At 35.4% G+C, this 72,089-nt stretch overlaps 2 protein-coding genes and 1 long non-coding RNA gene across 10 annotated transcripts in view; 2 read left to right on the top strand and 1 right to left on the bottom strand.

Moving 5' to 3' along the window:
* Positions 1-1,329, top strand: part of LOC142547315 (uncharacterized) — a 2,270-nt gene extending 941 nt beyond the window's left edge. The window contains exons 2-6 of one of the 7 annotated variants that reach the window (XM_075655554.1): positions 291-398; positions 509-527; positions 694-742; positions 907-979; positions 1,109-1,329. In XM_075655554.1, the coding sequence (XP_075511669.1) occupies positions 291-398; positions 509-527; positions 694-742; positions 907-979; positions 1,109-1,216 (357 nt within the window). In that variant the 3' untranslated portion in view covers positions 1,217-1,329. Of the gene's footprint in view, positions 1-290; positions 994-1,108 lie in introns of all 7 variants that reach the window. The other 6 variants (XM_075655553.1, XM_075655556.1, XM_075655555.1 and 3 more) reach the window with 6 other exon arrangements.
* A 31,488-nt stretch (positions 1,330-32,817) lies between these two features.
* Positions 32,818-36,166, bottom strand: LOC142547318 (uncharacterized). Its single transcript, XM_075655558.1, has 5 exons — positions 35,802-36,166; positions 35,634-35,707; positions 34,284-34,419; positions 33,902-34,186; positions 32,818-33,347 (listed from the first exon to the last, which is right to left on the bottom strand). Exons 1-5 carry the CDS (start codon positions 35,916-35,918, stop codon positions 33,075-33,077), a joined length of 885 nt encoding a protein of 294 aa, XP_075511673.1. The 5' UTR covers positions 35,919-36,166; the 3' UTR covers positions 32,818-33,074.
* Positions 36,167-39,634: 3,468 nt separating this feature from the next.
* Positions 39,635-41,879, top strand: LOC142544936 (uncharacterized). Of its 2 annotated transcripts, none has more exons than XR_012820149.1 (2): positions 39,635-40,606; positions 41,699-41,879. It is a non-coding gene; the product is annotated as an uncharacterized LOC142544936 (long non-coding RNA). The 2 variants fall into 2 exon arrangements; XR_012820148.1 differs by having other exon boundaries at positions 39,635-40,129.
* The last annotated feature ends 30,210 nt before the right edge of the window (positions 41,880-72,089 follow it).

Raw genomic sequence — 72,089 nt, forward strand, 5'->3', positions numbered from 1 at the left:
ATTCTTTTTCCTTTTCTTATTAAATATACAAGTAAAGGAGATGAAATATATGCATACTGTTCTATAGAAGTTAGAACTTGGGAAGACCTCCTCATTATCAATGTAATCATTTATTTATTTTCACTCTTTTGTTTCTTTCTATTCAAGTTGTTATTGAATATTTTTCTTTAATATTCATGGTTTATTTGATCTCAGCTCATGCTATGTTAACAATCTAAGGTAGAGAATAGTTGTTAGAAGCTTTTTATTTTCTTGAGTTAAATCAACAAAATTCTATTTTTCCGTCACAGATGGGCAACTATTCTGTTCTTTTTTTAAAAAAACCAGGGCGGATTAGTGATAATGGAAGAATGACCATTGAGGAACAAGATGATCACCCATTGCAGACCATCTCAAGGGTAAGCTAGTTATCATTGTTTCCTCAATATTTCTGGTAGTTATCTCAGAGGTAATGTTGATTGACTTTGAATATCAATCTGACTTTTATCATTTTGTCTTGTTTCTCCAGCATGTCAGAGGTAGTGAAGGTATGGAATAGTGTCTGCCAAGTCTAAGCTTAATTATTTGTTTTGCCTGCTGGATATGATTAGGTTGGATACTTATATCTATGTCATTCGATTTGCTTGTGCTTTTTGAGAATGCTCTTAGTTTCGGGGTTATTGTATGCCCAATATCTACATCATTTATTTTCAGCTTTATACTTTGAACAAGATGCAATGAGGGATATGGGTTGGCCTTTCAGGTAATTTAATTAATTTTTTTGTCCTCTCAGTACTGGTAGAAACAATTCTAGCTAAAGATTTTGGTCCCAATAATCAGCTTTCTTTTTTACCTCTACCTCGAGCTGGACAATTCTATGGTTCATATTTGCAATTGTGAGTTGATTATTTTGATTTTTCTTCAGAGGTTGGTTTATGAACTGTTGAAGAAATTGGATTTTGAGCTAAAGCATGAGATCTCTCATTGGGCTGCACATTATGTAAGTTAAAGAGGGTTAGTCCATAGTTTTTTTCTGTGTCATAAAAATCTATTTTCTCTTTCTCTTGAGTATAAAGTCTGTCATGAGATTTCTCGTATATTGACACCTCATCATTTTTAATTTCTCCAGGTTGATGAGACTGCACAAGGATCTAGCAGAATAAAACAAAATCGATGTGAAGAGATGAGGAGGAAGGATGAGGAGCGTGAAGCTCATGAACGGATGTTGATTAGTTGATCGAGGTTTTTTACAAGATTATGTGGAAAATACTGTGATTTATTGTAAATTTTTTATGACTTGTAACTAGACCATATTTTGGGTCATATATTTTTTTTTACTTGTATACCATATTTTGGATGAATTATATAATGAATCTAATTATTTTTAATAGTAGATATTGTGATACTATTGTATATTTGTTCAATCTTGATGAAGTGAAAAATAATATCTACTTCACTGTTTTATTCGAAAAAAGAAGCTAAATGTAATTTAAAGAATACAAAAAATTATTAAATTAGTAAATTGATAATTTAAAATTACTTCATTAAATTAAATTATATTGAAGTAAAATATTGTCTATTATTTTTACTATACAAGTAAATGATTAAGTAATAAAACAAATATACTTCGATAAACTTAAATTGTGGTGAATTAGAAGACATTTTTGGGGTATTTTGTTTTTTAACCTCGGTCAACTATTTAATTAAGAAAATGACATCCTCATGTGTATTTCAAATACACACGATGAGGTCATTTTCTTAAATAAATATTTGACCGAGGTTATTTTGCAAATTTTCTCAGACATACATTTGTTACTTCGTCAACCAATATAACTTGTGAAGTTATATTTGATCATTCGCTTCATTAATTAATCATTCGCTTCGTTAATTAATGAAATCGATGAGATAAAAGACATTATTTTATTTCGGAATCGGTCCAATTTCGAACCGGTTCTGCATCCTTTAAACAGTCAAAGACTTCTTTTTTTAAATGTAGTGTCTAAAAACTACCACAGAAAACTACATGCATAATTGTTACTTTATTTAATTAATTATTTATGTGATGTCATGCCATGTGTTTAAATTATTTTAAATGTATATATGTTTATTTTTATGAAATTTAAAAAATTTTCTCGAGTTTTAGCTTTTTAGGCGAATATTCGATGTCAGACCGGGAAATGAGATAGGAGACTATTGATGTGCTAAAATTTAATGTTATATTTTATTTTAAGCCGAGAAATTATGTATTTTAAAGGGTTGTGAATTTTAGCATTTAAGAGTCAATTTAATTTATCGAATGAAATAAAAAAAATGTTAAGCATTTTAATTAGCAAATTTTAGAAATTAGGGGATTAAATCTTTTTACTCGAGATATAATATTTTTTAATAATTATTTTATGTCTTAATTAATTAGTTTGGTTATTATTTAATTTATTAGATAAATTTAGGATTTTAAGCATTTTTAATTGCCATATTTCAATTGTGGGATTTAATTATTTATGAGGACATTTAAAATTTTGTGAATTAATCTAAAATACCTAGTTAATGTTTTTTTTTTAAGTATTATATAAGAGGAGTTAACCCTAATTTCTACTAACAACTCACACACACTAGCCGCACACACAAATCTTGAGATTCAAGCCTAGGGTTTAGGGATTTTGGCTTCCTCTCTTAGCAGCCACCTTACGAAGCCTTCACCCTATTTTCCTTGAATATTTTCGTCACTTTTGAAGCAAGAAATCGCAGCAAATCGTTCTCCGATCAACTTCTGTCTTCCTCGCATCGCATCTGTATTCGATAATTCGTGCGTTTGAAACGCAAAGACATGTCTAACCCATTCTTTGACGCATCAATCACGTTATATACTATATTTTGATATGAAATATGCATCAAAATTCATTGATTTGATGATATGAGTGGTAGAACGTTATTGATATCGTTTCCGATTCAAAATACATATGAACTTCCATATTTTCGTGAGTTTTTTTATCGCAGGCTTCGTTGGATTGATCCGAAGGCATGCTACTGCATATGGTCGTGATATGGAGGGTTTTTAGATGTTATTAGGTAGTCCATGATGAGTTGTTAGGCTATTGGTACAGCGGGAAGTCCCAAGAGGTAATCGGTTGCACGTAAGGGTGGTCGAGGCTTCAGACGTGTGGCACGATGCATGGCTGGACCAGGACTCGTGGCTAAGGTCTAGGCGGGGTCTTAGGGTCCCGGGGTAAGCCTGTTCTGAGTCACTTAGGGTCTGGTCGGACAGCAAGAAGGCTGGAGTTGAATTCGAGCCGCGTGCGGGTTAGGGTCGTGTAGGAGGCTGCGCACGGCTAGGGTGGTTAAGGGCTGGTGCGTGTGTCATGGGCTGAAAAGAGTCGAACCAGGGTCTTAAGTGATGTCTAAGGGTCGATTCTAGGCTTGGTTCAGGCTTGGTTCGAGTTGGAATCAATAGGGAGTCGTGTAGAGCGCATATGTGCCAAAGTGTCATTCCTTGGGCAGCTTGTATTCAACATATTGTTGGACATGGTTAAGGGGTTCAGCCATGGTTCGGGGCTGGTTTAAGGCCTTGGCAGTAGGTTAGGATGTCGTTCACATGTGGGTCGATAGTCGTTTGGTACGTCCTAAGTGGTTATATTTAATTCGGGAGTCATGCGCGAATGCATCTTTAGGAGCTGTTTGTTTATTATTTGAGGATGTTGTGGCATCATGTCTGAGGACGATCCAACGAGGTCCACAATTTTCGTAAGTATGTAAATAATTATTTTTGAGGTATGCGATTTGTCTTGTGACCAATTATGTTTATGGATTTGTAAGCCGAAGAACGTGTTTGGTGACATCTCCAACCTCTTCGGAGGAATTATGTTATATGTTAGGGAGTTGGCATCCAGTCCAAGGGCTGTAGTGATCCCTGTCGACCTAGTACTGTGTTTAGTTTGATCAGATTTATGTTATGGGCCACTTGCATTGAACAAAACTCTACGAAAATGATTTACGTTTACGATTATGTATGTCGAACATGAAAATATGATTTTATGAAAATGTTTATGCAGGAAAGTCGCGTTATACATATATTATGCTCATATTGTGCTAGGTACAAGCTATATTTAAATGCATGAATTTTATTATATATTAGTTGTTATTCAAGGTTTATGCATGTTGAGTCTTTAGACTCACTAGACTTGATCGATGCATATGACTTGGATGAGGAGACAGAAAATGGTGACCAGTGAGCAGGCTCGGACCAGTGACAGTGCAAACCCGAGGACCTTGAACTTCATTATATTTTATTTACACATGTTTTAAAACTATTTACTCTAATTTTTATTCACTAGTGTTGGTGGCAAGCATATTAGAATTTATTATATTATGTTATACTCTTTTTCCAAATTTAATTAGTCGTTATTAACTTGAGATTTTTTTCATGATTGTGGTATTAAAAAATGTTAGAGTTTTATTATTAAATTTATTTTGTAAAATGCATGGTGATCATTATTTTATTTTAAGAGCTATATGTATAATTAATTATATAGTAAGAAATTTTTTTTATTCTTCTTCAAATATTAAAGTAATATTATTTTTAAGTAACGGGTCATCACATTAAAGGCTTATGATTCAATTATAATGTGATATGCGGCTACTTTGGTAATTATTTTCTTTTTACTTCATGTAATATCCAAAGTAAAAAAACCGATTTCTACCGGTGAACTACTTATTAAGATATTATGAAATTCAAGTTGTCGAGTCCCCTAATCTTATGTGATAATATGTCTTAAATTCTCAGACCAAACTCATTGACATCAAACATCATTTCATCCGATATCATGTATTAAAGAAAGATACATTTCAATAGACAATCTAGCATCTCACATATTCACTAAACAACTTCCAAACGCTAAGTTTTCTTATTTTCATAATATACTCGATTTAGTATATTTAAATTAATGCACAAATTTAGGGGAACAAAAGTCAATATGATAAAACAATATATTAAGTCAGAACACAACTCTGACCATTTCGGCTAGAGTTTGTGGAAACTTAATCTTATAAAATGGTCTGACCGTTTCTCTCTGAAATAATTTTTTTCAATAGTGCTATTTTAAATATTTTACATTTTAAATTCAACATTTACTAATTTTTAATCTTTTATGGATATATGAACAAACAAAAATTACATTTTGACTTTTCAAAATTATAAAATGACACCAATCACATATAGACACATAACATGTCATGTCTATCAAATCGGGTGACACATATATTCAGTGTTATCCGTCTCTCATTCTTTCCGATTACATTTCATCGTTTCTTATTCTTCAAAAATACAATTCTCTTTGCCTCTAACAGCATACTTGCATTCAACTTCGCCTCTTTTCTTACCATGTCAAACAAGGCCAGGGTCTCAATGTTAAGGATGTTGGAGGCTTCAGGCATCAAGAATTCTCTGGGTTGCAGATTCTAGTACTCATAGAATATATTAAACAAGTTTTTTGAGACCACAAGGATGAAGCATGGATCCATCTTGTGCACAATCCAATGAACCAATTTGCACAAATCAGAAACTGTTTGCAGAAACGTTCAACCTACCAACAGTCAGACTTAGCTCCATCTCTAAACTGCTAGAAGGAAAATCTTCTTACTAGAGAACCAAATTAAGTTTGTGAGGCTCTCCACTTGCTGCTCCCACCGCCTAGAAGAAAAATTGAAGGTGGAGTACAGGTTGCTAGAAACATTGTTAACCAAGGCTGGCAACCATTATCTCCAGAATCAATGTCAACTGGTCCGAAATTCTATTCAATACTTTCACCTGCATGGTGAAGAAGGAAGCCCAACATCCTAAGCTCACAATTCCTCTATGCTATTTGTTGGAGTAGATGCAAATCAAGCTAATAAATGTGGTCCAGGTTCACAAAGCCAAGTTATTGAACTGACCAAATGTTGAATGCTGCCACAAGAAGCATATGGCAACCAGAGTCGAGTTGTTGGAATGAAAGCTTGAGAGAGAAGAAGAGGAAGTTGAGAAGAAAAAAGAAAAGAAACATATAAGTAAGGCCAAGACACCGGCCCAGGACACTAGGAAAATAAACAAAATAAGTAAGGTTCATCTCACTCAATTCTTCTCTAAGAAGAAGAAGGGGACGAAGAAGCCCATAATAAAGAAGATCAAGTTGATAAAGAATATTTTTGAGTCGCTTTGTCCCTGCTCCAATTTCAGTAGCTCCCATCTCTAGCCTAAAGGACGTCAAAATTTTGGAACCGAAAGAGAATTCTCACCAGTCTGGTTTGCCAATCATTGATCCAAAAGCCAAATAAAAGGAATTCTTGTGGTCGAGCCCAAACTCTCCAACTTTCAAGCTGCCATCAACCTTGCAATGGAGTGAGTGAACTAGAGTGAAAAACATAAAATGGTCAGGTTAGATAGTTGGGTGGACTTTCCAACCGTTGTGTATCTAGAAGTGATAAGAAAAGATAAGAGGGTGGCCAGAAACTGATGATGTTATCTCAAAGGCTCTGAGCGACGAGATTTTATCAAGATGTAATTGAAAGAAAGTATCTTGCGATACTTAATACAACAAAAGAGGCAACTTCATCGCTCATAATCTGAATGTTGTTGATGATGCAGTTGTGATCAATCAGTTAGATATGGATGCTCTCTCCTTGTCTATGAGAGTACGTAAAATTAATGAGACAAGAGTTTTGAGCTTCCAGCTACTGAGGAAGCAACAGATGAAGATATTTTTTTTTTATCTAGCAGAGAGTCAGAACGGGAAACAGCCCGAGATCATTCAAGTTGAAGCACCTAAGGATCAAGCTGATGCTGAGATCATAATTATCGAGAAAGATATCGAGATACCCACCCATGTGGAAGAAGTCCCTCAAATTCCAACAGTTAACGAAACTATTTTCAGACCGGTGGTCAAGTGGGTCGGCCTGGACATTTGAATGTAGAAGCTACTCCCCTCCCCACATCAAGTGCCATATAGAGAACTCCCAGAGATTTCTTTAATCTTTGTGGTTGAAGTATTCAGATCTCAATCCCAGTTCGACTTCGATCAAAGCAAGATGAACCTATACTCTCACATGCTTGCAGATTTTACTGTTGAGAAAAGGGAATATTATGCTGACGAAGATTTGAATGTGGAATCACTGCCAACCACTCCTTCCATAGAGAAACAGACTGAAGATAAAATGATCTCTCTTGAGAATCCATCTGGAAAGGCTCATATGGCCAAGTAAAAAAAAAAACTATGCTAATCAGGTGCAGCTCGATAGTTTCAAGGCTCAAATGGTCAAGAACCTAAGTACAATTAATTCCAATTTTGTTTGACCACGACCGATCAAACCATAATAAAGAATCAAGCCGTCACTATGAACACATAACTATCAGCTCAGATTTCATGAATTCAAAATGATATGGAGACTGAAATGAAAGCTCAAGTTGTTCAAGTCAGACAACATATGAATGAGCGGTTTACTATTATAGCCGGCCAATTCTTGATATGAAACGTGGTGATGCCAAAACTGGGGAGATGGGTGATTACAAAAAGGTTGAAGAGCAGAAACGCTGATCTAAGAAAGACAAATATGAAGAGTCAAAGATATTGGATGATAAGAGGATAAAGGAAGAGGATGATAGGAAAATAGAGGTAGCGGCAGTGGTTGATGTACTAGCCAGAGAAGATAGGTAAGATACTATACACTACAAAAAAAAAGGCAAAAGACAACGGTTTTTCATCGTTGTCGTAGGTGAAATAAAACCGTTGTTAAAGCCCCTGTGGTTAAAGGGTGTGCTCAAAGACAACGGTGAAAAACTGTTGTCGTAGGTTTTGTAAAACCGTTGTTAAAGGCCCTGTGGTTAAAGGGTGCGCTCAAAGACAACGGTGAAAAACCGTTGTCGTAGACGTCTAAAAACGACGGTGAAAAACTGTTGTCGTAGCATTAAAAAAATTGTTGTTAAACAAAATATTGCGACGGTTTTTTGTATGATTTCCGTCGCTACATTGCGACGGTTGTTCACCTGATTTTCGTCGCTAATTACATTGCGACGGTTGTTCACATGGTTTCCGTCGCTAATGTTTACGTAAAATAAAAAAAATTGCTTTTATAATTTAATAAATCATGAAAGAGAGAAAAATTAACACTATGTTTTATAATTTAATAACTTACAATTTTACTAAACAAATAATAGTTATAACCTAACACTTGAAATTGAAGCGAAAGTAAAATAATAGAAGAGAGAAACTTTCCTTCAAAATAAAAAAGAGAGAAACTTATTGTGTGAAGAAAATGACTGAGGATGCGGGTATTTATAGACAATTTGGCAACGGTTTTAGTGTTAACCGTCGCTATTAGCGATATTTTTGGCTTGAACTGTCGCTATTAGCGACAGTAAGCGTCATTTGTCGATAATAGTGACGGTAAAACTTAAGTCATCGCTATTAGCGAAACGTTGCAATTTTTAAATTAGCGACGGTAATAAAAAGTATGAAAGTTTTATTGAAACTGTATTTAAATATAGCGACGGTTCTTCCAAACCGTCGCTAATTTGAAAATGCGACAGTTGTATAAAACCGCGCTATATTTAGCGACGGTATAAAATTTAAATTCGCGACAGTTTTACAAAAACTATCGCTAAATATAACGACAGTTTGTGACGGTTTTATAAATCCGTCGCTATGTCGCTTAATATTCCTACAATTTTAATTTAACCGATTTTTTTAAAAAAAATTAGAACAACGACAGCGGTTGACCTTGACAGAAACACATATAGACAACGGTTTTTAAAAACCGTTGTTGTAGCCCGAAAAAACACATATAGACAACGGTTCTTAAAAACCGTTGTTGTAGCCTAAACAAAAACGCTCATGGATAACGATTCTTAAAATCGTTGTTATAGCAAAAAAAAAAACGCTCTTAGACAGCGGTTTTTAAAAACCGTTGTCGTAGCCCAAAAAAAACACGCTCATAGACAACGGTTTTCAAAAACCGTTGTCTATAAGCGGGTTTTTTTAGGCTACGACAACGATTTTTGTTAAATCCGTTGTTAAAAGTAAAAAACACAGCGGTTTTAATAAAATGTTGTCTATAAGCAGGTTTTTTTAGGCTACGACAACGATTTTTGTTAAATCCGTTGTTAAAAGTAAAAAACACAGCGGTTTTAATAAAAACCGTTGTCTTTAGTTTGTTGTTGAATGTGTATTTTCTTGTAGTGCTAGCAAGAGAAGATAGGTTTTAGGACTTGCATTTTACTGCACCTATACAAATGACATTTCATTTACTCAATGAAATTCATTACTTTTCTATCATCAGTTATATTGTGTTGATGTGAGTTTTTTTATATATAGATTTGCAGCTTCCTTTTGTCATCACTAAAAAGAGAGAATTGTTTATTAGAAATTAGTTTTTTGAAATATAATAAATATTTGAAAAATTTTCTTAGGTAATTTAATTAAAAAAATCGAGTTTATCTCAAGACAAACCGATTTTACAAATAAATCATAATCTTATGATGAAACCAAAAAGACTATATTTTTTAAGAGATAGAATAATAAGTAAAGGGTGGGAAAAAATATATACCGAAGAAACCCAATTGACATCAAAAAGCTTTTCAACAATAGAAAAACTTTGATGGACGAAAGGATGGAGAGAAGTCGATATTTTATTTGATAATATAAGAAAAAAAACATTTCCCTTGTAATACCATATCATACTATTTGGAAGAACCCATGATAAAAACCTACCAAATAATGATAAACATCATAGATTTGGAGGTTCATATAAAAGTAATTCATGGAAAGAACCTGAAAAAATTGTTATTGGATTAAAATGTCTCGAGGAACACAAAAATTGAAAATGGCTCGAGAACATAATTAGATTAATGGCAGAAGATCGGATGTGGAAAATCCAATGACTACAAGTCTATTCTCGATATACATCTTAGTAGGAATTTTATATAAACAATATAAAGTAGAAACTTTGCTGCTTATATTGATTAAAGATTAGGAATTTGTACAAAAAAATGAGGAATTTTTTTCAAAGAATTGGAAGAAGATTTCTCGAAGTGGATCTTAATCTTATGAAATAGATGGATGATATTTTTCAAAGTGGATCTTAATCTTATGCAAAATTATTAATAAAGAAGAAATCATAATCAAAGGTACATGATTTAAATCACGGTACAAGATGAAAACACCACCGATTTACTTTCATAATACTGGAGCGGACATCTTGTCAGGAAACAATTTTCTATAAATGTTTAAAACTTATACACAAAAAAATGAGACTAGAAGATTAATGTTCACAACACATGTTATCACAAGGTCATAATCCAAATACTAAGAAAGATATTTACAGAAAAATGTCAATCCAGTTTTGTAGCAAGTGTGCTGAAAAAAGAAAACTTCTACACCCATAAATAAAGGATTCTAGAAGATTTAGAGAAACAGTGCTCCAAATAAGAGTAGAGAAAATTCTTCATCCAGAAGAAATGAAATTCTTGAAGTTATATTAGAAATATGTAGATTTTGAATAGAAAATGTTGGGGATCGATATGGAGCTTCGGGGGGGGGGGGGGGGGGGGGGGTTAATAAACTCGTTCCTTTGTTGTACGCTTTTGCAAAGGGTGTTAGAATCATGTTAGAGATTATAGCTTATGTTGTTCGAATGTATAACCAGCAAATCACAATAATAAGTGCGGAAACGATCTGATGGTATGAGGTGAAAACAATAAAACAGTAGGCAATAGAACATTGGTTGTTTCTGCAAGTTAGAAGATAAAATCTTCTATGTCTCCCCTTTTTCTGTTTCCAGAAGGTATCACTAAAAGACTTTGGTTATTACAGCACAATACATGTACATACCCACTTCATTAGGGCTTATCCTTCGCCTACTGAAACTCTTAGTTTCTTAACACGGTGTAAAAGATTACAACAAAGTTCTGGAAAAGACTCTTTTCCAGATTACAAACTCTTCTCAATAATATGTAGTAAAGTATTTAGCTTGAAGAGATTATAAAACAGTAGCAGCACAATATGATCTCAAAAGGTCGGATGTTTAGAATAAAGCGTGTGCTGCTTTTCTGTATGTTGAGCTTGAAGATAAGTAGTAGTTGATGATAGCTCAAACTAGCGTTGGAATAATCGTTGCATTGATAATTATAATAACGTTGTTTTTATAAAGGATTGACCTCTATATATATAGAAAACTTGAGTCCAACGTCTATAATCAAAAACAGCTTCTGAGGCTCCTGAGTAAAATTAGCTTTGATACCTAAAAAAGGTCCTGCAGAAAGATTCAGAGTAATCAGTCTTGTTTCATACCAAAACTAGTAAGGAGCGTTAAATGTCTTTGTACAGCATTAATGGTGCAATTAATGCTAGTACTAAAGTAACGGTAACATTTAAGACTGTAACGATCAAGTAAAAGACAATAAGCTACTTTTTCTTAAGCTAAGTTCTGCTTTTAAATTTATGTTCTGCTTCTAGTTTTCTATGCCGAGTTCTGCTTTTGTTAAAGCGATACGAGGGCTTATGCTTTTATACTTGACTTCTAATTAGCTATATCGGCCTACTGGTTTTGACTCTCATCACCACAATTAAATTAAGTCTAACAGAAAGTATCCTTTAAAAAATATCAAGAGAATGATTAAAACAAACAAACAGACAAACAATTAGAGTAAAGGAACCCTTGGCATGGTGAGAAATGAACAAACTCAAAGTCATCTTTAAAATTAAGGAACTCAAAGAATATGAGCTCGTCAGATGCAAACCTATTTCGATAAAACATAAATATGCAGATTATTATTAAAAAAACATTTGGACATTGGTTTAATCAAAGTATTAATATTACCATACAACAGTCCATGTTTTCTAGTAAGAAATCATGGTGAAATCCAAATAAACAAAATTTTGAATTTGATGGGTATTTTATACTATTAGAAAACATTCAATCAGTTATATACGCTATGCCAAAATATTCTCTAAATTTGATTGTAAGTTTTGATTCTATCAGATTCGTATAAATGAAGAAAGAAAAAAATTCACAAATTTCTCCACGCCACAACTGGTCTTATTGGAAAAGAAGGCAGTCATTGCTGCGAGAAAAATTGGATTCCTTGGAATATAAATAGACGAGTCAAGAATAGTTTTGCAAGAACACATTGTGAAATAGTTACAAAATTTTCCAGAAAGACTCGAAGCCATGAGACTACTCCAAAGTTTCTTAGAAGTTGTTGACTTTTTTAGAATGTTCATCAATAATTTAGCAAATCATATAAAAAATTTCAGTCCATTGCTTAAGAAAGATGAAAAATTCATATTGTCCGAAGAACATATAGATTACTAAGGGACTTAGCCAACTGAAAGATATTTGAAGAAGTTCAAAAATGGATAATTCTCAAGTTGAAGATGATCTGGCATTATACACAGATGCCAATGATCATTGGTGGGCAGCAGTTCTCACAAAGCTCACACTAAAAGGAGAACAACTATGCAAGTATTGCATTGGACTATTCTCATATGCAGAGGTCATAAGATGACATATCAACGAAAATGAATTTCATGCAGTAAAAAATCTTTTGAAAACGACCATTAATTTTACTTGCTAAAAAATTTACCTTGAAAGTTGATAGTATATATGTTAAAACTTTTTTGAAAAATAGAATTTAATTGAAACCTAAGAAGAATATATTATTAAGATGACAAGCTTTATGTCAAAATTATATTTTTGATATTTTTATTATTAAATCTCATAAAAATATTCTTCCGGATTTTCTAAACAAGAGATGAACAACACTGATCTCGATGTCATCATGAAAATGCAGAGGCATTTAACATAACACCTTGAAATGCTTCAAAACAAGTTCAACAAGCTTTCTCTAAACGCAAAAGTTCCGGGTAAGCTACAAAAATTTGATAAGAAAAATTGTTTCTGATAGCATTACAGGTTGTTTACATGCTTAAAGTTAATTATGATATGTATTGCAAAAGCCTATCATACATGATATTGAGAAACCACCGGCTTCTCAAAAAGAAGTTTACAAGTATAGAGCTCTATACCTAGAGTAGGAGATTCAAGTACTCCTAGTACAAGTGTTAAGTCTGGATCATATTTAGATGAGTCTGCCCATGCACAAATCGATGCTCCGGATTCTTATATTGAATCATCAAGTTTGCTCTTCAACTCGGGGATTGAAGAGGGACATGTTGGAACATTTCATGTTTGCAATCTTGATTTTGATGTTAAAAAAACTTGTTATTTTGTTTCTAATGTATTTATCTAAGTGCGCAGAAATCTGAAACTGATCATACTTTGAACTGATCAGTTACCTAACCAAAACTGAAGCTATCGAGATGCAAACTGAAAGTGCCAACTGATTGCCCAAACTGAACCAGTCCAACTGAAATATCAAAGACCAGTTCAGTTGATAGGTAATTTAGCAGAAGACTTTTAGAAGCCCAGCTAGCTGATGAAGAGTTCAATTGATGAAGAGCCCAACTAACCAGTTCAACTGAATCAGTGAAATCAGTTCAGCTGACGAACCAACTGATTTCACCACACCAGTTCAAATGACCATTTCAGAGCATCAGTTAGAGCTGACCAGTTTGCAAAACAAGACAAGCTTATCTAAGTGGAATCCAGCTGTGCGCATTAAGGAAAACTATTTTTCAATCAAAAGACAATAATGAACGTTGCAGCAGAACTTAAAATCGAGACGTTCCAGAATGGATGTCAGAAAATACAAGACACAAATTTCGAGGAACAGATTCAAAATGCAACGAACACATTTGATGGGTATTGATTTACGGTCACATTGCCTCTATAAATACAAGATCAAGACCATCAACAAACAAGCACGAAAAGAAATGGTGTGGAAAAACAAGTGTGCATATCATCTTACAAGAAGCAATTAGCTCAGGTTCGAGGGAACACTTCATCATGTTATCAGCTTAGATTAGAAGTACAATTCCCTCAGTGTGTGAGAACACTTTTGTGTTGTATTCATAGATCAGTTCTCACACACACACACCATCACTCATATTTATATAGAGAATTTAGTGTATTGAAAAGCTGAGTGTGTCTTGAACAAAGACATTAAACTTTTATATGTAGTATTTGACACATAAACGTTAAACAAGTGTTGGCTGGAAAGTGCTGCCTTCAGTCTAGACTAGGAGTTCAGTTAGTCAGTAGCATAAGTCCTAAGTTGAGTGGGTTTGTACAAAGTGTTGTATAAATCAAAGTCTTCTAGTGGATCCTATCCGAGCTGATAGAAGGGGTGATGTAAAAGCAGATGAACTCTCTGAACACCCATAAACATACTTTGTGTTTTTAACTGTTTTAATATTCTTTTAAACTGATTTGATCAGTTCGAGCTGATATCAGTTCAGTTCTCACCATAACTAAATTGATATAAGCAAGAACTGTTCCCCCTTATTTCAGTTAATAAGTTGACACGAGCTAAAAATCTTTAAACTGATCAGTTTTCTGAACGAAAGATTACTTCGAGTATTTTTCGCTTGGTTTAAAATCAAACTCAATTTAAATTCATTGGTGTTTACATTCTTAGAACACGAGCTATTGCAGCTCATTGAGAATATTGTACTTGAAGCACCCTCGTAGGTGCCTAGAACCGATCCTATCAATTGGTAATCAGAGCTAGATGTTCTAAGAAGAACATTTGAAAACTGATATTTTAAAATATGTTTCAAAATGATATTTAAATTGGCATTCAAAATCTTCTTAAAAATTTTATATGAGTTTTCCGTGGGAAGAGAAAAGATTTTTGGATCTGCAGTTAGCTGTTCTTCTGGCTAAGAAACTCGAGATCGATGCAGCATTCAAAGTATTCAAGTCAACCAGTTATTGGTATATCCAGTTCTATTATGTATAAACTGAATGATATTTGATGTTGTTTAAAATTTGCTATTGAAGTAGCAATTTCCCTTGCACATGTTGGTGTACTTAAATATATGATACAAGGGATACGCATTTGATTAAATAAACATCATGTTTATTCAGTTAGCTTCTATGTAACTGAACTCTCATCTTAAGATTTGTTACCTAAACTGCTTGAATGTTAAATGTTGCTAAAACTTTATTTTAAATCGCTTAAATGATTATATTTTTAAGGGGGAGTTTTAAATTCAGTTCTTGAGGGGGAGCTTATCTTTAAAAACTATTTTTAACCAAATATGTTATCCTTTGAGCTGAAAATTTCTTTAAATGTTTTTAGACTTTTTTTAATTCTCACAAAAGAGGAGAATTATTAAATTTTTAAAGTTTTTTTAAACTCTTTATTTGCTCAAGTTTTGTGATCATCAAAAAAGGGGAGATTGTTGGAACATTTCATGTTCGCAATCTTAATTTTGATGTTAACAAAACTTGTTATTTTGTTTCTAATTAATTTGCCTAAGTACGCAGAAATTTGAAACTGATAAGGCTTTTCAAATTGATCAGTTAACGAGGCAAAACTGAAGCTATCGAGACGCAAACTGAAAGTGTCAACCGATTGCCCAAATTGAACTAATCCAAATGAAATATCAAAGACCATTTCAGTTGATAGGTAATTCAGCAAAAGATCTTCAGATGCCCAACCAGCTGATGAAGAGTTCAACTGATGAAAAGCCCAAATGACTAGTTCAATTGAAACAGTGAAATCAGTTCAGCTGACGAGCCAACTGATTTCACCACACAAGTTCAAGACCAGTTCAAATGACCAGTTCAGAGCATCAGTTAGAGCTTACCAGTTTGCAGAACAAGACAAGCTTATCTAAGTGGAATCCAGCTGTGCGCATTATGGAAAGCAATTTTCCAATCAAAGGACAATAATGAACGTTGCAGCAGAGCTTAAAGTCGAGACGTTCTAAAATAAATGTCAGATAAGACAAGACACAAATTTTGAAGAACGGATTCAAAATGCAACGAACACATTTGATGGGTCTTGATGTACGGTCACATTGCCTCTACAAGTACAAGATAAATACCATCAACAAACAAGCGCGAAAAGAAAGGGTGTGGAAAAAAAAGTGTGCATATCATCTTACAAGAAGCAACCAGCCCAAGTTCGAGGGAACACTTCATCGTATTATCAGCTTAGATTAGAAGCACAATTTCCTCAGTGTGTGAGAACACTTTCGTGTTTTATTCATATATCAGTACTCACACACACACACACCGTCACTCACATTTACATAGAAAATAGAGCATATTGAAAAGCTGAGTCGGTCTTGAACAAAGACATTAAACTTGTGTATGTAGTCTTTGACACATAAACGTTAAATAAGTGTTGGCTGGAAGGTGCTGCCTTCAGTCTAGACTAGGAGTTTAGTTAGGCAGTAGCGTAAGTCCTAAGCTGAGTGGGTTTGTACAAGGTGTTGTATAAATCAAAGTCTTCTAATGGATCATATCCGAGGTGATCGAAGGGGTGACATAAGAGCAGTTGAAGTCTCCGAACATCCATAAACATACCTTGTGTATTTAACTGTTTAACTATTCTTTTAAACTGATTTGATCAGTTCGAGCTGATATCAGTTCATTTCTCACCATAAATGAACTGATATAAGCAAGAATTGATCCCCTTTCTTTCAGTTAATCAGTTGACACAAGCTAAAAAGCTTTAAATTGATCAGCTTTCTTAATGAATGATTGCTTCGAGTATTTTTTTCTTGGTTTACAACCAAACTCAATTTAATTCATCGATGTTTACATTATTAGAATACGAGCTATTGCAGCTCACTGAGAATATTATGCTTTGAAGCACTCTCGTAGGTGCCTAGAACCGATCCTATCAGGATCTATATCAACCCTAGACCTCAAACAGACAATGAAAAATCTAATGTTGGTACTAATGGGTTTATAATTTTTCAATATCGGGTATATCAGCATAATTGAGAGAAATTAAAAATTAGAGCAGGAATCAACCCAGCCACGATTCGGGTTGATATAGCAGGAAAATATCCAAGTATGTGTATGAAACCCAATGCCCATCCTAAGAAAATCAAGTCATGGTATCAATTTGTGGCTCTTACCTCGGTCTATACCATAACACCCAGTTTTCCGGAGATATCTACACTACTAAAATGGATCTAGGAAGTTGTTCATATAACATGGACGAATAATGACTATTTGTCCAAATGAGATATTGTAGAATTATACTTTTTTAGTATATAATCAGTTGGGAAAGGCAACACAAGCCTTTCCATTTCATCAAGTTCGGGAGGACAGATATGAATGTCCAGAACTTCATCAAGAATCCTCCAGTAAATGAAACACCACTTGTTGCTTCACTTATTGTAGATGACATCTCCGACAGAAGAGCATGGATAACATAGGTCTGCCTCACATAGATGGACAAATTCAAGTTTCCATTCAAATTCTACCATAATTAGTTAATGGTTATTTTTTGTTAAATACCATGGCTAGAAAAACTACAGGGTTTGCAGAAAAAATATTTGAAAAGAAAAAAAATCTTATGTGGAGCAACAAGTTATCTGGGAGTAAAGAGACTCGTCGCAAATTTTGTAATATGTCTCATATTGAAAAATGGTCAAAAAAGAATGTCCAAATCAGAAAGTGAAAAAAATTGGGAAGGGGCTGCCGAAAACCTCTTGCAAAAACAAGTATAAGTGTTGAGGGACTACACAAAAATCATTTTCCCTGGGGACCTCAAAAGCAAAAGATTCTAGATAGAAATACAGAAACATGTGATATATGACTCAATCACCATAGAAAGACATTACCACTAACTAGTTGAAGCCAGGACCACCCACTATAAGATGTTGTCGGCAACAGCTACAAGAAATATTGCAAAAAGCTATCCTCAAGTCAGAAGTCCAAATTTCAAATGAGAAAGAGGCTTCTGTAAATACAAAGAAACAAAGAAGTGGAGAGCATCATTCTCTTGAATTTTCTTTCAAATGAATATTGTAATACTCTTTATGTTTATGTGTATTATATTTTCAGCTACAATTAGTAGCTAAATAAGTTATTTCATCATCTACATGGTTTACTAATGTAATAATATTTAATATGTCTGAATAAAATCATCAGGTTTTTTCTCCTATCATGTTATGCATATTTCAAATTAAATCAGTTACTCTACTCTTGAGGTAAGTAATGAAACAAAACGGTGTTAGGTGTTGTTGAAGGAATCTGTGAAAGAAACCATCGGTTGCGACTGCGTAGTTAAGATATAAGGATCAGCCTGTAAAATCAACAGACACGATCCGACGACATTTTGGTCCATATGTACGATATTTAATTTATTTTACGGAACCATGATGATTTAGAAATAAAAGTAAATTAAAAAATGGGTAAAATTGAAATTTCGAACCTAGGAGGATTGTTTTGTGTCACTAAAAAGAATTGGGACACAAACGAGAATGGGCTGAAACTATGAGGGCATATTTATGAATTATCTTGGATATTTGATTATACATTTTTTTTTATCAATTTTTATAATTAATTTAAACTATAAATAAATATGTTGATTTATCACAACTTTTATCATATATATTTCATAATCTCAACCAACTCTCCAGGCGAAAAGTTGTGGTTGGTAACCATGTTACTTTCGAGTGAATCCATTGTCAATGTTGCCCTTAAAGCCAACTGAATCACTGCTCCTCAATTTTCATTCAGGGATGTATTTTTGGCAGGAAGAGACTGTGATCTAACTCGAATGAATGGCATCGATCGATCGCCACTTACGAATCCGTTTCAATCCAAAGTTGGAAAGAGATTATAGGCAGCAGTATATGGGAGAGATCCGAACTGGGGTCGGATTGCTTGTTCACTTCGTACCCGGATGAAATGGACTAGGCAATGTGGTCTAATTTGGAATTTCGATCTCTTCGGTTCGGACCATGAATTGAGATCGAAATCGTTGTGGTTGTGAAAACTGTGAGCCCTCCTCCTCAAGTCCTCGAGGTCTGGAGAACACTTGACATATAAAATTTAAGTGATATGATTTATAAAAATGAAATCCAAACTTTTATTTTCCTGTCCTTTCCCTTCCCAATTGAATAGAGTGAGATTCAAAATATTTCATGATAAGATTATTAAATAAATAAGCCTGATTAGTTTCCTCTCGTGTCTTCCTTCTTCACAATGTTTACATTTATATATCATTCCTATCAGAAGTAACATTGCCACCATTTCCGTGGACCTTTGTGTACTCACGAGCCAAACCGATTCTGATTCTCGGTTTTTAATCACGATGGATGATTAAGAATTAGAAGAAATCTGAGCAAATTTTTGAGGAAGACGATGACTGGATTTGTGGATGAGTGGTCTAGCTAGTGTCGAATTTGGATGGGAATGGGATTCTGGAGATTGTGATTTTCTTGAATCTTTTTGTATTGGATTGGATACCAGGATTTTGTTAGAAGATGGGTGGATTTTCTTGTCAAAGTTTGACTCTATAATGACAAACATCAATATATGATTTATTTCCAATTTTATGTACATTTTTTGAAAAACTCTATATTTAACGACCAATGTGATGGTTCATGTCAGATATTATTAGGAGACATGGTCTATAAATGTCTACATTGATCTATCTATTCACTCGGACACATAGAAGCACATACAGATGATCATATTCGAGAGCCTGAGAGTGAAATCTTACTTGAGAAATCACATGCAATTTCATTCATACGTACATATATACGTGCTTTTCCTTTGAATATGGATCAATAAATTCAAGAAATAATGGATTTCTTCCATGCTACAACAACGTCAAAATCATCTGGTGTGATTCGAAAGTGATAGTTATCGATGAAGACGCGGACCGCCTTTTGTCTTGTCCGGACATCGCTCCTGAAATATTCGAGAGTTCACGTAGGTTGGAGCGAAAGAAAATGCAGCTGCGGAAATTGACGAGAAACGTGGTTACTACATTGACTGGTTCGTTAATATCGTCGAAGAGTTGGAGTTTTCGAAAGAGACACTGTATTATGTTGTCCGGTACTTTGATGGTTGTCTGATGGGGAAACGGACAGACGAGAAAAACAGAAATGCTTAGCGCCTCCAAGTACGAAGAAGTTAGTATCCCGGCCGGCGTGAGAATCTACTCAACCAAATACAAGTTCTCTTGTGAACAGATTGTTGATATGGAAAAATCAGTGTTCAAGACTTTGGGATATGACAGCTTGTCCAGCCCCACAACTAGAGAGATTCATGAGAGTCGTGCAACGGCAAGGTGGAATCGAGTTCAGGTTCATAGGCTAGCTATATCGCGGAACTTTCACTTTATTCCTACAACATGAAAATCTACTTGCCTTTTGTTAGAGTAGCTCAACTGTATAAACAATCTTTATTTTAATATAATTTAACTTTTTATGGTGACTTTATACTTTAATACAAATTAATCGTAATTCGATGTTGAAACTCATTTCTAAACACTGTATAATCTAAATTCGTTCCTAGTCAATTCAGCCGCCTAAAACATTGATAAAGATCTCTTGAGCTCGAGACTAGCATATGTGATGTTGTGTACCGTGTTTCTTGATAAGGGCATAGAATGTCCAAATATGCAGATAGGTAGTCATATGATGATTATATCGAACTACCCTCCCTCGGACTTTCCAAGTGGTTATCATTCATCAAGAGGATAAGTCTGTGGTTATAATTGTACACCATTAGTCCTTACGACCCGAGACAACACTGAGGCTCTATATGCTAGGGCTGTGCTTTGACTCGTTTACAGACTCTAGGAGGGTCATCAGGTGGCGAGATTGGGTATAATTGCGACACATGCAGGAGCCAGTACATTGTAGTCGGGAAATTCACCACTCACCTACGAGTGTGGATATCCTATGTGATCTGATGAAATAATAGTGCATGAAATCTCTAGCCAGAGTATGAGATGTACGTTAGAGAAGGAGTTTTCCAATTGTACATGCAATGCCACTATTTATTCTCAAAGATGTGTCACATAGTTATCGAATTATTATGCAACCCTCAATGAACCAATGGTTTCAGATTCGATCGGGATATATGAGATGAAGGGACCGCACTGTACGTTAATCATAACCAACTGGTTCTTAAAGGCACTATCAGTGATACCTAATAAATCATGGGGCGATGCTACTAGACGCTCTTACCATGATTCTATGGGTTTAATCAGAAATATGAATTCTGACATTCTCATGATCAATTGTTGATATATAGAATGTGGCAAATTAGGGTAAACCCGAATAAAGGATTATATCATGAATCACAAAGAATTGTGAACCCACGGCTAGAGGTATCCCTGAACCATTGAGGGTCACACAAATACTGGATTATTTTGTCATCGATTAATAATAAATTCAAGGAAGTTAAATTTATATAAAACATTGAGATAATAAATTCAAAGAGTTGAATTCATATAAAATTAAGATATAGTAAATTCAAGGAGTTGAATTTTTGATAATTAAATTTTGAGAAAATAAATTCAAGGAGTTGAATTTATGAGATAGTAAATTCAAAAAATTGAATTTATAAATTTATAAAATTTGGAGAGAATAAATTCAAGGAGTTGAATTTATAAGATTTGGGAATTTAAATTATTAAACTCAAAATTAGAGTTTATTAAATACTAAATTAAATATATTGGGATGTATATTTAATGGGCTTGTAGGAGTACAAGTTCAATATACTAAATAATTAAAGTTCTTAATGAACTTTGATTAATTAATTAAACTAGTTGGACTAGTCCAATTAATTAATCAAGCTCATTAATGTTAACTAAAAGATCCCAAATATTATATTATGGTAATTAGGTCATGAAGGCTTTATTTAAGTAGGAGACTTAAAACCCTAGCCTCCAAGCCACCATATTTTCAAAAAAAAAGGCTTCCCTTCTCCTCTCCAATTTTCGGCCTCCACTCCTAGAATTTTAATTAGGGATTTTTTGTATCGCCTCTAGTTTTTTATCTCAACGTAAAATCCTTCTATACTTTCTACTGCAAGTTGTAAGAGGAACAAGTAATCCAGTCATGGACCGGATTAGGAGATTGAAGAAAATATATTTTAAGAACGTACGTAGGATTTACAACAAGAGCTACGTTTGCTTATACCGGTGTAGTTGAAGCCAAGTGAAAAATTCACTAAGATAAAAGTTTTAAACATCATATGTATGTTTGTTCTTTAAAACCATATGAGTGCTCAAACAAATATTTTGATTGTCAAAATAAAATAAAAATTTTTAAAATTTTCGCTGCATTTTGGGCACGAGAAAACCGTAGACCCAACACCTTTAATGGTGATCGCTTCCTCTGTGTTCTTGGCACGAAATATGTTCTCCAGCCACTGCAAACGCTCTGGAACCCGACCTTGTGACACTATACACTTTACGAGCCATGTAATTTGCTGGAATGCTTGATGGAAATACATGACATCGCGGTTGGGAGAAGATATTGTATTTCTGGAATGGAACCAGAGATAAGTACAGCAGTTTACTCTATGGGCCGTGTAGCATTGATGGATGTTCCCCTATCCATACCTGTCGAATATTTCAAGAGTACGTAGTGTCTAAGCATGAGTACTCATCTGGATGTAATGGAGATTTTGTATTTTGATTTGGTTTCTAATTCTCTACATGCATGTTTGTTTCTTTTAGTCACGATACCATATTTGCATGCTAACATATAAGTTGCTTGGTTTGTATTTTAGTCATATAACTTGTCAAAGTTAGTTTTTCATCCACGACCTTATATTTTTTTTTTGGGTTTTCGTTATTTTTCTTCCTTAGTCACTAAATTAACCGAATATTGCTTATTTGATACCAATCTTCTCATATATGACATATGTAATGAAAATAAAACCAATGTTACATATTAATTTGATATAAATAAAATAAAGAGAAAAAATAAAACAAAACATCACTCAATATTTAAAAATGAGAAGAAAAGAACTCTTCTATGAGGTACGGTAAGACACCCTCTTGTGCCAACAGCCAACTCCGGCTGGTCTTTCGACTAGATCCCCCTTAAAACTGTATGTGCGGGTCTCCGCGCAATGCGGCTCAACTAGTAGAATAATGAGAGCACACAAGGTATGCATAAGTTATTTCCAAGGGCGAATAAATAAGGTGATGTTACAAGGAAGAGTATGTTGCCTTCCTGCTATACTGGTTGTGCCGTCATATTATGTGCGTGTCTAAAGTACGGTCATGGGGCGATACCATCTGTGATCCATGGATATCCAATCGGTGGCTGAGCTTGAGTTAGCGTGAGAATGTGGTAAAAGTGTATTGAGCTAAGAATGCCAAAACTCTCCTCTCTGGCGGGACCAACCAGGCCACAAAATTCGTCAATTATCAACTTAAAGGAGAATAGAAGAAATCATAATTTCATATAATATATTAATTAAATTCTATGTAATGATCAATAAATTTTAGTGAATTCTATATCTATAGTTTCCTTTATTTTCTAGATAGATTTTAATGTATATGATATATATTTTATTCTTGTCATATAAATCACGTAAGAAAACTTCGATGTCAAATAAACAATATTTGATGGATTTAGTAGTTCTGAGGAAAAAATACCAAAAAAATACATGTAAGTGGATGAAAAACAAACTTTTACAAATCATTCGACTAAAATCTAAAATAGGTCAACTTACAAGATTAAAATTACAATTTTCCGTTCTTTGTAACACAGTGTTATGTATGGTACTTTTCCATTCCGTAAATATTTGATCCAAGTGTCGGAGGGTAGAGCTAAAGAGTATGCAATGTTTTCATAACAGGACCAGTGATCGAATCAGTCCACCTTAAAATAGTGGTTTGACCAGTCGGACCGATTCAACTGAACAGTCATACTAGAACACTGTTATACCATATAAAATTAATATATAATATAGTAAATAATATATTTAAATTCTAAACATTTAAATGTGTATATTAATAATAAATACATATATATATATATTTCAAAGTTCAAAAAATCAAATATACTATAATAATACCAAAATAATATTTTTAACAAAGTATATATATATATATTTCAAAGTTCAAAAAATCAAATAAACTATAATAATACCAAAATAATATTTTTAACAAAGTATATATATATATATTTCAAAGTTCAAAAAATCAAATAAACTATAATAATACCAAAATAATATTTTTAACAAAGTTTAGAATCCAAATAATCATATATAAAACTAAAAAATAAATTTAAAAAAAATGTGCAACGATCCAGCTGTTTCTAACCACTTCTATACCGGTCCAACCGATCTTGATTGGTTTTGATCGGTTTGACCGATAAAACGGTTTTAGGTTGATGTTCAGACCAAACCCTTATTTATTAAGTTAAATTACCCTCTAATCATTCAACTGTACACTATATATATATATATATATATATATATATATATATATATATATGTGTGTGTGTGTGTGTGTATATATATATATGTATATGTATGTATATATGTATATGTATGTATTTATTTTTTTTGTTTACATTTAAGGTCCGTTTGAAGTGAAAGATAAGATGATATGGAGATAACTAATATTTTTTCATAATAAAATAAAAAATATATATAGTTAATATAGTGTTTGATTTGATAATTAAATTTGTGATAAAATAATATTATCATTTTATCTTTTTGAAAATATTAACAAAACATTAATAATATTATTTATTAAGAGTGACATTGTAATTTAAATATAATGATTTAATTGATGTAACATGAATAATTAGTAGTAGATAAATAATATGACAAATCAAAATATTGGATAATATAATAATGTGGATAAATTATATATCAATGCAAAGGTATTCTTTCATTTTCTTTCTAATCATTTCAATTATAAAAAATAATTTTTTCATTTTAATTTTTTCTAAAAAACAACTATTTCATCCTTTAATATTTCGATAAAAGACACGCATCACATACTAATGTAACAACAAACTTTTAATAATTAATAATATTTCTTTTCCAATAATTTATATGCTAAGTGGACATGAGGTTACGGAATCGGAAATGCTTGAAAAAACATTTTTTATTTTTCACGTATCAAATATAACTCCACAACAGCAGTATAGAGTGCGTGGATTTGCGAGAAGAGATATCGGAATCGAAAATGCTTGAAAAAACATTTTCTACTTGTCTACTTTACATATTCTGAACTTATTACATGTTTTCTTGTGACGGAAAAGAATAACGAGCTGCTAATGAGAAATCATCAGTCCTGATCCACTAGATCAACAGCACTTCCAGAAGTAAATGTTGTAAGTAAAAATGAATTAAACTTGAAAACCAAAATCAAAGTCGAAGACAAGGTTTTGCTTGAGGTCGTGGACGTGAAGTGGTCGTGGACGTGGAAGTGGTCGTGGTCGTGGTCGTGGTTTTGGAAATAATTGGGATAGTTACTTTTATAATTCATCTCAAAAAGGCGTCACGAACCACCCACTAAAAAGGCATCATGAGAACATGTGTGTTAAAATCGCTCAAAACGATTTGAAAGTTCTTGTTTTAGATGCAGCACTCCATGACATGGGTCTCCTATTTGTCGAGCTCCCGAGCACCTTTCTAAACTTTATAAAGAATCAATAAAGGGAAAAGAAAAATAGACCAAATTCTCTGAACACAGTGACCGTTTGAGTGATTCAACTCATTTTGATGTTGCAGATTTTCTGAATGATTTATCTGAAAATGACCAATATACTGGTGGAATAGAAATATAAAATAATTTATTTTTCATGTACTCATATGATAATTTTTTATTGTATAGTTATGATATGTGTTATAATAAATATATTGGTGGAACAGAAATGTAAAATATTTTATTTTTCATGTACTCATATGATAATATCTTATTGTATAATTATGACATGTGTTATATTTTTAATAAATTACATATGTATTGTCAGTGAAATTTTTTCGTTGTATTATTTTTTTTTGAATTTCAAATATAAAAAATGCTATGAACAAAGCTAAACAAAAAATTAATCACATGGAAGTCTGAATACCTGATAGTAGTACAATGCACACTATTTTTCGAGATAAAATATATATTTTTGAACTAAAACCAATAAAAACAATGGTTAATACAATATCAGGCCCTATAGACTTGATTAAAAATTGTGGTAAAGCACATTTTTTGTTACCTAATGGTACAAAATTTCTAATAAATGATACTTCGTATTCAGCACAATCGAAAAAAAAATTGTTGAGTTTTAATGATATATATTCTAATGGGTATGATATTAAGACAATAAATGAAGGAAATGAGAAATATATGTGTCTTACCACATATAAATCAGGAAAAAAATATGTAATTGAAAAACTATCAATACTTCATACTGGATTGTATTGTACACATATACGTCCAATTGAATCAAACATGGTAGCTGATAATTCCTCAATATTAATTAATTGGGATGATCGATTACGACATCCTGGTTCAATAATGATGTGAATAATTATAGAAAAAACACATGGTCAACCGCTGAAAGACAAGAAGATCTTTCAAAATAATAAGTTTCAATTTAAAACATATTCTTTTGGAAAACTTATTATAAGATTATCATCAGCTAAAATCCAAACTGAATCACCTATATTTCTTGAACATATTCAGGGTGATATTTGTGGGTCAATCCACCATGTGGACCATTTAGATATTTTATTGTATTGATCGATGCCACCAACAGATGATCACATATATGTTTATTATCAACTCGGAATGGGGCATTTGCAAGATTACTTGCTAAACTAATAAAATTCCGAATGAATTTCTTGATTATACAATCACGAAAATTAGACTTGATAATGCTGGTGAATTTACTTCCCAAACTTTCAATGATTATTATATGTCAATAGGAATCACTGTTGAGCATCATGTTGCTCATGTACATATACAAAATGAATTAGCTGAATCATTGATTAAACGTCTACAACTGATTGCTAGACCAATGGTTATGAAAACAAAACTCCATATTTCTATATGGGGGCATGCCATTTTACATACTGATGTATTAATTCGCATCAGACCAAGTGCATATCATAAATACTCCATATTGCAGCTTGCATTTGGTAAAGAACCAAACATTTCTCATTTGAAATTTTTTTGATGCATGGTATATGTGCCTATTGCACCGCCTCAACGAATAAAAATGGGACCTCAAAGAAAGATCAGAATTTATATCGGTTATGATAGCCCATCAATCATTCGATATATTGAGCCTCAGAGAGACGACGTATTTACAGCACGTTTTGTTGATTGTCATTTTAATGAGGAAATATTCCCAATATTAGGGGGATAAAATAAACATATCGAAAAGAAAATTACATGATATGTATCATTATTGTTACATCTAGATCCAAAAACTAAATTGTAGTACCCGAAAAAAAAAACCAATATGCGTAGATATGTGCATAATTTCTATTATTTATTTTTAAATGGTTATTATTTTAAGAAATTGTTGATTTAATTTCATTTAAGTCATTTACATAATTTTTAAGGATTTTTAAATCGCGTATTTCAAATTTTAGCTTTTTATATATATACGCGAGACCGGACCGGAGATAGGAAATCGAAGATGAATTTTATGATCCAAAAATATTCCTAAATTTATTCCGAGCTAAGAAATAATTTATTTTAATGAAATCAAGTGGATTTAAGTCTACTTTAATTAATTAATCACCAATTTAATTGTAGGCTTCTTAATTCATCATGATTATGCTTAATTAACCTTTTAATCAAGCTTACCTAACCTAGGATTCTACTTAGCAAAACTTAAACAAATCGATTCTACACCAATTGGAAAGACAAATATCGGTCAATTCCACTCCACACAATCCCAACTTGACACCATTTAACTCCCCCAACAACAAAACAAAGGCCACCCATTCATCATGCATGTTTCCCCCCAACTTGACATCATTTACTCCTCCATGCACCACCTTATTTGATCACAAGCCTTCACCACCTTCTTCACTCCACCTAGCACAAAATTATAGAGATTTAGCAGCTCCCATTCTTGGCCAAGACAACAACAATAACAAGGTTTCTTCATTTCCGTTCTCGTGTCTCCCGGTCCGACGTATCGTGTTGTTTATTGTAAAAACAACTTAAGGCATGTTTCTATCATTCTTTTCTCTTCAATAAAGTCATATTATTATTTTAAAACATCATATGTGCATGAAACTTGAAGCAAAAACCGAAATCATGTTAGCATTTTTGAAATAACATAGTGCAGATTTTCGGCTTCCACCTATGCCCTCACGGTTTGGTTGTTTTTGTTGATGTACAGGGTGGCTCGATTCCTAGGCTCCCAAGGATGCTTATGGTCATGTCCTAGGGTGTGTTAGGGTCAAGTTTGATCAAGGGTTCAAGCCCCGAAACCGTAAGTTAGGTGCCCAACTCGGTACGCAAGAAACAAGTGTCATATTCGTATGTCATTTGCTGTCATTGGCTTGCGTAGGATGGTGTTCCAGCCATGGCTGGCCTAGGGCCAGTAGCCATGGCTAGGACCCTCCCCTAGCAAGCATAGGACGTGGTCAAGTTGGCCCTAAGTGGCTTGAGCCATGTCCCAATTCGTTCGGACAGAAACAAGACAAGCAGCCCCTTCGGTTTCTATTTCCTTTCGTGTGAGTTGGTTCGGTTCTTTGAGGTTCGGTGTGGATCTTGGTTGGCTTTTTAGCCCTTAGCCATGGTTCACACAACGCCTCATGATGTCTAGATCATGCCATGGTCGATCACATGGCCACTGGAATGATCCATGACAGCAAAACAAGCAACACCCCCACGCGTGCCATGTGTGTTCTCGGGTGAAGCTTGGAATCGTCATATGTGTTGGCTTGGATTGTGGTTGGCCTAGGGCACTTAGCCATGGTTCAAACCATACCTTAGGATGTTGGGAAGAGACTCTGGTTGATGGTTCAAGCCCCAATGGCCAATAGCCTCGTAAACAAAGCGATGCAAGCACAGTTGCTGCTGCTGGAATTTTTGGACAGCAGCTTTGAGCTTCGGTTCCGAGGTGTGTTTCGAGTTCTTGGTTGGCTTTTAGCCTATGGCCTTGGACTGGACAGTACCTCATTGAGTTAGGAAGGTCATGTTTTTAGTCGTTCGTGAATTGGTTAAGTTTAGAGGTCGTACGAGAATTTACGGTGCGATGTGCCAAAGTGACTCTCGAAAGAGCGTTTCATGATTTTGGCCTCCATGCACAAATTTTCGTGTATTACAGCCCTTGGTATTTATTTTCCAGTATTTTAGGCGCATTTTAATCATGACTAAACGATGGTTCGATGTTGGCTTGGGTTGGTACGGAGTCAGGGTTAGATACTAAGTTGTTGGGCGTAATTGTCTCGTTTTCGATTCGGTTATGATATGTTGGTCAAGTTAAGTTTATTTTCATGGTTCTTTGTTAGAATTAGGTCGCAGCGAGCCTGGGAACGATCCAACCCAATTGGTAAAATAACACAGGAATTTAATTATATTACGTGCATAAAAATATAAAAGTTTATTTTTGAGTTATATGCGATATGTCTTGTGACTACTTCACGCTTATGGGATTGCAGCTTATGGGATTATTACTTCACCCGATGACCTACGACCGGTTTATGTTTATGTACGGGTACGGGTATCCAGTCCAAGGGCTGTGATGATCTCTACCGTCCAGTATACTGTGGTTTAGTCTTATCAGACGAGCATGTTATGTTATGTTACGTTATGGGCCACTTGCGTAGAACATTATCTCAACAGAAAATTATGATATGCTATTTTATGACAGGGCTCTATCGAGCAAACATTTTACGTACGATTTTTCAGTTATGCACGTATTCATAATTATTCATGACACAATTTTTCACGTTACGCTTTATGATATGATATCTTTACATGGCATGAGATTTTATGATATATTTACTTGTTATTCACGATATATGCATGCTGAGTCTTTAGACTCACTAGACTTGATTGATGTAGGTACTGACGATGCAGAGGCTGAGGGCGGGGACCAGTGAGTTAGCTCGGATCGGCGGTAGTACGAACCCGAGGACCTCACGTTTAGTTATTCAGTTTTATGTTCAAACTCTTGTTATAACTTTTATATATTTTAAGTTATTGTTTAAAACATTATTCAGTTTCCGCTGCTATGTTTATGTTAAACCGTGGGATTATTTTACGAAAGTTTTTATACGTTGCAAGTTTATTTATTTAAAGAGAAAATTTTTAATAATTCCGCAAAATTATGAATACGAAATACAGGTCATCACTTAAACAATTTAAAAAATATGTACAACAAATTGTGCACTTGAAAAAAATAGCAAATCAATACCAGATACATTTGAAGACATAAAAGGGGTCATTAAATCATATATATATGTTGTAAATGCCCCTTATCGAATTGAAATTCCAAAAAAAAAATTGAAAACACTCACGATGTCATAAAACGATTGAAGCGTGGAAGGCCAATCGGTTCCAAGAATAAAAATCCTCGAAAGAGAAAATGCATAGTGAAATACGATAATCACAAAATAGAGAATGATATTCTGGCAGAAACACGTGATGATAAAAGTATTCTGTTAGAACCACAAACTGACGAGAATCATAAAATCTCTATCGATTATATCAGTACTTAAAAAATATGGAACCAAAAATATATAAAAGAAATTGATGAGATATTTTCTTACAATGTGACATTTGACATCATAAATGACAATGAAGATCGTAAACCAAAATATTTTGGTGAATGTAAAAATCGATAGGACTGGATAAAATGGAAGACGTCATCCAGGTTGAATTGGATTTGCTAAATAAATGTAACGTTTTTGGACATATAGTGTAAAACCTGTCGGGTACAAATGAGTTTTTATTCGTAAGCGAATTGAGAAAAATGAAATAGTAAGATATAAAGCTCGACTTGTTGCACAAAGTTTTTCTCAAATGCCTTGAATTGATTATGAAGAAACGTATTCTCCCGTTATGGATGCAATTATATTTCGGTAATTGATTAGTTTGACGGTATCTAGAAATTTAGAAATACGTCTTATGGATGTTGTCACATCTTACTTATACGGATCACTCGATATTAATATATGTATGAAAATTCCTGAAGAATTTAAGATGCCTGAAGCACAAAGTTCAAAACCCAAATAATGTTATTCTGTGAAATTGCAAAGATCATTATATGAGTTAAAGCAATCCGACCGAATGTGGTATAATCGGCTAAGTGAACACTTAATGAAAAAGGGATATGTAAACAATTCAATATACCCTTGCATTTCATTAGGAAAACAATATCCGGATGCGTAATTATTGATATATATGTTGATGATTTAGACACCATTTGAACGAATAAAGAAATTCAAGAAGTTGTGTTGTACTTGAATGAAGAATTTGAAATGAAAGATCTTGGAAAAACAAAGTATTGTCTGGTTTGAAAATTGCACAAAAAGAATGTGGAATATTTGTTCATCAGTCAAATTATACAGAAAAGGCCCTTAAATATTTTAATATGGATAAATCAAATCCTTGAAGTACTCTAATGATTGTTAGATAGAAATATAGAAAAAGATTCATTTTGTCCATGTGAATATGATGAAGTTATTATTGGTCCAGAAGTACCATATCTAAGTGCTATTGGTGCCTTTATGTATCTTACACATTGTACAAGACCTCAAATATCTTTTGTTGTAAATTTATTGAAAAGATTTAGGTCATATCCACAAAGAGACACTGAAACAGAATTAAACAAATATTCCGTTAGAATAGCAGACTTGAGATTTTTGTATTCAAAAGATATCAATCAAAGTAAATTGGTTATGGTGATATTGGGTACTTATCTGATCCACACAAGGCACGTTTCCAAACCGGATATGTATTTTCTCGTAGAGGCAGTGCAATTTCTTGGCGTTCACAGAAACAAGCACTTCTAACAACTTCATCAAATCACTCTGAAATTATTGCGCTACATGAAACAAGCCGTGAATGTGTGTGGCTAAAATCAATGACTCAACATATCCAAATATCATGCGTATTATCATTCGACAAGACCTGTGACACTATACAAAGATAATGTTGCGTGTGTTACTCAAATGAAAGAATGATGCATAAAAAGCGACAGAACTAGACATATTCCCCCTAAGTTCTTCGCATTCACCCAAGAACTTGATAATAATAAAGTTATTGATTTTTATTACATTCAATCAAGTGTTCACTCATCATATCTTTCACAAAGGTACTTCTTGCGACAATATTCAGAAAGCGTATATATAAAATTAGGATGTGCAATCTACGAAATTTGTGAAGAATCGTTCATGTTAACATAGGGAGAGTTTAAGTGACTGTACTTTTTTTTTCTTATTATGGTTTTTATTCCATTGGTTTTTCCTAGTAATATTTTTAACGAGGCAATATAAAAACACGTAATGAAGACAATCATTGTATAATGATCATCGTCACAAGGAGAGTGTTGAAAATAAGAGTTATAAATATTGAAAATTAGTATAGTGATGATATATGTAATTATATAAATATTTTTGGATTATTTTCAAATAGATTTTATAAATATATCTCTTAATTTGTAAAAAAAAAACATAATTAAGTGATTTTTTTTATAAAATATGAAGTTTAATATATTTTGTGAGTTTAAGAATTTAATTTTTATTTTTAACAAAACCAATTAATCGACCACCAATATATTTATTATCAGAATCGGAAATCCATTATTTATTTAGTAGTGATATGCTATTTGACACCCCCACCTAAAAAAAAGGTAAAAATAAAATCATAAGTAGCTAAAAAATTCTGGAAAAAAAGGTACATAAAAGACCATATGTTCTTAGAAATTCAAATTCAAACAGGAACCTAGTAAAACTAGGCAATTATATATGATGTCAACAATCTAAAAAAAAACACTAAAAACGAATACTTAACCATAAATATTATGCAAAACACTTCACAGACACTGCAACCACATAACGTTACTAGAGAGAGACACCAACTTCATTTAGACAAACTCCCCAGACATATTAACCAAACCAACACACACCAAAAAATCCACCACGCAAACTGTCAAGCCATATCAGAACAATCCCCACCAAATATAAGATAAAAACACAGACACGATCAACTCGTAAATGACTGAGTTAGAACTAACAAGTTACACCAGGGCGATGCTGCTTTCACCGCCCGGAGGCTTACGAACCCCACCTAAGAAGTCTCGAGATTCCACCTTTCCGTCCGCAAAGATGTTACTGCCACTCATCTCTAGCAATTTGGCTGAACTCAGTGGTTTCTCAGCAGATGCAGGGGGTGCATCGCTTTTGAAGATGTCGTTTCCTGAGAGCTCGGTGAATTTCTGGTTAGGAATCTTCTTTGCTGTCTTTACTATGATTTCTGCAGCAGACAAGCCATTGTTTTGACCTCCAGCACCCTTCAAAATACAGGAGAACAGGTGAAGTCGACTTCATCTTTATGCTTACATTTTATACAATCCTAAGTTTCAGTAAAAGAAAATTGTTTGGTGTTGCTGTATCTTAATCTATGAGAATAATGTTACGTTTTTACATAATATCAATGAGTAGAATGTTATATGTACTTTCACACAAACAATAACAGTTCCCAAAGACAGAAAACAGAGACCAAAACGCAGTAAAATGTTGAAAATTCTCACATTTTAATCTTTTGAAATTCAAATTAAAGGTGAGATAAAACTTGATAAAAAAAATTCAAAAGTTCAACCAAATTATAAATATGCAAAGTAGAGGGCGTAGAAGGGGGGAGGGTATTTTAGAACAAGCGAAAAACACTTCATCAAGAGGCGAATAATGCATCTCCCTCGATAATATAGCAAACAACAGCCTAAATTCCATGCACAACAAAAAAGACCTTGTTTAAAAAAATTTACTATGCTGAATAAACTTCCATATATTAATCACAAAATTTCGTAAAAAGCATATAAAAATACTAATTGGAAGAAAGATGTACATCATGGGATCCATGATCTCCAATGGTAATGCTTTCTCTTAATGCCAAAGCCCGGGCAGCTAAAGGGCGGGGTAGAATTTCAGGCGGGGGAGCAAAAATATCATACCCACTGAGCTCCTTGCTTTTGGCTTCTGAAAATTGTTTTTTCAAGTTTGCTTCAGACTCGCCCTCTAAATTTCCACTCAACTCCCGCTGCTTTGCAACTTCAGGTAGAGTTGCCGGCTTCTTGGGAGAAAGGGCTTCCTCTTCACCAAAAGAAATTTGACTGACTCCGCCCACCACTTGCTAATAACAGTATTAAGCATAAAATTTAACAAGAGAGAACATCTCACTTCTCACATAAAGTAATACACTATGTTAAACAAGAAGCCCTCAGGAATACCTGGTACATACGCAATCCAGTTTTATTTGCTGGGGTCTGGTCAACATCCTCACTCTCTGACGTTCCATTTTCTCCTCTGCTTTTAAATATGCCACTCCCAGTCATTTCCTTCATTTTATAGTCTGAACATGGTTTCCTAAAACACAGTGAAAGCAGATGTGTACATTAAATGACGTACAAGTACAAGGCGCATGATAGTGGATCAAGAATCCTTTCATTAAAACATATCTGCATACACATATAAAATTAGTATATTGGAGGATTGGCCAGCTCGTATGTAATAAAAGATACAAAGTGCGTCGAAAAAGGCTTGTGATGTTTGTGTAAATCGGCCTATAAATAAAGTTGTCCTGAATATATACACCCGTAAACCTTTTTTCCTAGATTCAAAAAGGCAACTACAAAATTGTATTCTACTGGAATTGTTTTATTGGTGGCGGTTCTGTTGAGCATTGAAGAGAGGAATGATTATTATGTAAAGAGGCACATGTAAAGATGATTGTCTATTCTGAAACGGGATTCATGGTGTTCGTTTATATTAACTTTATTGCCTCGAGATCAATCACCCAACACTACCTAGTTCAATCAATGAATATAGCTTGCGTGAATCTTGATTTCCAGCAAGCCATGAGGTTTCGAAACCTATGGAGTATGGATCAAATTACAAGGTTGATCTAATTCTATATAATGTTCGAGGTATCCCTTAATTTCTTTGAATGGTCATCAGTGCTAATACGACCAAAAATACTGGAGAATAAACAACAATCTACCTGGTTTTGTAAAACAGAAGTGAAACCCAGTACTAAATATGGAAGGAGAACTGATATTAGCCAAGATACCATCGCCTGACCTTCTACTTAAAGTATGATAGAAATTAGAAATTACTTTATCTTAAACAATTGATAGAGAAAAACTCGAATAACTTTATATCAATATTGAGATTCAATCGCGAACTGCCTAATGCAGTTCTTATGAAGATATAATACGAATATAAACAAGATCCAATTTCTAGTCAAAGGTCATCAAAATCTCTTCATCGCAGACATAAAACAAAGAGAAAGAGAAGGGTTCAATCAAATTATTAATATGAGAGAACAACGATTGACTCCAAGAACGGAGTCTTTTTCGTTTAAAATTTCGATTCCAAAATTCAATTTAAAAATTTCAAAGATACAGCCAAAAATATTAAATTATTAAATGCAACCAAAACACGAGCTAACAAAATCTCAACACTACACAATTTTGCCGAGAAAAGGTCGAAGATAGTAAAAATGGCTGCAATAAAATCAATCGATTCAAACAAAATGGAACAATAACCAAAACAGGAGAAAACGAAGCTAGATCTTCCACCTTTTATTCAGGATCTCAACTTCTTCATCGGTAACCTGACCCCCAAACACCACCTTGCTGATTCCATCCGACGGCTGCATCCATCAATCAAAAACTCAAAAACGAATTTTTTTCTTTTTGAAAAAGAAAACATTCTCACGTTTATCAATTCAGTGAAATGCACATTACCTGGTGGGAACGGGCGGCGAAAGCTGTGGCGGGAGGGTTTAACGGCGGAATCTCCGACCAATTGAGCAGATCTGCCGTCGAAGTGTGTGGCTTGCTGACTGGAGTTCCTCTCTCCATCAACACTGAAATTCAACAAGGGGGAAAGGGCAAGCCGGGATCTGAGGGAGGGTGGGAGTTAAATGACGCTAATGCCCCTGCGGCGTGGCTGCTGGAAGCGTAACTTCGGAGAAGATTCGGAGGGCAATGGGAGGAAAGAAAAAGTGTGGAGAGCAGCAGTGAGTTTGATGGAAGTGGTATAGTGATAGTCTTGCTTTGCGGGGAAGAAGATGAAAGAGTGGGACGGCACGTGCTATAGCCTGGGATGGCACGTGACGGTGATATAAAATTGGTTCTTACTTAATTTTCATTAGTATAAATAAATGTTAAATAAATTTATTGATAAAATTGGTTCTTACTTAATTTAATTAGTATAAATAAATTTATTAAGAAATTTTAGTATTCACTATGTTAATTTAATTAGCATAGATAAGCTAAAAATAGGAAGAAAACATAATAATTTTGGTTCAGCAATTACTATTATTTTGTAAGTGTGGGGAGTTTATATTTTAGATTTTTAAAATTTTAGCGATATATTTGAGGGATCGGATGACGGAAAAAGAGAAACAATAAATGAAATTTGCTTATGCTAGAACATTATGCTCATGATTTTGTAGAGAAAGTAAAAATTTAGCACTAGAATGACTTATTTGAGATTTGTCATTATAGACTTTTGGTGTAGCGTCTCGAAAATTTGAAAGTCCACATAAACTACATATATGAAAATTATTAAATTTCTTTTGTATTTTATTAAATTATTTTAATACATTAAATGCATGTTTACATGAAATTGTGTTTTAATTCATGGTTTATTTAAAGTTTCATGCATTAGGATTTTAAGTTGCATTTCGCGCTCGATCGAGGAACGGAGGCCGGAGAATTGTCAAGAAAACTATTTTAATTACATGATTAATTTTTATTAATTAATATGAGGAGTTTTAAATGTATTTTTCAAGAAATGGGCTTCGTTGGGTATTTTTACTCTCCGTAGCATATTTATAATCGGTACGTAAATTTTATCGGATCGAATGACTTTTTGAGGGCTCGGATAATATTTTCAAAAACTTACCAAAATGAAATATTTTTCGAGAGCGTGTTTGGGCTTGATGGGCCTACTTTTTAGCTTAGTGGGCTCAAGACTTTTTAAATAACAATTAAGGGTCCATTATCTTGTAATTAACTATTTAATTATTTCCTAAGCTCCCCTAAACCTAAACCTAACCCCGATCAGCCGACACCCCTCACTCCCATCAGCCATATTCATGAAAACCTCAGCTGAAAGCTTCGGTCCTTTATCCTTCTTGCAACAAGTCTTCTTCCCCACTCTTCCGGCGCATCCCTGACGTGGAATACTTCTAGTTTTTGTTCATATAACACCAAGGCACGCTATGTATCTCCTTTCTCATAATTTACACCATGTATATGCATGATTATATGTATATTTTCATGATAATTCGTTGGTTCCCCTTATAGCATCACTTTTGTAAAGATTTTGACACGTATATGCGTATAAATTTTGCACAACTCATGGTTTCTTTCTTTGGTGTGAAGGTCTGCCAATTTTATGTTGATAAGGGCTGTACACGTCGAGTAAGAGGGGGACATAAGGCTGGAGTCGAAGTTTTGTGGGTTTTAGGAGAGGGTCGATCGATATCTTGAGTCTTCGGGTGAAATTTCTGTGTCACAAAACTTATCACCCTCTGTTATTTCAAATTTTGCGACTTATAGGTTGGTTTTCTGGAAGTGTGTCCAATATATGATTTTGTAGCACTCTGTGTTATCTTCGATTCAATAGCAAATTCGTAATTTTCTGATACGAAATGAGGAAGATATGATTTTGGTCGTAAAGCCGCATAATCTGTGGAATTTCTATGTCACAAAACATGTCACCCTATGTTATTTCAAATTCTGCGACTTATAGGTTGGTTTTATGGAAATGTGTTCAACATATGATTTGTAGCTACTCTGTATTATCTTTGATTTGATAGAAAATTCGTAATTTTCTGATAGGAAACGAGGGAGATATGATTTTTATCGTAAAGCCGCACGAGCTGTGAAATTTCTGTGTCACAAAACCCGTCACCCTCTGTTATTTCAAATTCTGCGACTTATAGGTTGATTTTCTGGAAATGTGTTCAACATATGATTTGTATACTCTGTGTTATCTTCGATTCGATATCAAATTCGTAATTTGTTGATAAGAAACGAGGGAGATATGATTTTTATCGTAAAATCGCTCAAGCTGTAAAATTTTTGTGCATACATTGGAGATTTCCAGCAAGCTTTGGGCTTGTTTCATGGGTCATAAGTGGTCTGGAACGAGTGTTTTAGAGGCTGGTCATGTAGGTGTAAGTCACGGTTCAAGTTAGGGAAAATTTAGTTAAGCTTCGGGTTGATTAGGGCTAAAACCGATTAAGTTTTGAAACGGGCTCGTGTTTATGTCTAAGAAATACTTTTAAAAATATTTTGGATTGTTTTAAGGAGTTTAGTGAGCTTGGGTGGCAATTAGAGGTTCATGGGTAAAATGGTCATTTTGGGTTTCCAGGGGCAAAATGATCATTTTTCACCCGAGTCGAGCTTTTTGTCCTGGCAGCGCCCTAAGCACAAGTTTATCATGTTTTTAAATGTTTATGCATCATAATCACGATTTTTATGAATTTATGAAGTATACGTTGCATGCTTGATTTTAAGAAAATTTACGCATGTGCATGATTTTGATAAATGATGAAAATGATGATGTTTTGAATGATGAGAATTAGTTGTGGCTATCGAAGTATATGTAAATGCTTAAGACGTGTATGTAAATGATGATGATAAGGCCTAGGCACAGTGGATGGGTAATATTGTCACTGATGTCCGACAGCCGCCGGGTACCGCGGTTCTATGTATGATGGATCCATCGTAAATGATGAATGATGTACGACAATCACAACTAATGAACTAAATTCACCAAAGGAAATGGTGTAATGATGAACGATGATAATGATGAACGATGAATGATGATAATGATGAATTGTTTGTCTTGTAATGATTTCATGCGGCCGTCTGCATTTATGCTTTTAAGTTGATGAAAGGTATGTTGATTACAATATATTTTTCACTGTGTTGCGCTGTATATATGAACTTGTTATTCCGATATAAGTGTGTTGAGTCCTTAGACTTACTAGATGTGAATGATGCAGATGAATATGTTGATCTGGAGACTGGAGGTGATGATGACTGAACGGGCAGAGCTGGTGGCGCACGTTAACCCGAGGACCTTGTATTCTTCCGCAAGAATATGATTTTATGGGAACACGTTTAAACAGCTTTTTAAATGGTTGATGATTTTATTTTGTTGAGGGTTTTGACAGATTTTAATATTCTTGATGTTTTATTTTCTAAATGGAAATTTTCTAGGTTGGTTGTTCTTTTCATAATTTTAACGCAGTCATTTTATTTGGCAGTGAGATGATTTTATAGAATATAAGATTTAAATTTGTGAATTTCTTAGGCATGGTTTCGGCCATTGCTTATGTAACGTCCCAAAAATTTGAAAGTCCATGTGAATCACATACATGCGAGTTATTAAATTTCTTTGGTATTTTATTAAATTGTTTTAAAGTATTAAATGGATGTTTATTTCATTAAATTGTGTTTAATTATTTTTATGCATAATTATTGCATGGTAGAATTTATTTCATGAAATGTTAAAGGTTCATGCGTTATAGATTTTTAAATTGCATTTCGCGCTCGAACGAGGAACGGAGACCGAGAAATTATCAGAAAAATTATTTTACTACATGATTAATTTTTATTAATTATTTTAAGATGTTTTTAAGTGTATTTGTCAAAAATGGGATTTATTGGGTATTTTTTATCCGCAAGATTTTATTTTTAACGAAACATAAATTTTATCGAATCGGAGGACTTTTTAAGGGTTCGGCTCATATTTTCAAGAACTTTCCAACACAAAATATTTTCCGGGGATATATTTGGACGTTAATGTGCTTAAACCTTTAAATGATGATTTAAAGCCCATTATTTAATTATTTAACTATTTATATATCACCTAATCACTCATTGAATCTAATGGTCCCTACACTAGCCGACACCTTCCCTCTTTCTCAATAAAATCCTCTGTTTCAGCCCCTTTCCACGGCAAGCTTCGACCAAGCTTCATTTTGCAAAAAAATTCTCTCCGGTGCCCTCCCTCGCGCGAGCGTTCAAAGTTTTATTCAATATACTTCAAGGCACGTCCCATACTATTATTTCTGCATCTTACAAGTCATATTTATGTGGTTATGTGTGATTTTACCAAAGGTTTTCCCGATCTAGTCATGAGCATGAAGGTTGTCGAATTCTTGTTGTGTTCTTGCATTCTTTTGATTGCTACTCACGTTTTGCTCTATGATGTGCTAGGGGCTGCCAATGTTTGACGTTTAGGGGCTGGTGAGGATGAGAGAGCCGAGATCTAAGTGCTGGAGACGAGTAGGAGTCGAGACCTAGCCTAAGGAGGAGAAGATCCGGTCGAGTTGTAGCGTTTGAGGGTTGTACGGGCTAGATCGAGTCTCGAGGGAGAGCCGGCTGTGCATGGCTTGATCCCAGCCTTTAAGCTGACCCTCTTGGGTCCGTGGAAGGTCTGGGGGATGGCGGGGAGCGGTTGGTCTCGTCCTGCAAGAAGAATCGAGGGGCTTAGTTTGATAGAGGGTGGCCGCAGATTTGGAGAGGTTTGCTTCCACTCGGTTGTACGCTCGTTCGGGCTGCATGGGGCTGGTTCCACGGGTTGAGTAGGACCAGTAGGGGGCTAGGGTGGTCTAGGAGGGCTCGAGCCGCGGCTGGAACCATCGGTGTTGGGGAGTGCATTTAGGATATGTAGAATAGGAAAGTGCCGAAATTCCCAGCAGCCTTTCAGGGATTTATTCGAAAGTTAAGGGTCTAATTTTTGGTGATTTTAGGGTTTTTAGATGTGTACTAGGTATGGTAAAAATTTGGGAACATTTTTTTCTTAAGTTTCGGGTTGATTCGGATTAAAACCGGGACCCGGTCCAAGTTTTAAAACGAATCGGTTAGATTGTGAATTTGGCACGAGTTTACATCTAGGAATATTTGTAAATATGTTTTGGGATATTTTAAAGAATTTGGTAAGCTTCGGGTCAATTTTAGAGGTCCACGGGTGAAACGATAATTTTTGGGTTTCCAGGGGCAAAATGGTCATTTTGCACCCGAGGCGAGATTTTGGTCCTGGCAGTGCCCTGAGCACCAATATATGATATTTTAAATCTTTATGCATCATTTTTACGATTTTTACGCAATTATGATAAATACGTTGCATGCTTGGTTTAAAGGAAAAGTTACGCATATGCATGTTTTTATTAAATGATGATATTTTTGAAGGATGAGAATTGGTCGTGACTGACGATGTATAAGTATACGATGACATGAGATATGATGAGCTGAGGCCCGGGCTCAGTGGGCGGGTAATGCTGTCGCTGATGTCCCCCGCCGTCGGGTACCACGGTTTTATAGATGGATCCATCGATAGAGCTGATACGAAAGTCACAACTAATGAACTGAATTCAATTAAAAGAAAATTTTTAAGTTTATGATGACACGATAAGCAGTTTAGACACGTATGTGATGACATGATGAAACATGTTTTGACACGTTATGATTTTACATGACACGTTTATGTTCATGTTTTTAAGTTCATGAAAGTATGTTGAATATGATATTTTCATTGCTGTGTGCCTGTATATGTACTCGTTATTCCTGGTACAGGTATGTTGAGTCTTTAGACTCACTAGGCGTGTGTGATGCAGGTGAGTTTGATGTCGAGGAGACTGGAGTGATGGACTCTGAGTCAGCAGACCTGGTGGGCGACACGACCCGAGGACCTATGATTTTTCCGCACATATACGATTTTACGTTTTGGAATGGATATGAGGATTTTATACACTGTTCTATGTTATTGTTGGATGTTAAGATTTTTATTCGTCTTTACTCTGATATATTTTATTGGTAATTACTCGTGATGATTTTTAAATGATGTTTTTAAGTAGGAGTGCATGCATGCGATTTAATTAAATGGTTATTTTCAAAATGAGAGCTAAAAAAGAACAAATCTTTCCCACTTTTAAAACGGTAGATGTTACAGCTTATTTAAATAAAAAGTCAATAGAATTTTAAAACGACCAGACGTTTCATTGGGAGTGATATATATTTTTTTTCTAAGAAATTACAGATTTTGGGGTAAAAGAATAAAGTTTAAGATATGCACAAAGACTCATCTATAAATTGGATTTATTAGATTTAAAACTATTGAATTAATATTATGGAAAATCATGGAATACAAACTAAGAATACAGAAGTTCGTATAGTTTTTGTAAATTTCAATTTATATGATTTTTGAGAAAATATTATGTGAGGATTATTATATGAGTTAATTGCAATTTTTTGGAAGAAGGTGAAGGATCGTGTGATGGTGCCTTTGAAGACATTTCAAACACATTATTCTCCAATGAGCTGCAATAGCTCGTATTCTAAGAATGTTAACATCGATGAATTAAATCGAGTTTGGTTAAAAACCAAGCGAAAGAAACTCGAAGTAATCCTTCGTGAAGAAGACTGTTAAATTAGAAAACATTTTAACTTATGTAAATTGAATAACTGAAAAGCAGAGGATCAGTTGTCGCATATATCAGTTCAATTATGGCAAGAACTGAACTGGCGGATGCTCTAACTGATCAAGTCAGTTTGAAAACAACAGTTAAGTTAAATACACAAGATATGTTTATAGATATTCGGAGACTTCAACTGCTCCTACGTCACCCCTTCTACCACCTCGGATAGGATCCACTAGAAGACTTTGATTTATACAACTACTTGTACAAACCCACTAAGCTTAGGACTTACACTACTGCCTAACTGAACTCCTGGTCTAGACTGAAGGCATCACCTTTCAGCCAACACTTCTTTAATGTCTGTGTGTCAAAGACTACATACACAAGTTTAACGTCTTTGTGCAAGACTGTATTTGAGAGGTGGTGATGTGTTCGTGTGTGAGAACTGAACAATGAATTCACCAGAAAGGTGTTCTCACACACTAACGGAAGTGAGCTTCTAATTTAAGCTAGTAAAACTTTTGAGTGTTCCCTCAACTAGGCGGTTGCTTCCTTGTAAGCTCATATGCGATATGCGTGCCCTTCTTTTGTTTTACCACACTCTCTCTAGTGTTGTATGGTTGTATGTCTCTTCGAGTCTTCACTGATCTTCTATTTATAAGCAGAAAACTGATCGTACAATGAGACTCAATAATTGTATCCGTTGTATTTTGAATTCGTTCTTTGGACTCTGTGTCTCGACTTATTGACTGTCGTTCTGAAACGTTTGTCTTTGATGCTCTGATGCAACGTTCATTATTGTCCTTTGACTGGACAATTACTTTGTACCTTTGTGTATAGCTGGAATCCACTGAATGAATTTGTCTTCATCTACAACTGAAATATTCTTAACTGACGCTCCTAACTAGTCAGCTGAATTGATATTCAGTTGGGCTGGTGAAATCAGTTGACTCGTCAGTTGAACTGATTTCACTCACGTTCAATTGAACTGATCAGCTGGGTTTTTTCATCAGTTGAACACTCCTTCGGTCGGGCATCTGAGGTTCTCCTGCTAAACCACCTATCAACTGAAAAATCAACTGAACTACTCATTTGACGTATCAGTTCACCTGATTTGGTTTGTGCGATCAGTTGGGTCTTCAGTTTACGATGTAAACAACTCGTAACTGATCCTAACTTCTGCACACTAAGGTAAAACATTAGTAACACAAAATAACAAGTCGCTAAACCTTATTTGATACTTGGGATTGCTATGATTTCTATGGTTCAGAAACCTCTATTTTAGAATTTGGTCGCTAAACCTTATTTATCAGAGGTGAATTGCATGTCGTACTATGAAATCCCCTAGCTTTCCCCTACCAGACTATGCTATCGACGCGTATCCGACTTCATATTTCTATGTAAATTTTAAATCACGGATTATGCTACTCGTTCCTATCACGGGCTATTCTCCCGAACTCACTCGCAATATGATATCGTTAGTAAAGTTAGTTACGCTTCAAAAACGCAATGAAAATAATAGCACAATCAAGAATAAATCAAAAGTCGATAGACGAATCAACTAAACTCGGTTCTGGGGTAGGATCCCCTTAAATCTCAACAAATAATGAAAATTAGCTACTCGATGTCATGATTAAAATAAGCAAACAATGTTTAAACAAGAAGAAATTAAACTAGAAATACGAGTCGTGACAAAAATGCGAAGAACGGTGCTCGGAAATCTTCAAATCTTCACTCCAAACCTTGCTCCAAGCTTTTTCCTTCTCTCTCAAACTTTGTGGGTGCTGAATAATCAATAAAATTCGTGCCTAGGGTTCTTTTTGTACATCCATACACCTTCCAATTTGAATACAAGCCATTTAGGAAATTTGCCTTATTTACTCGCGCTGGGGCGGCCATGTTTTACCGCCCTAGCGCGAGGTCCTCTGCAATATTCTGCTTCACATGCCTCTCAAGCTGGGGAGGTCAAACTTTGTCACCAGAGCGCGAGGTCTTCTGTTCATTCTTCAGCCTCTCGCGCTGGGACGGTCAAATTTTGCCCCCCTAACGCGAGGTATTCTGCCCGGCATCCTCGGCTTCTGTACGCACTGGGGCGGTCAAGAATTACTGTCCTAGCGCGAGGTGTTCTGTCCTCAGAGTGAATTTTCTCCTTTCTAGTCGTTTTTACTGCACATTCAAACAACTCAGTGAGCGGTGATCAAATGTAATAATTGAAGATGAAATTAACAAAATGCAGACTCCATGCAATCAAAACGATGTAAACTAAAACTCACACGATGCACTAAAAACACGTAAATATGACCTCTATCAACCCCCTCATACCAACCTTTTTCTCGCCGTCGAGCAAAATAGGTTGCAGGACACAACAACACAAGAAGTATCATGTAGGTGCATTCATGGTTCTGGTCTGCCTCAACGAAAATCAACACATATTTTATCCACTAACGCACGACACTAGTTTCACATTTCACCACGAAGTTTCAGCACTACAGTCTTTCCTGGATTTAAAAGCGTGTGTGTGCGCTATGTTGGCTCAAGCGTCATGCATTCCCACAGTAAATTTTTCAACGCTGTAAGAGAATTCAATCAACACGTCGGTGTACACAATCTCTTTCTCACATCCCTCTTCAAAAGTTTTCGATTCGCAGCACAGATAGTTAGGAGTTGTCAGGGATAAATCAGCACAGGCTAGGGGTACCTCAACTAGGCTGGAACGGGGAATGAGGGAGGTTCAGTGGCGTATCATTTGTGCACATTCAAACTTTGCGTCTGATTTTCTTCAACTCCATATATCTCCATTCTTTAGCCTAGGAATATAATTTCATTCCTTTATTTGGCTCCCCCACATCTTACATTTCCATTTGTTTCTCTTTCTTTTTTTGTGCAGTGTAATTTTCTTATTTTTATGTCCTCCATCAGATAGGAACAAGAACTATGGGCATGTGGCTTTGGTACACTCTCAAAGGTGCATCAATAAGATTAGACACGCGGCTAGATATACGGGTACAAGTATTTCAGTATAATTATTATCGGTAAGCTCAGTTCAATGAATTGGTCTAGCAAAAATGTGCCTAACTCATCCTCGTCCTGCTAGGCAGTGTTCGTGTCAATGGATGCATTTAAGTTCAAGTCACCTAGTACCTCTCAAATTCCCCAAAAATAATGTCCAAGTTCACTATGTCATGCATTTTCTATTGGCAACATTTGTGCCGAAAATTTCATTATCCAAGTAAGATTTTCATGCACCAACCACTCGTATGTTCTAAACTAGTACCGTGACAACAATGGACATGCGCATGTATTTACCCATTCAACATCATCATTGGCTACCACATACAAATCTAGCACCAACTATAAACCACTTCTCAAATGACAACACAAATAACACGATACAAATGCAATACGAAAGACGAACTAGACAAAAAACCTAAACACAAAATAACCAAACCTAAACACACACCCCCAAAACAGAAACGTGCAATGCCCCCAGTGCACAAAACAAATAAATTACACACACGAACAAAGTAACTAAAAACAGATGCTAAATAGAATGCAATCAAAAATGAAGTAGATAAAACAAATGCAAAGGAAAGGGAAACACAAAGACTCCCCTAATCACTGCTCGTCCTCGTCTTCCTCGGGTGGTACAACTCTGGGCTCCTGATCGTCTGGCTGAGGGTAAGCATAGTGGAATGGGAAAGGAGGCGGGTATGCCGATGGTGGTGGATAAGCTGAGGTGTCGAGGCCCATGTCTGATGCCATACCGCGCACCAAAGACTCCACCGATGTCATGTAAGCGCTGTTGACGGTGTTGTACTGATCTTGATGAACTGCAAAAGAACACAGCTCGTCAACTTTATCAATAATTGCCCACAGTCAGGGCCGTGGGGGTGGCAGTGGGAGGATAGCTGCGGCTTCTTCCTCGGCCACCACCGGGAAATCTAGAGTGCACTTTCCCCTTTTTGTCTTATCCACGAGTCATCAATGGGCTTCATTGGTTGCAACCATTCGTCATCCACATTGATGAATACCCCGACTCGCACACATAGCTCTGTAATGATAGTGGGGAAGAATAAGGCAATGCTGGAGCTGTGAATGGACTGCTGGATTTGAGAGAAGATCAGTCGGCCCTACCTTAATCGAAATACCCACCATCAGTGCATAGACCATTGTGGCTCGGTATTTCTGAACGTCGCTTGTGTGGGACACCGGCATCAACCGCTTGGAAAGAAATGCGTACCACATTTCCAGCCTGGACAACAAATATTTTTCCAAAAAACAACTCGGCGTCTTCCAAATAGCCTCCGGGTAACAGATCATTTGCATAATTAACTCAAAATCAGGGTTGGCCACTAACTCCTTTAAAACTGATTCATCAACCACAGGGGTACCCAACAATGCATTCAGGGTGGCAGAGTCAAAACAGATTAACTTACCCCGAACCATAGCCCTTCCATCAGTCCGCTCGACGGCGTTGGGCATAAAATTCACGCACAATTGGAATCACTGCAGCCTTGGGTTGAGCACAAAAGGACTCTCATCCTCGTTCCTCAATAGCTTGCAAAATTTGGACCGATCTAATAGAGAAATCAAACCCCCGCTCTGGAATGGGGCGCTTATGGATTTTGGCATGTTCATACAGATTTCGGGCGTCCTCATTCACGAATTTACCTCTATTATCAGACGAAGAGGATGAAGAGGCATGTGTTACCTTAGATTTCTTGGGAGTCATGGTTGAAAGCGGAGGTGGGCGAGATGAATAAACCACGACAGGTGCTTGAAGATTCTGAAAGGGGAGCGGACTCACCGGCATGCTCGACTGGCGTGGGAGCGTAGGAAACTGAGTATTTGCAAATCAAGAGGGAGAAACGGATGGTGAGGGACGGATTTCAGAGGAAATTTATGAAGGGGAAGATTTGTGTGTGCGACAAGTGAGAGAGAAGAGAAGGGGGCGGCTTTATAACGCGGCGCACTGGGGCGATCACACTACACCACCCTAGCGCGTTGCCCTCTGTAAAAAAAATTCATGTGGCGTGCTGGGGAGGTCAAATTACACCGCCCTAGCGCGAAGCTTTCTGTCTCCGAAGTGCCAGTGAGGTGCGCTGGGGCGGTCAAAAAGTACCGCCCTAGCGCGAGCTCCTCTGACTTGTCATCATATTAATTAATTTTTTATAATAATAAAACAATAAAAACAACCAACATCTAGATTAAAGACTCAACTTAATGAAATAAAAATTAAAAATGAGTAGGAAGGGAAAGAAATTAGTTCTCAATTTATAGTCGAGAGCTAGACTTTAGGTTTCTCTCAGCTCTGACTGTTTTAGAATCGAGTGACTCCAATTTGTGGCTCCACTGTGCCACCCAAATAATGCTTCAGTTGTTGAGCATTGACTGTGAACGGCTCATTTTTTCCATCTTTCAAAGTTATTGCTCCCGAGGGGAACACTTTGGTGATCATGTAAGGGCTCGTCCATCTTGACTTGAGCTTGCTAGGAAATAAGCGCAGCTTGGAGTTGTACAATAGCACAGCTTCGCCTTCTTTGAATTCCCTCGATGTAATGCGCTTGTCGTGTGCTTACTTTGTACGCTCCTTGTAGGTCAATGCCAGGTCATAGACTTGACCCCTGGATTCTTCCAATTGGTCCAACTACAACAACCTGTGTTCACCTGCAAGAGCAAAATCAAGATTGAGTGCTTTTATTGCCCAACAAGCTCTATGTTCTAACTCAACAGGTGAATGACACGATTTTCCAAAAAGTATCTGATACGGCGTCGTGCCTATAGGTGTCTTAAAAGCAGTTCTATATGCCCAAAGCACGTCATCTAACCTCAACGACCAGTCCTTTCGATTTATCCCCACAACCTTCTCCAGAATCCTCTTGATCTCGCGATTCGACACCTCAACTTGACCACTTGTTTGGGTATGATAGGGAGTGGAGATTTTATGAGTGACCCCATTTTTACCCAAAATTTTTAAAAAATTTTATTACAAAAATGGATGTCACCATCACTAATGATTGCTCGTGGTGTTCCAAATCTGTTGAAAATATTTTTCTTTAAAAATATCAGCACCACTTGAGCATCATTCGTTGCATATGATTCTGTCTCCACTCATTTGGAAACATAGTCAACCGCAACTAAAATGTATTTTTACGTAAAAGAGGTTGGAGACGGTCCCATAAAATCTATCCCTCAAACATCAAAGACCTCGCACTCGATAATATTATTTAAAGGCATCCCATGACGATTAGAAATATTACATGTGTGTTGGCATCTATCACAAGAGAGGACAAATGAACGTTCATTTTTAAATAGAGTTGGATAATAAAAGCCACATTCGAGTACCTTGGATGCCGTTCGTGTGGGTCCAAAATGACCACCTACCTCGCGTTCATGACAATGACTGAGAATCGATCTCATCTATTCTTCCGCCACACATCTCCGTATCATGGCATCTGCACATATTTTGAGCAAAAAAGGTTCCTCCCAAAAATAATATTTCACGTCCGAAAAGAATTTCTTTCTTTGGTGATGTTAAATTTGGGGGTGGGGGGGAGGTTGAGCCTGTAACAAGGAAATTCGCAAAATATACAAACCATGGACAATTTTCACCACTAACAGATGTTCATCCAGAAACCAATCATCTATCTCGTCATTTTCACAATTTTTGCTAACATGCTCAAGCCTAGAAAGATGATCAGCTACTACATTTTCTACACTTTTTTTATCTTTTATTTCAAGGTCAAACTCTTGAAGAAGTAAGATCCACTGAAGCAATCGTGGTTTGGACTCTTTCTTAGCAAGCGGATATTTAAGGACAGAGTGGTCAGTAAACATAATGACTTTCGACAAAACAAGGTATGAGTGGAACTTATCAAGTGCAAATACTACTGCAAGTAATTCTTTTTCAATGGTTGCATAATTTAATGGTGTTTCATCCAAAGTCTTGCTTGCATAGTATGTAGTGTGAAATACCTTATTTCGCCTTTGGCCTAGGACAGCACCAACCGCATTATCGCTGGCGTCGCACATTACCTCAAAAGGCAGATCCCAATCCGGTGCCACCAACACATGAGCCATCACCAAACGCTACTTTAGGTTTTCGTATGCCTGTAAACAGTCAGAATTGAAAGTAAACGGTACATATTTCATGAGTAGGGATGATAGAGGCTTCGCAATTTTTGAAAAATCTCTAATGAAACGCCGTTAGAACCCGGCATGTCCTAGAAAAATTCTAACTCCCTTTATTGAAGCCTGTGGTGGTAGGTTCTTGATGACTTCCACTTTAGCTTTGTCCACCTCAATCCCTTGTTCCGAAACCTTGTGCCCTAGCACAATCCCCTCTTGTAGCATGAAGTGGCGCTTCTCCCAATTCAGCACTAGTTTCGTCTCCTCGCACCTCCTCAACACCGAGTTCAGATTCTGCAAACACTCATCAAATATTGCACCAAAAATAGAAAAGTCATCCATAAAAATTTCAAGAAAATTTTCAATCACATCATGGAATATAGCAATCATGCATCGCTGAAAAGTAGTAGGGGCATTGCAAAGACCGAAAGGCATACGGCAGAAAGCAAAAGTGCCATAAGGACAAGTGAATGTGGTTTTCTCTTGGTCCTCGGGTGCAATCGTGATTTGATTATACCCTTACTACCCATCTAGAAAACAGTAAAATTCATGCCCCGCTAGTCTTTCTAACATCTGATCAATAAAGGGAAGGGGAAAATGGTCCTTACGGGTTGCATCATTCAATTTCCTATAATCAATATACACTCTCCACTTTGTAACAGTCTTAGTTGGAATAAGTTCATTCTTTTCATTAGTGATCACAATAATCCCATTTTTTAGGCAGGCACTGAATGGGCCGAGGCTTACCCATGCGCTATCGGAGATAGGACAGATAATACCTGCATCGAGAAGCTTGATAGTTTCAGCCTTCACTACCTGTTGCATCTTTGGATTGAGTCCTCTCTGTGGTTGCACAAGGGGTGAATAATTCTCCTCTATCAGGATTTTGTGCATGCCGATTGATGGACTTATTCCTTGGATGTCCGCCACCTTCCAGGCAAACGCCCTCTTGTGCTCTTTAAGAATTTTCAGCAGTTATCCCTCCATTGCATATGTCAAAGTGGCAAAAATAATGATAGGTAAAGTGTTATTCTCACCTAGGTATACGTACTTTAGGTGCGGAGGCAGTGGCTTGAGCGCAAGTGTTGGTGGTTCCTCAATGCTTGACTTCAGAGGAGTCAAGTCTCTTCGGTCTCCCAAATCCTCCAATCTCATCCTTATTTGCTTCCTCCATGGATGGTTGACATTAAAGTATGCCACTATTTCCGTTCTTTATTCATCCAAGTCATCCTCCTTCAATTCAATAGTGAGGGTGGCTTCCAATGGGTCCTTCATAGCATCCTGCACAAAATTACACACAAGTGAATCCACAACATCAATTCTAAAACAGTCTTCAGTTCGCAGTGTGTGCTTAAGAGAATTAAAGACATCAAAAGTAATTTCTACCTCTCCCACTCTCAATCTCAAATTCCTTTCTTGAACATCAATCAGGCCTTTCCAGTCGCAAGGAACGGTCTCCCCAAAATCAAGGGCATCTCCATGTCTTCTTCTATGTCGAATACTACAAAATCTGCTGGAAATATGAACTTGTCCACTTTCACAACACATCCTCGATGACTCCTCGAGGATATTTGATGGATTTTTCTGCTAGTTGTAAGGATATTCTTGTGTGCTTAGGCTCTCCTAGTCCAAGTTTCCTGAATACAGATAAAGGCATAAGGTTAATACTCGCACCAAGATCACATAAGGCTTTATGAAAAACAACATCACCAATCATGCAAAGAATAGAAAAACTCCCTGGGTCTTTTAGCTTTGGCGAGATCTTGTTTTGTACCAATGCAGAGAAATTTTCAGTCAAGTTTATCGTCATGTGATCCTTCAACTTCCTCTTATTAGCTAATATGTCTTTTAGAAATTTAGCATAGATCGGCATTTGCATTAAAGCATCAGCGAAGAGAATATTAATGTGCAATTTCTTGAATACTTCTAAGAACTTACCAAATTGCGCATCCAATTTCGTTTTTTTCAATGCTGCAGGGAAAGTTGGAGGGATAACAATTTTAGATTGTGCAGTGGGTGCGGGTGTAGAGTTAGAAGACTTACCTGTGGACGTGTTAGCCGCTTCCTTTCCTTGATCCTCTTTTTCTTTCTCCTTCTGTTCAAGCACTTTTCCACTCCTCAATGCTATGTCTTTCACTTGCTCTTTCTGGTTAGTCTTTGTGTTGCTTGGCAAGGTGCACAGATCTCTATTAGTGATCATTTTAGCCAATTGGCCTATCTAATTCTCCAAACCCTTTATCGATGCATCCTGGTTCTGTAGTCTAGTCTCGGTGGATGAGATGAACTAAGACATCATTTTCTCCAAACTAGACTTCTCCTCTCTAGGCTCAGGTCAATACATCGGTTTCTTATCATATTGTTGTCCTCCTTGGGGTCGATTCTGACTGCTTTGCCCACCCCATGAGAAGTTGGGATGTTGCCTCCATCCAGGATTATATTTGTTCGAATATGAATCATTCCTAGGACGGTTTTGAATCCCCACTTGATTTACTGGTGCCTCCTCATGCACATAGAAAGGACCACTGTCTTGACAATCCTTAACATACTATTGTCCTCCTTAGGATCGATTCTGACTGCTTTGTCCACCCCATGAGAATTTGGGATGTTGCCTCCATCCAGGATTATATTTTTTCGAATATGAATCATTCCTAGGACAGTTTTGAATCTCCACTTGATTTACTTGTGCCTCCTCATGCACATAGAAAGGACCAATGTCTTGACAATCCTTAACATAGTGTTCTCCTCCGCATTTATCACATAATATCTCTTGCAGGTGCATCGCTGTCCCTTTTACATTCAAGCTGTTTATTTTCCTATTAAGTGCTTCTAATTGTGTAGTGACAACAGTAAATTCGGTTACCTGGTGAACTCCTGCACTCCTCTGATTGTTCCTCTCAGATTGAGGGTGATAACTGCTAGCAGCCATCTCCTCCAGTAACTCATACCCTTCTTCGGTCGTTTTCCTCAGCATATTCCCACATGCCGCAACATCTATCATGGTACGGTTCGACGAAATTAAACCATAATAAAAAGTTTAGACAAGTGACCAAGAGGCAACTCATGATGTGGGATCTCCGCAATAAGTATTTGTAGTGCTCCCAAGCCTCGTAGAGTTACTCCTGCTCAAATTGAGAGAAGGTGGTTATGTCCGCTCGCAGCTTCATGGTTTTTGATGGAGGAAAGTATTTCAAGAGGAATGCCTTGGCCATATCTTCCCAAGTTGTGATTGAACCTACATGCAAACAATTCAACAATATTTAGCTTTGTCATGCAAAGAGAAAGGAAATAAACGCAATCTAACAGCATCATCAAACACTCCATTAAATTTAAAAGTGTCGCAAATTTCTAAGAAGTCGGCGATGTGAGTGGTTGGATCATCAAGCGCATTTCTCCCAAATTGGACAGTGTTTTGGATCATCTGAATTATGGCTGATTTGATCTCAAACTGGTTCGCTCTGATGCTTGGTCGCACTATGCTTAGACGTGCTCCATCAAGCGAAGGTTGTGCGTACTCCAACATGGGTATGCGCCTTGGTTCTTCGACTCTTAGATCTTCATGATGCTCTTCCTCACGTTTGTTTCTGTTCATCATGTCTCTCAGCCTTTGTTTTTGTTTGCGTCTTCGTAGGGTTTTTTCAATCTCGGGATCGAATATCTCTAGCTCAGACTCTAGAGATCTTGGCATGCATCGAGAGAGATACCTGAAACTAATTCCCCTTTGTTTTTATTTCACCCAAAATTTTCGTTTGAACAATTATCTCATAAACTTGAAATTCAAGCTTACTCAACCCAAATAGTAATAGATAGTATAATTCCAACATACATATCCGCTTAGTTCCAAGTTTCTTAATGACTCCTAAAAATTTCTAAAAACAAGGTGTCTACCTCAACCCTTACATGCATCTACCAAATACCGTAACCATCAGTCATGCCCAACTTTCTAGAAAAATAAAACCGTAGTGAAGATATAATTTTTAACTCCTAAGATCATGATTAAAACTTATGCTACATCAAACCTGAAGTCCTCAAAAATAAGTTAACTTAATGTCTAATCTTGTAACTTGACCAATTGATAAATTTTATCTTAAATTGTTACCACTCTAAATTCTTAAATTTGCCCACAACATTATTTCACTCACACTTAAATTTTCAAGCCCAAGATTGATTCATCCTACCATGCCCTTGGTTATCATTCCTTATAACCTCATAGCCCAATTGTTTCAAGGTTCTAGATATCCCTTCAAACCTAAATCATCAAAAAAAAAATCTGTCATTTAAACCATTTGATTCCCACTTAATGCTAAACTAGTCCCAAATTTCTTAAAAAAATTTGCAAAATTAATTCTTATTTTCCTCGAATATATTCAACTTATCCTTAATTTCGAAAATTCCACAATTACCTATAAGTTCTTGGCGTTCTTAATTCCATGTTATATGTTTCTCGTAACATAAAGTTCAATAATTTTAAGCTTATTAAACCCAAAATCAATTTCTATTACCTCGAAAAGTTACTGATTTAACCCAAGTGTTCCTCTAAAGTTCGAATTTAATCCTCAAAAATTTCAGAATTTGCAATGTGGCCTTTAAAGTTCTCAAAAATTACATTTTTGGTCCTACAACTCTTCAAAATTTGCATTATTGTCCCCGCAGAATATTCGACTTATCCTCATTAAACCTTAAAATTCTCGAACCTCATAATTTAATCCCAAAATTCGGTAAATTCAAAAATAGTCCCTTAGATTTTTTTTTAACTTAGGTCCTCAAATTATGGGTTATTACAATTAGGCCCTTAAAATTCTCAATCCATGCAATTCAATCCTTAGGTCCCACTAGGTAGAGCATGCACCCTAAATAATTTCTACAATTTTATACTTTCAAGAATCGTCGTAGTCTTCGAATCATTAATCCTTACTAGGAATCATCAAAAATTAAATCAGGCTAGCAAACACGAACCATCAGTAATTTATTAGAAATTCTACAAGTCCCAAAAGCATTCATAATTTTCGAGATTAACTTATGACCCATAAAGAGGACATCAGTACTACTGACCTAAAAATCAATATAGTCAAATCATTATCAACCTCTTCTAAAGCCCAATATTCGAATTCTTAGACACGTCCAATTCCAAACGTAACCAACATGCAATTTAATCTGGTTTTTTTTTTAAACATTAAATCCTTAAATCATAAAAACAGTTAAACATATATCAGTATATCGTCATAAAGCATAAAGCATGTTAACATGCAGGTGATAAGAGTAAATCATTTAAAACATTTAAATCATAAAAGCTTACAGATTTGAGGCTTGAAGACTGAGTGGCAGAAGCTGGCTGTGGCACAACCCTATACAGGACCCTTGCTCTGATACCAACTGTAACGTCTCACTCATTTTTAAAATTCTACTGGACATTTTTTTAATAAAAGCTCGTATTTTCGAAATAACATTTAAAATAATCGAAATTATCTTACCGTAAAAATAGTGCAGTTTAAATCAACCAAACTCATCCAAAAATCATAGTAATCATAAACGAGTAAAAATCTTAAATTCATCAACGTATGAAAATATTCATCTCCTCTCAATCTCATAAATCGTAACGCGGAAAACATGTGGTCCTCGGGTCATGTCATCTCACCAAATCTGCCTACTCAGAGTTCGCACCTCCAGTCTCCATAGCATTTAGCTCACCTGCATCACACACGCCTAGTGAGTCTAAAGACTCAACACGCCTGTACCAGGAATAACAAGTACATATACATAGCACACAACAGTGAAAAATATCATACTCAACATATCTTTCATGAACTTAAAAGAATAACGTAAACGTGTTGTGTAAAATCATATGCCAACATACCTTTCATGAACTTTAAAACATGAACATAAACATGTCGTGTAAAATTATGACGTGTCAAAACAACTCATCGTTAATCATCATTCATCATTCATCGTTTATCATTTATCATTCATCCTTTATCGTTCATCATTTATCATTGGTGAATTCAGTTCACTAGAGGTGACTATCGTAAATCATTTACGATGGATCCATCATACATAGAACCGCGGTACCCGGCGGCTGTCGGACATCAGTGATAGGATCACCCATCCACTGTGTCTAGGCCTCATCATCAGCATTTACATATACGTCTTAACCATTTACATATACTTCGATAGTCACAACTAATTCCCGTCATTCAAAACATTATCGTTTTCATCACTTATAAAAATCATGAATAAATGCAATTTTTCTTAAATCCAAGCATACGACGTATATCTTCATAAAATCTTAAAATCATGATCATGATGCATAAACATTTAAAATATAGTAAATTTGTGCTCAGGGCGCTGTCTTGACCAAAATCTCACCCCGGGTGCAAAATGACCATTTTGCCTCTGAAAATCCAAAAATTACCATTTTGCCCCCAGACGTAAAATTCCATGTTTTTGACATTTTCTTAATTTCATTGATACTAACATGTCCCAAATAATTATTTAAGCCTGCATGAATTTTCCCATATTTTTATTTTGCCTAAATCGATGACTTTTAAATTAATCTTTAACTATAACATATTAATGTGTTTTAATCCCGAATTAAACCAAAACTTAGCATAAAATTCCCAAATTAAAACTTAGACTTCTAATAATTATTTGAGCTTAAATATAATTTCCCATAATATTATTAAGCTTAATCTAGGCGTTTCTGTTAATCCTTTAATTAACATTTCGTGCGACGATTAAATCCCAGATAAATCTAAAACTCATTATTTTGATCCAAAGCTTACTAAACTCCTAAAAATGTCCCAAAACATATTCAAAAGCATCCCTAGACGTAAACTCGAGCTCATTTCATAACTTAACTGAATTGTTTTAAAATTTGGACCAGAGTCCCGGTTTTAACCCGAATCGACCCGAAACTCAATCGAATTTCTCCCAACTTAACCCATGCCTAAAACACATCCTATCATCTCTTAAATCACCTTTTCCAGCACACTAAAACCCATGAAAACGAGACCACCAGCAGCTGCTATTTTCAGCACAAGCCAAGTTCGAATCCTAATGCGACTAAGCTTCACTATTTCGCATCCTAGCTCACGCCCGAGTGGACGAGCCCCTAACCAACCTCACTTAGACCACTATAGGGCCCTAATGGACCTAAACAACCCAAGGACTCAGCCCCATGCCTGCTGGAAATCGCATCTTCTCACTAGACATCCAAAACGCTCAAACCCGATCTCTCCTTGGTTCGACTCCCTCGTGCGGCCCTAGAGTCAAGACCAGCAGTGTTCAAGCTTTTCCAGATCATGACTCAGACCCATCAGAGACAAGTCCAAGGCCTAGAGTTGCCCCCACACCGTCGGCTTCACCTTTGGTCCGAACACAACCCAAAACAAGCCACAACTCCACCCAACCTCTCGGCCCTTACCACCCACGGCCAAAACACGATTCCAGCATGTTTCCCCTTAAATATTACGTGGTTCAGACTTCTACTGACAGTAGTTGACAGTCCCCTTGCAGCAAATTACAACAAACGTGGGTTGGATGTTCAATAATGCAAGGACTTGAAACAAAACTGAAAAATCTCCATGAATAATGCTGAACCGAGAATTCCACCTAAAAATAAACACATAACAGCATATATATAGCGTATATGATGCAGAAATAAAAGTACTTGGCCTGCCTTTGATGTATATGAACGAAACTTTGAAGAACCGCACAACGGAAGAGCACCGAAGAATTTTCTTGAAATAAAAATGCTATGGCCGATGGTTTGCTGAAGGGAGGCTGCTGAATTGATATAATGAGAGTGGGGATAAACTGAAATAAAGAGGTGTCGGTTGGTATTGTGGGGAAGGATAGTTGTAGGGTTAATTGGTTATTAAAATATCATTAACAATTAGGTTAATTAGCTTTTATTTTAAATTAAAAAGGAATTAAAAGCGCTTAAGCCCAATAAGCTTAAAAATAGGCCCATTAAATCAAAACACACTCCCGAAAAATATTTCGTGTTGGAAAGATTTTGAAAATTTTAACCGAACCCTCAAAAAGTCATCGATTCGATAAAATTTGCGTACCGGATAAAAATAAAATCTTGCGCTAAAAATACACTTAAAAACATCTTATATTAATTAATAAAAATTAATAATGTAATAAAAATTATTTTCCTGAAAATTCTCCGGTCTCCGTTCCTCGTTTTAGCGTGAAATGAAACTTAAAAATCTTTAATGCATAAACCTTTAAAATTTCGTGAAATAAATTCTATCATGCATGAATTATGCATTAAAATAATTAAACACATAATTTATTAAAAAAACATGCATTTAATGCTTTAAAACAAATTAATAAAATACCAAAGAAATTTAATAAATTGCATGCATGTGGTTCACGTGGATCTTCAAATTTTTCGGGACATTACAATATCTCTTTAATTATTTATCAAAGGTGAATTGCATGTCGTTCTATGAAATCCCCTAGCTTTCGCCCTACCGAACTATGACTATCGACGCGTATCTGACTTCATATTTCTATGTAAATTGTAAATCCACGGATTATGCTACTCGTGCCTATCACGGGCTATTCTCTCGAGCTCACTCGCAATATGATATCGTTATAAAAGTTATCTACGCTTCAAAAACGCAATGAAAATAATAGCACAATAAAATTCGTGCTTAGGCTTATTTTTGTGCAGCCATATACCTTCCAAGTTGAATACAAGCCAATTAAGAAATTTGCCTTATTTATTCGCGCTGGGGTGGCCAAGTTTTATTGCCCTAGCATGAGGTCTTTTGCAATATTCCGCTTCACATGCCTCCCGCACTGGGGCAGGTCAAATTTTGTCGCCCTAGCGCGAGGTCTTCTGTTCATTATTCAGCCTCTCGCGCTGGGGCGGTAAAATTTTATCGCTCTAGCGTGAGGTATTTTGCCCGGCATCCTTGGCTTCTGTACGCACTGGGCGGTCAATAATTACTGTCCTAGTGCGAGGTGTTCTGTCCTCAACGTGAATTTTCTCCTCTTCCGTCGTTTTTACTGCACATTCATACAACTCAGTGAGCGATGATCAAATGCAATAACTTAAGATGAAATTAACAAAATGCAGACTACATGCAACCAAACGATGTACACTAAGACTCACACGATGCACTAAAAACACATAAATATGACCTCTAACAGTAATTTTAGTACTTTGGAATTAAGAAAGATTATGATAGTGTCAAGAACTATATTTTTAGCATATATGTTAATGAAGTGTTAGTTAAGAAGCAGTTATTAAAAAGTGTTTTATTTCCTACAATCATAGATACGATATGATGACTATGGATCAATATTGGGTTTAAAAATAGAAATATATTCTGGGTGAATTCAAAACATACGATTATGGCGGCTTAAGGTAAAGTTGACTAATTATTTAATTTTTGGAGGTTAAAATAACTTAGGGTATTTTACGATTTCTAATTGATAGAGGATCTTGAGTTAGTTAATTTTTTTTTATTTTTGAGATCGAAAAATTTTATGTAAATTTGTAAAAATGGAGATGCCTTATCAGAGTATACAACAAAAGCGTGATAGATCGACCAAAAATTTTATAGTCAATTTGATTAAGTATGAAATAATAAGTGAACCTAAGTTTTTCATTAATCAAGAGTAGACAAATTTCGAGGACGAAATTTTTTTAGGTGGGGGAGGAATTGTGGTGCCCGAAAACCAATACACGTAACACCATGCATGATTTAATTTGTTAACTTGTTTAATTAATTTAAAATTAGTTAAATGGTGTATGTTACATGATTTAATTGATGCTAAATGTTTATATGTTTATTTTTATGCAAATTAAAATGTTTTCTTGAGTTTTAGCTTTTCACGAGAATATTCGATGCGGAATCGGGGAAAGGATACCGGAGACGATGTAGGTGATTTAATAAAATGTTATATTTTTATTTTAAGCCAAAAAAATTTGTTATTTTAAATAATTTATGAATTTTAAAATTTTAAGGTCAAATTTAATTTATTAGATGAATTGAAATATTTTAAGCATTTTATTTGCAATTTTCGAAAATTAAGAGTTAATTCTTTAACTTATGGTTTATTATTTTATAAAATTCGTGGGCTTAATTATTTATCCTAATTAGTAGTCTATCTGTTTATTTAATTTAATTAAAATTTAACCAAAAAAATAAGAAAAGAAAAGGAAGATAGCCTCAAAAAAATCACGCACACCTACAAGCGCACACTCACACTTTTACACACACTAAATAACATGTAAAGCTAGGGTTGTGCCTTTCTTGAGAAGCAGCCTCTTGAGCACTCATCCTAACAATATTCTGGAGATTTTGGTGAGTTTTTGTCAAGAAAAACGTCAAGGAATCGTCCTCCGTTCATCCTCCATGTACCCTCGCGCTGGTATTCGTTTATTCGAGCGTTTAGACGTGAAGGCATGCACAAACTTTTCTTTTACTTATTGATCTCATCATATTATGATATATTGTGCATAAAAATTCATTCATTATGTGAAAAGTTTGATGGGTTTTTTAAACGATTTTTGAAAATTTTGAGTCACAAAACCCGCCATTTGATGTCATTTTGATTCCTGCGGCTTATAGGTCCGTTTTCTGGAAACGTCTTCAATATATGATTTATAGTACTCTGTAATACCTTTGATTGATAGCAAATTCGTAATTTTCTGATAAAAAATGAGGGAGATATAATTTTTATCGTAAAACCGTACAAGCTGTGAAATTTCTATGTCACAAAACCCGTCAGCCTCTGTTATTTTGAATTCTGCGACTTATAGGTTGGTTTTCTGAAAATGTTTTCAACATATGATTCACTCTGTATTATCTTAGATTCAATAGAAAATTTGTAATTGTCTGATAAGAAACGAGGAGATATGATTTTTATCGTAAAACCGCACAATCTGTTAAATTTCTGTGTCACACAACCCGTCACCCTCTGTTATTTCGAATTCTGCGACTTATAGGCCCGTCACCCTCTGTTATTTCGAATTCTGCGACTTATAGGTTGGTTTCTGGTAATGTTTTCAACATATGATTTGCAAAGCTTTGTGTTATCTTCGATTCGATAGCAAATTTGTAATTTTCTGATAAGAAACGATGGAGATATGATTTTTATCGTAAAACCGCACAAGTTGTGAAATTTCTGTGTCACAAAACCCGTCGCCCTCTGTTATTATGAATTCTGCGACTTATAGGTTGGTTTTCTGGTAATGTTTTCAACATATGATTTGTAATGATAACAAATGAGAGAGATATGATTTTTATCGTAAAAACCGCTCAAGCTGTGAAAATTTGTGCATGTTCTTAACGTTTTCTAAAGCTTTGGTTGCAGGCTTCGTTGGGATCTCCTGGATCTTTGCTGCTGTGGTTGGGGCAGCATGTCCAAAGAGTTCCAACAAATCTCTCGACGTTTTATGTATGTTCAACGTGCAAAAGTATTTTATTTTGGAGGTATGTGATTTGTCTTGTGGCCACCCGGTAAAGCATGATTGGGGATGTATGATTATGGGATTGGAAAGCGGTAAAGCATGGCCGATGACCTCTCCACCCGGTAAAGTATGACCAGGGATTTATGTATGTGAGAGTGGACATCTGGTCAAAAGCCTGTGGTGACCCTGCCAGTCCAGTACTGTGGTTTAGTCTAATCAGACGATTTACGTTACGGGCCACTTGCTTTAAACATATTTCTACGCAAAATTAAGTATGATTATGTATGGTATGATGGAAGCACTTTTATGAAAATGTTTATGCAGTTATGGCACGTCTATGTTTATATATATTTAGCTGTTATTTCGTACACGTTACTTTCAAATGCATGTGATTTTATTAAGTACTATTTGCTATTCATGGTTTATGTATGTTGAGTCTTTAGGCTTATTAGACTTGATCGATGCAAACCCGAGGACCGCTATTGTTATGAAAGTATTTTATGCACATTAAAATTTTTACTTTGATATTTATTTATTCAAAATTTTGTTGGCAAAAAAGTATTTTTAAATGCTCGTTTTGGATAATGCTTTTTACAGTAGTGATGAATGATATTTTTTTAGACCATGGAAATATTTTGTAATTGGATTATTTTCAAGAATTTAATCTATCAATTTATTAAATTCAGAATGCGAGAGTTTACTATTTAAATAAGAAACATTTTTATTTTCCGCAAATTTTAAAGTAATATTAGTTATTTTATTACGGGATGTTACATTGGCGTTGCCAACACCAATGACAACACCTTTCATGCATGTCCATTTTTAGGATTTTAGGCATACTACATAATCATAATCATCATATTTTATTGTGTTATGTGCACTAATGATGGTAATCTCTTAAGTGTGCACTCTGACTGAGTACAATCTTCCAATCAAGTTGTGTAAGGCTTTATTCTCAATCTCAATCATCAAACAATTGAGGAATTTTCAAGAATCTCTTGAACATGTCCAATACGAAAGAAGTGAATTGAGGAACTTGAGTTTTTTGGTGAAAAAACGAAAAGATGGAACAATTAAAATTATTAGATTAGAATAAAATGAAAAAAGCTACCTAAATGAGTCCTTTGAAGATTGTTCTTCTAGTGTGGGAGCTACCACTTCTAAGTCAAAATAGAGATGGAAAAAGCTAGCTAGAGGAGTCCTTTGAAGACCGTTCTTCTAGTGTGGAAGCTATCATGTCTAAACAAATACATTTTTATGGAAGGATTGACTCATAACCAGTGGTGTTGCACTGTGGTGTTCCCAACACGAAGTTCCAACACATCACAATCTATACATTGCCTGATATTTTATCATATTTGAGGCATATTTAGGACATGAATATTGATTTTTGTTTCGTAAATTCATCATGTACAGTGAAATATCAGTATCTAGCCTATGACAGCTGATGAAAACTTGATTACCCAAACTTTGAATTTAAGTGACTAATTGTGTCAATGGGTTATTGTTGGAACATTTCATGTTCGCAATCTTGATTTTGATATTAACAAAACTTGTTTGTTTGTTTCTAATGAGTTTACCTAAGTGCGCAGAAACTGAAACTGATCAGGCTTCGAACTGATCAGTTACCAAGCTTAAACTAAAGCTATCGAGACGCAAACTGAAAGGGCCAATTGATTTATCGAACTGAACCAGTACAACTGAAGTATCAAGAGTAGTTCAACTTATTGTCCAATTGATAGGTGGTTCAGCAGAATACCTTCAGAAGCCCGGGCAGCTAATGAAGTGTTCAAATAATGAAGAGCCCAACTTATCAGTTCAACTAAATCAGTGAAATCTGTTTAGCTGACGAGTCAACTGATTACACCTCACCAGTTCAATTGACCAGTTCAGAACATCAGTTAGGAGCGAACCAGTTTGCAGATACGACAAGCTTAATCCAGCTGTGCACAAAGGTACAAAAGATATTGTACTATCAAGGTACAATAAGAGACATTGCAGCAGCGTTTAAAGCCAAATGTTCTAGATATCTATTTGGGGGAACAAATTCAAACTGCAACGGGTTCATTCACTGAGTCTCACTGTACGTTCAGCCAAACGTCTATAAATAGAAGCCGAAGCTCAGTGAAGACGCAGATTAAGGATGAGAGTTGACGAGTGAAAAGATAAAATACAGAGAGGGCACGCATATCATGTATCAGCTTACAAAGAAGCAACCGCCCAGTTGAGGGAACACTCCAAAGTTATATCAGCTTAGTTTATAAGCTTATTTCCCTCAGTGTTCGAAAACACTTTCGGTTATTTAATTTGCTAGAGAAACGAGCTAATTTGCTTTGAACTTGATCTCTGTGCTGCCCAACTGGTCGAGCTGACTCAAACTGGGCTCAAGCGAAATACAGCTGGTGATTAAATCAACCAATGTCCCAGCATGGATAAGTTTTTTCTGAAGAACAGCTGACCTGGGAGGCTTTGTAGCTGAAACCTTGTTCACAGAACAATTTAGCTGTGCATCATGACAGGTAAAGCTGAGAACCCTACAGGTTGATTAAAGCCCCGAAGCTCGGAATCTAGAGAAGTGGCGAAAATGTTACTTGCAGAGCCAATCCTTTCAACCCTTCGCAATGAGTGATAGATAAACATTTTCAAATAGTTTTGAAAATAATATGAAATACTTTTAAATAGCTTTTAACACTATTTTAAAGTAAAATAATTTAAAACACAGTTTTCTTCAAGTGTTCTTCTTAGAACAACTAGCTCTGATACCAATTGAAGGATCGTGAGCTAGCACCTTCGAAGATGCTTCAAACACTATATTCTCCAATGAGCTGCAGTAGCTCGTGTTCTAAGAATGTTAATACCAATTAATTAAATCGAGTTTGGTTTAAAAACCAAGCGGAAGAAACTCGAAGTAATCCTTCGTGAAGAAACATGTTAACTTAGAAAATATTTTAACTTATGTAAATTGAATAACTGAAAAGCAAAGAATCAGTTGTCGCATATGTAAATTCAGTTACGGTAAAACTGAACTGACGGATGTTCTAAATAATCAAGTCAGTTTAAAAACAACAGTTAATCAGTTAAATACACAAGATATGTTTATGGATGTTCAGAGACTTCAACTGCTCGTACGTCACCCCTTCTACCACCTCGGGTAGGATCCACTAGAATACTTTGATTTATACAACTACTTGTACAAACCCACTCAGCTGAGGACTTACACTACTGCCTCAACTGAACTCCTAGCCTAGACTGAAGGCAGCACCTTTCAACCAACACTTGTTTAATGTCTGTGTGTCAAAGACTACATACATAAGTTTATTGTATTTGTGCAAAACTGTATTTATCTGGTGGCGGTGAGTGTGTGTGTGTGGGAAATGAATAAGGAATATACCGGAAAAGTGTTCCCACACACTAAGAGAAATGTGCTTCTAATCTAAGCTGATAACATGTTGAAGTGTTCCCTCTGGGCTGATTGCTTATTGAAAGCTAATATGCAATATACATGCCCTTTTTCTCTGTATCTTCACACACTTATTATTGGTCTTCACTGATCTTCTATTTATAGGCGGGAAACTAATCGTACAGTGAGACTCAATAATTATATCTGTTGCAGCTTGAATTCATTCCTAGGACTTTGTGTCTCGACTTTTTCGACAAGTCTCCAGGAATCCCTCGGCTTTAATCTTTGCTGCAACGTCCATTAATTGTACTACTGATAGTACAGATATATTACACAGTGCGCACAGCTAGATTCCATTGAATAAGCTTGTCGTGTTCTTCATATTGATTGATTGCTGAGTGATTCTTTTAATTAGTCAGTTGAACTGGTCTGGTAAAATCAGTTGGCTCGTCAGCTTAACTGGTTACACTAGTTTAGTTTAACTGGTCAGTTGGACTTTCCATCAGTTGAGCACTTCATCAGCTGGCCGGGCTTCTGAAGTTCTTCTGCTGAATTACCTAATAACTGATCAATTGGTTGAACTGTTCTTCGATACTTCAGTTGGACTGATTCAGCTTGGGCAATCAGTTGGCACTATCAGTTGGTGTTCTCGAAAGCTTCAGTTAGGCGAGATAACTGATCAGTCGGCATATGATCAGTTACAGTATTCTGCACACTATGATAAACCATTAGTAACAAAATAACAAGTTTTGTAAACATCAAAATCAAAATTGCAAACATGAAATATTGCAACAAAGACTGTGAACAAGAAGTGTGTGAAGTTCTAAAGAGAAATAAGGCATGCCAACTGCTTAGTATAGAAGCAAAATTCTCAGTGTGTGAGAACACCTTCGTGTTGTATTCATAGTTTAGTTCTCACACACGTACACACACAATCACTCACATTTACAGAGAGTTGAGCTTATTGACTAGCTGAGTAAGTATTGCACAAAGACGTAAAACTTGTGTACGTAGTCTTTGACACATAGACGTTAAACAAGTGTTGGTTGGAAGGTGTTGCCTTCAGTCTAGGCTCCGAGTTCAGTTAGGCAGTAGGGTAAGTCCTAAGCTGAGTGGATTTGTACAAGGGGTTGTATAAATCAAAGTCTTCTAATGGATCTTACCCGAGGTGGTAGAAGGAGTGACGTAGGAGTAGTTGAAGTCTCCGAACATCCATAAACATATCTTGTGTATTTAACTGCTTAACTTATGTTTTAACTGATTTGATCAGTTCAGCTGATATCAGATAGGTTTTCACCATAACTGAACTGATACAAGCTCGAACTTATTCCCCTTATTTCAGTTAACCAGTTTACACAAGTTAAAATTCATTAAAATGTATCAGCTTTCTTAATAAAGGATTACTTCGAGTATTTTCTGCTTTTTTTGTAACCAAACTCGATCTAATTCATCGTTGTACACATTCTTAGAACACGAGCTATTACAGCTCTTGGAGAATATTGTGTTTGAAGCACCTCAAAGGTGCCCCGAACCGATGCTTCAATCAGTTACCAAGCTTAAACTGAAGCTATCGAGACGGAAACTGAAAGTGCCAACTGACTGATCGAACTAAACCAGTACAACTGAAGTTTCAAGAGCAGATCAACTGATTGTCCAGTTCATAGATGGTTCAGCAGAAGACCTTCAGAAGCCCGGCCAGCTGATGAAGTGTTCAACTGATTAAGAGCCCAACTGATCAGTTCAACTGAATCAATGGATTCAGTTCAGCTGACGAGTCAACTGATTTCACCTCACCAGTTTAAGACTGTTTCATAACATCAGTTAGGAGCGAACCAGTTTGCAGATACGACAAGCTTAATCCAGCTGTACACAAAGGTACAAAAGCTATTGTACGATCAAGGTACAATAAGAGATGTTGCAGCAGCGCTTGAAGCCAAATGTTCCAGATATCTATTTGGGGAACAAATTCAAACTGCAACAGATTCATTCAATGAGTCTGAATGTACGTTCAGCCAAACGCCTATAAATAGAAGCCAAAGCTTAGTGAAGATGGAGATGAGAGTAGGGATGGCAATGGGACGGGATGAGGCGGGGGCGGATGTGCCATCCCCATCCCCTTTCCCGAATTCCATCCCCACTTCCATATCCGCCCCGATTCCCGCTTTTTCGGGTTCGGGGAATCCCCAAACCAGAAACTTCGGGAATCAACTTCTCATCCCCGCTCCCATCCCCCTTTCAAAAATATTAATATAGAAAGACGATGATATATTCGGAAATTTTCTCAAACCAAAACTTATTATTATCTATTATTATTAGTGATAAAATTAATATTAATATCAATAATAATAATATTATTATTATTAATATTTTAAAAAATAATATTATTATTACATTAATAATACAATTATTTTATTATTGATATTATTTTCGTGGCGGGTTCGGAGATGGGGATAATAATCACATATTCGCCCCGAACTACATCGGGGATTTAAAAAAATCTCCGAACCTGAACCCGAACCCGAAAAAATCGGGGTTCCCCATCCCGTTTCTGGTTTTCCCCACGGGGCTCCAAACCCATGGGGAAAGTTGCCATCCCTAGATGATAGTTGATGAGTGAAAAGATAAAATACAGAGGGGGCACATATAATGCTTATCAGCTTTCAAGAATCAATCAGCCCAGAGGGAATATTTCAATCTGTTATCAGCTTAGTTTTAGAAGCATATTTGCCTCAGAGTGTGAGAACACTTTTGGGTAATTTTCATATACCAGTTCTCATACACACACAAATCACCACTCAAATTTCGTCTTGCACAAAGACTTAAAACATGTGTATGTAGTCTTTGACACAAAGACATTAAACAGGTGTTGGTTGGAAGTTGATACCTTCAGTCTAGACTAGGAGTTCAGTTAGGCAGTGGGTAAGTCCTAAGTTGGGTGGGTTATTGCACTTGTTGAAATTAATCAAATTCTTCTAGTGGATCCTACCCGAGGTGGTAGAAGGAATGACGTAGGAGCAGTTGAAGTCTCCGAATATCCATAAACATATCTTGTGTATTTAACTGCTTAACTTTTGTTTTAAACTGATTTGATTAGTTCAGTTCTCACCATAACTGAACTGATACAAGCTCGAACTTATTCCCCTTATTTCAGTTAACCAGTTTACACAAGCTAAAAGTCATTAAAATGTATCAGCTTTCTTAACGAAAGATTATTTCGAGTATTTTCCACTTAGTTTGTAACCAAACTCGATCTAATTCATTGGTGTACACATTCTTAGAACACGAGCTATTGCAGCTCATTGAGTATATTTTGTTTGAAGCACCCTCGCAGGTACCCGAACCGATCCTTCACAGCTTATATAAGAAGAGTTGGAAGTATGCAAGAAAGATACATATAGACAAAAAAATCGTCAAGCTTTCAACAGTGCGATTACTAAAGCCTACATACTTAAATAATCTGAGCGCAACCAAAGATCACATACCTCATCATTCATCAAGCACGCACTCAACAGAAAGATATTTGATCATTCAAAGATCATATTCATGCTACTAAAACAGATTGTTTTACTTACATCAGTAACCTTTGGTCATTTGATTAATAGTGGTGTCTGGTGAACCGAGGGTTCTTAAAATCCAGAAGTGTAAAATGATCACTAAAAGTTCCAAAGCAGGTAGTGTGATAAGTCCTGATTAGAGTGGGCTGTTGCAAAGAGTTTTGTAAGGCCAAAGTCTTTTAGTGGAATCCTTCCTACAGAGGAAGAAGGGGTGATGTAGGAGTTTTATCTCCGAACATCCATAAAAATCTCGTGTCTTTACTTTTCGCAAGCTTTTATATTTCAAACCATATCTTGTTGATTAAACTGCCAACCGGTTGAAACTATCATTAGAAATATTGAACCGTTTTCCGCACTTCAAAAAATTTGAGTTGCACTATTACCACCAGCTATAGCTTTTGGTAAAGTGGTAAGCACTCGGTCCTACAATTGGTATCATAGCCAAGGTCATAGATTCGATTCTCATTGATTGCCAGGAGTGTAATTATTGGATTGGAGATTGTTGGGTGCTGAAAGGAATATTTTATTCCTTTAGTATTTTTGCTAAATTGATATTATCAATTTAATATTTTGTCATTCTATATTAAAAGATCTAGCTTGATTTATTTTTAAATGATAAGATCTTGGTTAACTTATCTATAGATGTTATAAGATTTGATTTTAATATGGTATTTATCTCTAAGATATTTTATCCTTGTTTGAAAGAGGTTTATGCATATTAAACTCTTATTTCCATGTTTGTAGGATTGATTTTATGGGAAGATAATGTGGCCAAGATATTGTTGCGTATATACGGAATATTGAGAGAAGAATTCGAAGACTCTGAGAGGAGAGCTACTAGAGTTTTCTCTGAACACTCATATTTCAGAGTTGAACATTTTTGTGTGAAGACTTTAAGTGATCGATTCACGTTTATGCCGTGTTGTTGATTGGTGTTGAAGACACATGAAGAACAACACTGACGCAGAGTGTTGATCGAAGAGTGTTCTTCTATTTTTTCTTTAAGAAACTTCGGTTTATGCATCTAGTTTTAAGTTTGGTTTATTTTGATGCATCTTAATTCCTTGAATTGTCAAGGAATTTATTTTTTATACTCACTGGTATTGTTTTGCTATAAAAGATTTACATATTTTTCTAATGAATTTTTGCTATGAGGCATTGCACAAGTACGATACTTGTGCATAATTTAAAACTGATGTTTATTTATTAAAAGTCTACTTGTGTGTTAAATAATCAATTTCTGGTGCATATTGTGTGCTTGTGTTGACAACATCATAGCACAACACTAACTTCTGATACACAGAATATATTAATTTCATGTACGTTTATAATCAACAGCCCTTTCAGGTGCAATAATTGTCCCTGCTGGAAGAGCGATCGAACCGTGGTTTTTGAGATGTTGAACAGTTTAAAAGATTTGAGTTGCACCACTTTCACCAGCTATAGTTTTGGTAAAGTGATGAGCACTCGGTCCTACACCATTATGAATATTACTACATTTGTTTTTGCATAGTAAAATTGAGATTTTAATTCTTATAAGAAAATAAATTAATTTTTCTCAGTTCAACTATTATAAATTTGAATATCTCCAATTTGGTAAATTAATATTTCAATTGAATCGATTTGAATTCTCTCCATCGAAAAATATTAAAATGCAATTAGTGTTAGAAATAGCATTAAGAGATCCAAGGAATAAATTGTTCTTATGTATTTGTTATAGATCTTCGAAGTGTATATCTATAGATTCTGTCAAGAATAATAATCTCAATGATCAAGGCGCAGTAATATCTTATCAAGAAGCATATTAAGATCATAATTAACTCAAGGAAACACCACACTACTAATTGTCCAACGATCAAGCATTAGTCTTGAACCCATGATTTTTGTATACTAATTGTCTCGATTGATTGTTGTAGTCAAGCATTTTCCTTTCCTGTAGAATTTACATATGTATTTTTTACAAACTGATCATAAATAAAATAGAGCTTCGGTTTTCATCCTTTCTAAAATATTATCGTCGCATCATAGGGAATATTTGTGTGTCCGCAAAACAAAACACAATGACTTCATCATCTTCTTCTCTACCGAAGCAAGAGCCCGAACTCTCAAACTGAACTCCGGAAACTTCTTGAAACGTCTGCTTATTCCTTTTGCTTAAAAAATACTAGACAGTTTGTTTTTTATTTTTTCTTTATCCTCTAAGGAATCGGCCGAACCCTCACAATACATAAAACTATTTTTATAAAATATTTTGCATCATTTTAAAATAAAACAACCAACTAGTATTTGAAAATCCAAAGAAAATAGTAAAACATAAAATCGTCAAAAGTTTGAAACTACTAAAATAGCAAAGTCGCTATCAACTATCACCCTCTCAAAAACCTCTCAAAAACATAAATAAATAGTCATAAAAATCTTTAACGTAAATCATAAACATAAATCATAAGTGCCGAAAAGTAGACGAGCTGGTCCTCGGGTTATGTTCACCTTCAGTCCAGTTAGATCAACCATCAAGACCTCCCACATCATAATTATCAATATCACCTGCATCAATCATACCTAGTGAATCTAAAGACTCAACACATCATATTCTTGATACCAAATAATACATATAAAATCACAAACAACAGTGAAAATACTTTTACGTCAAAATAACATTTTCATGACATTCATCAACTTCAAAACATAAACATTTTCATAGCATCCTCAACATATTCATATACATATTGTCATCAACATATACGTATTCTTTTTTTCTTTTCGTTGAATTCAGATCGTTAATTGTGACTTTCGTGTTCATCTACGTCTACGTGTTGGGCGATATATCCATCTACATGTAACCACAGTACTGGGCGACGGGGACACCAACAATATTCTCACCAATCAACTGGGTCTCGGCCTTACGTATTAACATATCATCAAATACATATACATATCCATATCCAAAGAAACACGATCGTCGGGCTCCCATTGGGACCATAACCCTCACGATATCTCCAACATATCATCGTATTAGTCACAATTAATTCACTTTCATATTCTCATCACTTTATAAAATTTAACATGCATATAACATTTTTCTTTTAAAGCCAAGGATGCAACATAGTTTTTAAATGTCCACGTTAAATCATAAAATCCATAAACATTTTAAAAATATCAATTTAACTTATAAATATCCATAAATATTTAAAATAATATTTTAACACCAAAACATGACATGTTGACATATTAAATCATAAACGTTTAAAATAAACATTTTGACATAAAATCCCTAAACATATAAAATTCCATAAACATTTAAAATTGACATATTAACATGTAAAAATTCATAAACATTCATAATCATTGAAAATAATTATATTAGCACATAAAACAGCATTCAGGACACTGCCATGGTCTTACTAATTTTCGGGTGTCAAATTGTCGTTTTACCCCTAGATGTAAAATTTCACGTTTTTTACATTTTTTCTTAATTTCATTGACTCTAACATGTCTCAAATAATTATTTAAGCTTACATGAATTTTCTTATATTTTTATTTAGCTTAAATCGAGAACTTTTCAATTATTCTATAAATAAAACTTATTACCACGTTATAAATCCCGAATTAACCCAAACCTTAATATAAAATTTCCAAATTAAAAACTTAGACTTTTAATAATTATTTGAGCTTAAATATAATTTTTCATAATTTTATTAAGCTTAATCTAGTCGTTTAAGTTAATTCTTTAATTAACGTTTCGTGAGTCGATTAAATCCCGGATAAATCCAAAACTCATTATTTTTATACCAAATTTTAAACATAGCATTTTTATTATTTATTCTACCCTTCCAAATCATGAGCCACCCCCGTGGACCCATGGATTCAATTTTAGTCTTTAAAATCTCGTTTTTGACACATTAACAAACCACCCGAGCCATCTCCCGATTTACTCGAGCCACGCCCGAGCCATCTCAAGCCAAACCCTAGACAACCCACCTAGGGACCCTACTTATCAAGCCCAGCCCAAAGAACTAGCCCTGGCTCGCTCAAAAACCTCCTGGAACTCGACCCCAAGTGCATTCGTGTGTGCGTTTG

This window comes from Primulina tabacum, chromosome 5, assembly GCF_025594145.1.
Source record: "Primulina tabacum isolate GXHZ01 chromosome 5, ASM2559414v2, whole genome shotgun sequence".
NCBI classification, from domain to species: Eukaryota; Viridiplantae; Streptophyta; class Magnoliopsida; order Lamiales; family Gesneriaceae; genus Primulina; species Primulina tabacum.

Excerpts from the sequence above, each read along its gene's own strand:
- LOC142547318 (XM_075655558.1), bottom strand. The coding sequence starts at position 35,918 with ATGGAGAGAGGAACTCCAGTCAGCAAGCCACACACTTCGACGGCAGAT. Across the intron at positions 35,708-35,801 it reads TCGCCGCCCGTTCCCACCAG|CCGTCGGATGGAATCAGCAA; the intron begins GTAATGTGCATT and ends TGATGGATGCAG. Across the intron at positions 34,420-35,633 it reads GTTGAGATCCTGAATAAAAG|GAAACCATGTTCAGACTATA; the intron begins GTGGAAGATCTA and ends ACTGTGTTTTAG.